The sequence below is a fragment of the Melanotaenia boesemani genome, chromosome 1 (genome assembly GCF_017639745.1).
Source record: "Melanotaenia boesemani isolate fMelBoe1 chromosome 1, fMelBoe1.pri, whole genome shotgun sequence".
Classification (NCBI taxonomy): domain Eukaryota; kingdom Metazoa; phylum Chordata; class Actinopteri; order Atheriniformes; family Melanotaeniidae; genus Melanotaenia; species Melanotaenia boesemani.
Window position 1 is genome coordinate 5,874,777 of NC_055682.1, and position 56,173 is coordinate 5,930,949.

Genomic DNA, 56,173 nt, shown 5'->3' on the forward strand with positions numbered 1-56,173 from the left:
GCTCCTGAGAAGAGTCCCTGAAAATTTGGAGAAAGAGTGGATTTTGTAAAAATCCTGAAATGTGAAAGTGGATTAAGAGTTCAAATAAGACGTTATGGTCAGGACGAGGAGAAAAAGTGCCGGGAAAACAAGCTCTGAAACAGTGGAGGAGAAAAACTGTGAAACTCTTGAAGCGGAGAAGGAAGCGGCTGCAATCATGACAGGTGCTGTGAGTCAACAACAGCTATCGGACTTGATTCGCACGATAATAAGAGAGGAGATCGAAGTGGTGTTAAACAAACTGCAACCACAGTTAGATGGTCTCAAAAAGGATATTTCCGACTGCAATCATAAAGTTGGAAACATAGAAGAGGTACTGTCTGAGGTGGAAAGCCGCGTGACAAAGCTGGAGATGGCAAACGAGCAGCTTCACAAAACAAACAGTGAGCTGAGAGAGAAGGCCGAGCGTCTGGAGAGTCACAGCAGGAAATACAATCTGCGTGTTCTGGGCCTGTCAAAGGATGCTGAGAGAGGTAATCCTACAAGGTATATGAACACTTTATTTAAGCAGCTGTTTGGAGGCAGACTACAAGTTGAACCTGAGGTAGAAATTGCGCACCGAGTTGGCCCGCAGCTGAAGGATGGAACAAGAGCAATGATCGTGAGGATGCAGCGCTACATGGTACGAGAGGAGATTCTGAAAGTGGCGCAGAAGGAACGCAAGTTGAAGCATGGAGAAATGTCACTTCAGATCTTCCCTGACCTGACTGCTGAAGTGGCAAAGAAAAGGGCTACGTTTCGGGATGTGAGAGAGAAGCTGAGGAGAGCTGATGTGAGACATGGAATTATGTACCCGGCTACGTTAATTATAACTGTTCGGGCCGGACAGTCGAAGAAGTTTGTGGATCATAGGGAGGCGGAGGAGTATTGGGATTCGGTGATAAAACCTGACCTGCAGATTCGCAATTCTGACTGAGTGGACTCTGATAAGGGAAGATCGCAGGTATAAAGTAAGGATTAAAGACGAAGAGTTGAAAATAGGACTAAATGACTAAAGTAATGACTACTGGTAAAGAGTCAAGTTGAAGGGAGGAGGGTTCATGGGTCAGAATGGCCATACTTAGTGATGATTAAGAAAATCAGTTCTTGTCTGCATTTAACTAGGAAGCTTACATGCCTGCCTTGTTAAATTAACGTGATTTAAGTTAAAAATAGAAAGAATAAGAACCAAATGTCGGGATTTGAAAGATAGTGAGACTTCTAGTTTAAACGTAGATAAGTATTTTAGGTTATGGAAACAGGCTCAGGGAGGTTATTTAAAAATAAATGCATTTCAGTTGAGGAAAATTAAATAAACCACTAATTAAATAATAGGAAAGGGCTTGGCTTCGCTTTTTGTAATTAGGAGAGTGGCAATTTTTGTGACAGTATTAAATGTTGGTAAATGTATGTGTTTGTGTTTATATGTGTTTTAATGTTAAGTGTTGTCTTGCTAGCTCCACACATGAATCTATCAAGGTTAGAATGAATGAAAAGTATTTAATTTTTGATGTCATATAAGTTACCAAAGAAAGGTTTAAAAATGGCCCACATAAAAATATGTAGTATCAGGAATAAACTAGATGAAATAAAAAACATAATTTTGATAAATAATTTTTATATCTTAGCAGTATCAGAAACACATCTTGATTCAAGTTTTGAGGATACATCATTGATGATAGATGGGTTTAGTATCTACAGGAAGGATAGAAATGCATTTGGGGGGGGAGTCTGCATTTATGTGCTGAGCCACCTACAGGTAAACATCAGGTGGGATTTAATGAAATTGGACATTGAAGTCCTCTGGTTGCAGGTGCATTTAAAACATCTTAAACCAATTATTGTTGGATGTGGTTATAGGCCACCAAGTGCAAATGCTGAATATTTGGATAGGATATGTGATATGTTTGATGCTGTATGTAGTACAAAGTATGAAGTATATTTTATGGCTGATATGAATATAGACTGGAAATCTTTGTCCTGTCTAATGAGAAGGAAATTGTGGGATGTTTGTGCAGCTTTTGGATTATCCCAAGCAATTGGTAGGCCAACAAGAATTAGTTTTAATACTAGTCATGAGAGAGTGGCAACATGTATTGACCATCTTTATCTAAATACACCTGAAGTTTGTTCTAAAGCCATCTCAATGCCTATAGGATGTAGTGACCATAATCTAATAGCAATTGTTAGGAAAACCAAAGTGCCGAAAAAAGGTTCAAAAATAATTAAAAGAAGATCTTTTAAAAATTTTGATAAGGAGAAATATATTACTGATGTGATGAATAGTAATTTATTAAATATTTTGCTACTGGATGATCCAGAAGCTGCCTTTCAGGTATTCAATGAAATCCTGATGAGAATTATAGATTGTCATGCACCTGTGGTAAAATCAATGGTAAGAGCTTTTAACTCTCCGTGGTTAGACAAGGACCTGAAGCAATACATGAAAGAAAGAGATCTGGCAAAACAAATGGCGTTGCTATCAGGATTAAAATCAGATTGGCAAATTTATTGTAAATTAAGAAACTTTGTTACAAAACTGAATAAGAGTAAGAAAAAACAGTATTACACTAACATTATTCATGGAATTAAAAATGATAGTAAGAGATTATGGAATACTTTAAATTATTTGATTAAAGGAAATAACGAATTTATACCATCGTATTTAGAAGTAGGAGGAGAGCTTCTAACAAGTCCTAAAGAAATCGCAAACCATTTGAATAACTATTTTATTGAAAAGATTGACAAACTGAAGAGTACAGTGCAGAATACAAATAATGATATCACAGTGAGATCAATAAAGCAGATTATGATGAACAAAAATTGTATTTTTAATTTTAAAAGTGTGACTACATCTAAAGTGGAGTTGATGTTAATGACTTGTAAAGATAAATCACCAGGGGTTGATTTTCTAGATGGAAGGCTGTTAAAACCAGTTGTTTCTATCATAGCTCCAGTGATTACACATATAATTAACCTATGTTTCACAAAGAACAAATGGCCACAAGCATGGAAAATTGCAAAAATTGTACCAATACCAAAAGATAAAAAGATGCAGTTCTCTGAGCTAAATAGTCGACCCATAAGTCTTTTACCAGTTTTGGGTAAGATTATGGAAAGAATTGTTTATGAACAAATTCAGTTTTATTTTTCCAATAATAATTTGTTTACTAACTTCCAGCATGCTTATAGGGAAAAACATTCAACAGAAACAGCATTAACACAAATGGTGGATGATTGGCACAATAATATTGAGCAAAGGAAAATAATCGGAGTTGTGTTTCTTGATTTTACGGCAGCATTTGATATTCTGAATCATGAGTTGTTATTGGAAAAATTAAAATGTTATGGTTTCTCATCATCTGCATTATTGACAATTCAAAATTATCTGTGTGACAGACAGCAATTGGTTTATTTGAATGGGAGTGAATCAGACATCAAATATGTTAAACATGGAGTACCTCAAGGAAGTTGCCTTGGGCCTCTTCTGTATTCAGTTTTTACAAATGATTTTCCCTTAGTATTACAGAAAGCTCAAATGGCAATGTATGCTGATAACACAACAATTTACTTATCAGAAGCCACCATCGAGGAACTGAATGCAAATTTAAATCACGAACTGAAGTCTGTAGTAGAGTGGATTAATTGCAATAGATTATTGTTGAATGTGTCAAAGACTACTAGCATGGTGATCGGATCTAAACACAGACTGCGTTCAAATCCCAAGCTTGAACTTACCATTAATAGTACACGAGTTCAACAAGAAAATGAAGTAAAATTGTTAGGTGTAATTATTGACCATAAACTATCCTGGACTAAGCATGTTCAGAGAATACTAATAAAGATTGGAAATATTTTATCTATGATTAGAAGATGTTATAAATTCTTCACACCACAAACTTCTAAACAGGTATGTCAAGCTGTGATTTTGTCACATATCAATTACTGTACAGTTGTTTGGTCCAATACATCATTAAATAACATCAGGAAACTTCAAATGGCACAAAATAAAGCAGCAAGAGTGGCCCTCTGCTGTGGAATACGGACAAACATAAGTAAAATGCATGACCATCTTCATTGGCTAGAGGTGAAATATAGATTATTATTTCTGTTGATGGTCTTCATTAGAAACATAATTACTTCAAAAAAGCCTACTATTTTGTATAGTAAATTGTCCTTCAGTTCAGAGATGCATAACTATACAACAAGACATGCTAGTGGAGGTTATTTTACTTTGCCAATAAGCAAGACAGTTGTTAAATCTACAGTGATATTTAGAGCAATGAAGGAATGGAACTCACTTCCTGATTATATAATAAAACAGAATAATATGGTAAATTTTAAAATGAAATTAAAAGATTATTATTTACCACGTAATTTTGATTTATAATATAGCTTATTTAGGTTGATTGTAACAGTCTGTACTGATTTGAGTTGACTGTTATTTCTTTGTGTTCAGGCCTGTTGATGGGTCATGGTATCCTAGAGTAAGACAATTATTTTGTTGTATATTTAACTATTTTTTTTCATATTTTTTTCTTTAATGATGTTTCAGTGTAGGAGCTTGTGATGTGTGTTGCAGTCTTAGTGTTATATTTGTGTTACGGAGAGTGGGTATGTTGTGTGAGTTTGTGTTCATGTACTATATGTACTGTCTTGTATTATGTGTGTATTGTGCTTTTATTGTCAATTGCAAAAATTTAAAGACCCCAGGAAGAATAGCTGATGCCTTGCAAAAGCTAATGGGGATCTTAATAAAGAAAGAAAGAAAGAATACAGGACAAAGAATGTTCAGGATGGGTCTGTCACAATCAAACATCTGCATACACTGCAATGAAAACACACCTGACAACTATCTCCATGCCTTGTGCCACACCTGTCCGCGGGTTCTGACTTCAGGTATGTGTGGACATGTCAACATGGTTTAAATGTAATATTCCTACAATCCCCGCACTATGTCTACTAGGTGACTTGGGTGACATTAATATGGCAATTAACTCTGCACACATGATACGCACAGCATTATGCATCGCAAAGAAAACTATCCTTGTGAACTGGAAAAACAAAAATAATCTGTGTATTCAGCAGTTTAGGAATCTCTTAGTTGACCACATCAGCAGTGAGACAAAGTCTGCCTCCTCAAAGAACTATTTAGCTGAATCTCATTTCCTCTGGTCCCCTGTGCTTAGTTCCATCACTTAGTGTAGGTGGAGGACTGTGACCTCGTTGCTATGGGGTTTGGGAAATAGCCGGGAGTGTCGGGTGGTTGCGGGTTCTTTGTGGTTGCCCGTGGTGCGGGACCGGGCTGCTCTGCGATGGCGGTGGCTCTGGGTCTGGCCCCATCGGGGGCTGTGGGGGCCAGCGGTTGGAGTCGCCTCGTGGCCACTGGTGGCGCCTGGGTTGGTGGGCGTCGGTCCTGGGCCGGGCGGCCGGGCTATTCCGGGGCGGGCTGGGCGGAGGTTCTGCGCTCTGGTGCCCGGGGGTGGTCCTCCTCCCTCCGGGGAGGTGGGGTCCGTATGTGCCGGGGGTCTGGGCCTGCCCGGATGTGCTGCCCTGGTGTGGGTTGGTGCATGCCCTGGTGTCTGGTTAACGCCCTGGGACCCAGGGTATGGCCCGGGGGCAGGGGGGGGTGTAGGGGTTTGAAGGAGGGCTGAGTGGGATTCGGGGGATTATAGGGGGTGGTGCTGGGGTGTGAGACAGGGATGCTTGTATGTTGTGTGTGTGTGTCTATACTTTGGATGATGTTTGTGTGGATGTGGGGGTATGTTTGTGTGCGTGAATATGCATGTGTTAGGATGAGTGGGGGTGTGTCTGGGGAGTGAGAGTGGGAGGGTTGGATGCTGTGTGAATGTTTATATTGTGTGGGTGCTGGGGGCTCGCTGTCCTCTGGACCGCCTGGGGTGTCCCCCACGGGGCATGGTGGGTGGGTTGTGTGTGGCGTGACTGTGTGGTGGTGAGTGCTTGTGGGTGTGGCGCAGGGGAGGGTGTGAGTGTGGGGTTATATGGGGTGCAGATTGGAGTAGTTGGGGAGTGGGGAGAGGGGGCCGATAGCACCCTGGTTCCCGGGTGTGCGGCTGGGACATCGGGGTGTGTGCTGGCCTATGCCGGGTGGCTGTCTGGGGGGGCCTGGTCCTCCTAGGCATGTTGCGGGCCCTCTGCCTTTGGGGGGTGGGGTGGCCGCCTCAGGGCTCCTGGGGCCCTGGGCCCTTCGCTTGGGCTGCCCTGGGTGGCCGGTCCCTGGCGGGGCCGGCGGCTGCTGATCTTTGCCCACTGGGACCTATGCCCCGGGACCGTGGGGGGGCTCTTGCTGGGGCTCTCCTCTGCCGCCCTTCGGGTGGGGCTGGAGTCATCTTCATGGTGGGGTGGCTTGGGTTGGTGCTCTGGGTCTGCTGCTGAGGGTCAGGGCCTCTGGCCCTGGTCTGCCTCTGGCCCCCGTGGAGGCGTGGTCACATTTGCATGATCTCACTCACCACTCTTCATCACTGATCACTCCTTGTTTCTCATGCTTGTTTCTCATGCTCTGCATGCAGACACAGTCACTGAGTTGTCCAGTGGGTTTTAATACTAAGTGATAATTATTTTTTTAAATTTTTTTATTTTTCCTGTGAGTTAGTATCTGGTCGCTGTTATGTCTTTTTGATTTGGTTATTATTTAAAAACTCTTGATGACTAGCAGCCCTGTTTTTTCTGTGAGTGTGTTTCTGCTTTCGTAAAAGTTGTAGGAAATTTTCTGGTGTGTTCATGTACAGGTGTAACAGTTTGTTGTCTGGTGATGGTGTGGACTGAAGGGTCGTTGCCTTCTGTCTGTGATCTTTTTGTCTCCTTTCTTCTTTCCCTTTTGCTCTTTTTGCTATTTTCCATCTTTTTCTGTCCCCTCCGGTCAGGTCCAGCAAGATTACATAGATTCCGTGATTCAAAGTAAATAAATAAATTAATTAATCACATTATCAAGAGGAGCCTTACCGATAGGCCTCCCCTTAGCAGAGCAAATTTGTTCAGCACGATACAGCAACCAGATTATCATTTTGCTTGCTGTGATGCTGGACAGGACAAGTTAAAAAATAAATAAATAAAATGAAGGGCGGCTTGAGCATGATGCTGCAATTTCCTTCCTCTAAAATGTTTACTGGTTCAGTTTACTGGTATCAGAAATAAAGTATCGGTATCTGCATGAGCTCTTTATAAAGAACATCCGCTGCATCCAGACGCAGAATCCTACTCTCTCTCAGACTCATTCATCTCTCTGCAGAGGACCACCATCATGACTCCAACTTTCCTCTTCCTCCTCATCCTCGCACTGACGGATGTTTCTATGGTAAGTTGAACTCTAAATGTATGGCTATTATTTAAGTGCTCAGCAGTCCTCACAGTTTCAGGTTCAGGTTTAAAAAGAAAAAACAAGGTTTTTGTCTTGTTAGATTAAATTTTTAGATAACTCCACTTCATTTTAACCTTAATAGTTCAGAAGATATGGGATTGTAGAGAATTAAGAAATGTGAACATGAAGTATTTTTAAACAATCTGTTGTTAATTCAATGGTAATAATCTGACTTGTTCTATCAATACATACTGTCAAGCCCGGCTCGTGAGAGCTTGACAAACAAGGAAGCGGGACAACGAGGGATGCCAATTAAAGTATAGTTTATTAAGAAAAGGTGACCAAAGTAAATAAACGAAGCGTAACAGTGTAGCCTATGTGTATAATCTGTGGCATCAGTAGTGTATGGGAGTGTTGGTTGTGGGGAGGTGTTGTGTGGGAAAACTAAAGTGAATAAACTAATGAGTGCACAAACAAAGGAAAAGGAGTGCTGCAGGGGAGCAGGCTGGCGCGAGCAGAGCGCCCCGCAGGTGGAGAAGGCCTGGTATTTAAGCCCAAACGGGCCACGCCCCTGCCAGGTACCGTGGGAGAACCGGAGCAGCATACTGGCCACCTGAGAAACGGAGGACAGAGGCGGAGAGAAGGAGGAGGAGGCAGAACAAGAGACAGAGCTGGAAGCAAAAAGTAAAGTCCCCAGAGACGGACAAAATACAGCCCGCTCTGGGGTTGTCACAATACAGTTTCTGAGAAGTGACACTTATCTTCTGGCCCCTGGTGGATATCACAAACCAGAAGACAATCCTCCAGCAATTTTGACACATCAAAAAGGTATAAGCAAGGCAAGGCAAGGCAGTTTATTTGTATAGCACATTTCATGTACAGGACAATTCAAAGTGCTTTACATAAAACAAAGACATTACAGATATTTAGAATAGTAAAAGGAATCAACACATAATCACAATAAAATAATAAATTACATTAAAATGATTAAAAGCAAGATAAGTTAAAAAAGTTACTGTGCAGATTTCATGCATAGGCGCATGAGAAAAGAAATGTGTTTAACCTGGATTTAAAAATGTCTACATTTGGGGAAAGTTTAATCTCCACTGGCAGTTTGTTCCACTTCTTTGCAGCATAACAGCTAAATGCTGCTTCTCCATGTTTAGTCTGGACTCTGGTCTGGACTAGTTGACAAGAGTCTTTGGATCTAAGAGCTCTGCTAGGTTTATATTCTCTGAACATATCACAGATGTATTCTGGGCCTAAACCATTCTGGGATTTGTAAACAAGCAGAAGGGTTTTAAAATCTATTCTGTGACTGACTGGAAGCCAGTGTAAAGATTTCAAAACTGGTGTGATGTGTTCAGATCTCTTAGTCCTGGTTAAAACTCTAGCAGCAGCGTTTTGGATGAGCTGCAGATGTTTAATACTCTTTTTAGGAAGTCCTGTTAAAAGACCATTACAGTAATCCAGCTACTGGAGATGAATGCATGGATGAGTTTCTCCTGGTCTTTCTGGGAGACTAAACTTTTAATTCTGTTGATGTTTCTGAGCTGGTAAAAAGCTGTCTTAGTGACAGCTTTGATGTGGCTGCTGAAAGTCAGGTCTGAGTCTATCAACACTCCCAGGTTACGAACTTGGTTGGTGATTTTAAGCGCCCGAGTCTCCAGGTGTTTGCCAATGCTGACCCTCTTCTCTTTGCTACCAAACAGAATAATCTCAGTTTTGTCTTCATTTAATTGTAGGAAATTCTCCCTCATCCAGGTGTTTATTTGCTCCAGACACTGACACAATAAGTCTATTGGACTGCAGTCATCTGGTGACAGAGACACATAAAGTTGTGTATCATCTGCATAACTTTGATAACTAATGCTATAGTTCTGTAATATTTGACCCAAAGGGAGCATATACAAGTTGAACAGAAGAGGTCCAAGGACTGACCCCTGGGGGACTCCACAAGTCATGGCCACTCACTCGTATTCATAGATGCCGATCGTAACAAAATAACTCCGGCCTTCTAAATAGGACCTGAACCAGTTAAGGACCGTTCCAGAAAGTCCAACCCAGTTTTCCAGCCTGTGCAACAGGATTCTGTGATCTACAGTGTCAAACGCAGCACTGAGATCCAACAGAACCAGGACTGATACTTAACCAGAATCAGTATTCAACCTAATGTCATTTAACACTTTGACCAGAGCTGTTTCAGTGCTGTGATGAGGTCAGAAGCCGGACTGAAATTTATCAAGAATTCCACTTTCATTTAAAAAGTCATTAAGCTGGTGAAATACAACTTTCTCAATAATCTTGGAAATAAAAGAGAGGTTAGAGACATGTCTATAGTTGTTCATTATAGAGGCGTCTAGAGTCCTTTTCTTTAGGAGTGGCTTAATAGCAGCTATCTTTAGTGATTTGGGAAAAATGCCTGATGACAGCGAGCTGTTAACTATCAGTAGGAGATCACTTTCTACTGAGGTAAAACTGTTTTTAAAAAGTCAGATGGTATCAAGCAGTAAATACACAAAAAATATTTTGTAAATCAGTCGTCACATGACAGTAGCTCCTCTTCTGCATCTGGGAATTTAAGTAATTAAACTGGGAATATTTGGAAAGTAGAAAGTGTTATAAATTATTCAAGTTTCAAGTGTTATTTGTCCCATGGCAGTGAAGATGGCAGTTGTACATGCATCTGAGGCTGTGCATACCGATTTACTACTAGTAAAGAAAACAACACACAAAACAATTTAAAACTACAAAGACTATAAATATAAAGATAATTTTGGTGCAATGATGCAGAGCAATGAGTGTGCAGTGATGTCCATGTTATACAGACTGACTATATATATATATATATATATATATATATATGTGTGTGTGTGTGTGTGTGTGTGTGTGTGTGATATAACATAATATGCCATCTTTTGTTGGTAGACGGCATTGTGGTCTGATTTTCTGAGAGGAGGCAAAGACACCGCTTTGTAGCTCTTTTTGAATTGTGTGTAACATTGTTCCGAGATGTTATTCTCTCTAGTGCCACACATGACGTGTTGGTAAAACGTCAGCATAACTTTTTAAGGTTAGCCTTGTTAAAATCCCCCGCCACAGTAAGGGCAGCGTCCAGGTGTTTGGTCATGTGGCGACACAGCACATCATGTAGGTCCGATAGTGCTGTGTTGGTGTCTGTGTGTGGTAAAATGTATGTGGCAGCTGTGATGATGGCTGTAAATTCCCAGGGGAGTTAGAATGGTCGGCACAGGATGGAGAGGTGCTCCAAATCTGCCGAGCATGAGCTGGAGAGAGTTATGGACTGGACATTAGCAAGTAGGATGCTGGTCAAAGGTGGGCGATGGGCCTGGGATCTCAGCCTGTTCCGAACACTCCCTCGACGATGGGATAACAAAAGTCAGGAAAACTAAATAAAAAAAGAAATAAAACACACAACTTGAGTGCAGCAGTCCGGACGGCGTCTGGACGATGCCGCACCATTTTGAATCTGTTTCATGATATGAGAAAACCATTTATATGCTTCTGTGAATTATGAGCTTAATATACATTGTTATGATTAAATCCTCCTATTTCAGTCTATCAATTACTGTAAAATTACTGTAAAATATGCTATCAACAATATCTGTTTTTTTTTTTTTTAACCCAATCAAACAAACTCTTGTTACTGTGTGTATGTGTCAGGTGTTGGTCCTATGTTGGCCGTCAAAATGCTGGACAGTTTATCTCTCTGGAAAAACCGGGCTGTTAGTACCACTCCACAGTGCAGCATGAGGTTCTTCATGCTCTGGGCTTCCAACATGAGCAGAACCGCTCTGACAGAGACGAATATATCAGGATTCTCTTCGAGAACATTGAACCAGGTCAGCTCACACACAAAAACTTTACCTTCACAGTTCTGTCTTTATTAGTCATCCAGATAGACAAGATGCATGACTTTCAGTTCTGCAAGTCCAAAATGTTTTGACATCATGTCCAAGACTTTAAATTTGTCAACATTTCCTGAAAGCAAATGTTAGAAATCTGTTACTGAAAATGATCTTTTTTATACCTGCACAGAATTTAAATTTGCCTTTGAAAAAGAGGAGACAAACAACTTGATGACTCCTTACGACTTCAACTCCGTCATGCAATACTACAAGTAAAGTTTTGTATGTGTGCTTGGGGTGTGTGTGTGTGTGCGTGTGCGTGTGTGTGTGTGTGTGTGTGTGTGTGTATATAAATTTGATCTCATCATTATTTTAATCATGTTTTTGTCTTGTTAAAGGTACGCCTTCTCCAAAAATGGGAAGTCAACCATTGTTGCCAAATGTGATCCGAATCTTGACTTTGGACACGCCAAGCAAATGAGCAAGAACGACATTATTCGTGTCAACTGGCTCTATAACTGCTGCTCAGAGAAAACACCCTGTACAATTTCCAACTGAATCACTTGTGCTGTTACTTGTGCTTCAGACTTCTCACTGGATTTCATTGCTTTCTCCCCTTCAAGCAGAGCATAAATGGGTCAGCTTCTAAATACCTCACCTACAGGAAAACTGGTGGATGATGATTGTATAGCATCTCATTCTGTCAAGTTCTAGCCCTGAGGGGTATTCCAAAAAGTGGGTTTACTAGTTTAGCTGGCTATATTAACCTGCACTAAACGGTAATCTTGGGTTTTCTGTTCCAAAATGGCTAATTTAAGTAAGTTAATATGGAAACATATGGTGTGAACAGCCTGGTAGGAAGTAGGTCTTGCTCAGGCCAAGCTTAAAATATCTCCAGCTTTTCAAGTATTCCATTTCCAGGTCCGCCTTTGCAATCTGGCACTGGAGGTGGACTTCATAGTTACCTTGCAGTGAGGGATTGTTGCAGTCGCCCTGAACCTGTCTTCCATACCTCAGACCACTTCTTATTAGCTGTGAAATAGGTACTTCTCATTGTGGTGAGCCTAGAGCAATATGGAAATTATTGGGAATTATTGACTTTGCTGGAAATCCTCGGCCAAGCGTCACAGTGGGTGGTGGCGAATGCAGCGTTTTTATTTTTTCTGATTATATTTATTTGCTTGCTTCTTATTTGCTTTAAATTTGGAATAAATATTACACTTAAAGCTGATTGTCTTGTGTCATCTAAAGTAAAAATAACCTGATGAAATAAAAATTGTAAATCAATAAGTGAAATATACTGTTGTCATGATGTACTGTGAACATTGTCTGGTATATTGTGTATTAGTAGCTTCCTCTGAAGTAAGGATACTAAATGGAAAGAAGCTTTTGATCAAAAGGAAAATTAACCTTTAGACAAATTGTTGTTATAAATTTACACAAAAATGTTTCTATGGTTTAACTTTGTCAGTTTTAAAAATCAAATTATAAATTCAAGAAAGAAGAAAATGAACATTTGAAATGTTTTATTATTTTCCTAGGCATCTTTTAAATGTGCAAGAAGATGACAAAGACAGTTATTTAATAAGAAAACAATCTTCATTTGACTGTAAATCTCTTTCACTAAAGATCTTGCTGCTTTTCTGTTAAAAAGAAAATTACTAAAAAAAAAAAGATTTTTAATGTTATGTTTGTGAAGGATTAAGGCTTAAGTTAGCTTTCTGCTTCTTACATTTAAAATTAACAGTATTACAGAACAAACTCTAATCCCTTATTTGTCAGTACTTACAAAATGCACTGAAATGAGTCCTCTGCTTTTAACCCATCACTAGTTAGACCAGGAGAAGAGGACTGTGATTTTTCCTGTGGCCAGGGAATAATATGTGGGTTAAGGGCCTTGCTGAGGGGCCCACAGTGGGTCACCTGTGCTGCCAGCCTGGGCAAGGTAAGTTTATCTACATAAAACATCAAAAGCATTACAGTGTGGTGCAGAATAACCATTAAAAATGACATAAAATAATTAAAAATTAAACAAAATCGTATGATGACATAATTAAATTATGTGCAAATATCATAATAAAATAAAACAATTAAAAGCAAGCAGCAGTCTAGATTAGTTAATTAATGCCATGCAGATTTCATGCATGAGAGCATGAGAAAGGAATGAAAACATGTTTTTTACCTGGATTTAAAAGTGTCTACATTTGGTGAAAGTTTAATCTTCACTGGCAGTTTGTTCCACTTGTTATATATATATATATATATATATATATATATATATATATATATATATATATATATATAGGCTATATATAAAATCAAAATTACTGTTAGAAGACTGAGTGGCGACACTTTCTTCCAGTTTTCAGACAAAGCCCACATACCACAACAGGCTGATATCCCAAACAACTATTGCTATCTAGCAGGTGGAAAACCAGTCTAAACTCTGCCATATCAGAGCTCTGGGAAGAAAGTGGTCAGTCTGACCTCACACACGCATACACAACAAAAACTGTAACTTCAGTATTCTGTAGAATGAGAACACACAATATGAAAATGTACTAATGTACTAAATGTACTAAGAAAAGATTTTTCAATTAATCAATCAATCAACCTTTATTTATATAGCACCTTCTCATACCCCAGGGTACCCAAAGTGCTGTACAGATAAAATTACAACAAATAAAACATCAAATCATAATAAAACAAGCAGTTTAAAATAACAGATAAAAATATAATTAAATTAAAAGACCTAGCCTAATGATCCTGCTCTCTAGGGTTAAAAGCCAAAGTAAAGAGATAAGTTTTCAAAAGACATTTAAAATTGTTCAGATCTTTGGCAGACCTCACAGATAGAGGAAGTCAATTCCAAAGTTTTGGAGCCACCACGGAAAAAGCTCTGTCTCCCAGAGTGACTAACCGAGTCCTTGGGACAACTAACCTCAGTGCCCTACCAGGACGGTGGTGGTGTAGCAGCTCAGACAGATAAGGAGGTGCTAGACCATGTAAACATTTAAAAGTCAAGAGTAAGAGTTTAAAAGAAATTCTAAAAGCAACAGGCAGCTAGTGAAGGGATCGCAGCACTGGCGTAATGTGCTCCCGCCGTCTAGTCCCCGTTAGTAAGCGGGCACCTAAGTTTTGAATCAGCTGAAGACGGCGTATTGATCAATCCCAGAATAAAGGGAGTTGCAGTAGTCCAGTCTAGAGAAAATGAAAGCGTGAATAACCCTTTCTAGGGCATCACGGGGAAGGTAAGGCTTAATTCTGCTGATAAGCCTCAGCTGATAAAAGCTAGACTGGACTACTGCACAAACCTGCTTGTCAAATTTGAGGTTAGGATCAAATAAAACACCAAGGTTTTTAATAAAAGAATGAATAAATAAGTCCAGGGTACCAATAAAGCTGCTGCATCTTGCCAGCAGGTCAGATTTACCAAACATAATGACCTCTGTTTTTTTGCTGTTTATACACAGGAAATTTCTCTCCATCCAAATTTTTATGTCCTGCAAACACTGTTGAAGATTTTTAAAGCAATGATCTTCTGCAGATTTAAAAGATAAATAGATCTGAATGTCATCGGCATAACAGTGAAAAGAGACTCTATATTTTTTGAAAATAGACCCCAGAGGAAGCAAGTACAACGAAAACAAAATAGGGCCTAGGACGGAGCCTTGAGGAACCCCATAACTAAGTTGAGCCTCAGAAGAAGAGAAATGCTCAAGATGGACTGAAAAGCTTCTCTTTTTTAAATAGGACTCAAACCATTTGAGTACAATACCATTAATTCCTATAGACTGTTGCAGGCGCATTAATAGAATGTCATGATCAACCGTATCAAAGGCTGCAGTAAGGTCAAGAAGGATTAAAACAGCAGAGGCTCCAGTATCAGTAGCTAAAAATAAATCATTGCACACCCTAAGAAGGGCTGTTTCAGTGCTATGACACGGCCTAAAACCAGACTGGAATTTTTCATAAAGATCATAAAGTTTTAGATGATCCTGCAACTGATTGTAAACAACCTTCTCTAAAATTTTGGAGAGAAAAGGAAGCTTGGAAATTGGCCTAAAATTTGAAAGAATGGTAGGATCCAGGTTATTCTTTTTAAGAAGAGGTTGCACAGCAGCATGTTTCAGAGCAGGTGTAACACAACCCAAAGTAAGCAAAGAATTAACAAAGTTAACAATCCAGGGACCTACAGCACACAATACCTCCTTCAGTAGTCGAGGTGGAATAGAATCACCAGGACAGTGTGAAGGCCTCAGATGTTGCACTATTTCAGATATGTGACAGATAGTCACAGTCTCAAAATGTTCAAACACAGCAGAAGACACAGTCAACACAGCAGGATCCGGTGAGCAAAATGAGGGTGAGCATCTAACAGCACTCACTTTCTCAGTAAAGAATTTTAAAAATCTTTCACACAATACAATAGATGGAGTCAGAGGAGATGAATCATATGGATTCAATAGAGAGTTCAAGGAGTTAAAAAGAATTTGAGGTTTACTGATGTTCACAGACACTAAGTTCGAAAGGTCTTAGAATTCTTTACAGCATCCTGATATTCAGATAAAGCATTTTTTAATATCTCCAAAGACACATGAAGTCTGTCCTTCTTCTTCTTCTTCTTCCATTTCCTCTCCGCCCTCCGAGTGATGCGTCTGAGCGCACGGGTGTGATCATTGAGCCACGGCTGTACAGCTGGTTTACAGCGTAAAATCCTGACAGGGGCAATGGAGTCTAAAATGTCAGAACACAGGAAGTTGAACTCCTCCAGAAGTCTATCCACATCTCCATGCTGCTGTAAGTCCACAGAGGGAAGGGTGGACTTAGTAAAAGCAGCAGAAAAAAGGACTGCCGTCTGTGCGGTGATCAGGCGTCTTGAGCGGACCGAGGCATAACATTTTTAATGTTATTTTTGTGAAGGATTAAGCTTAAGTTAGCTTTCTGCTTTTTACATTTAAAATTAACAGTACTACAGAACAAACTCTACAAGAGAATCCCTCATTTGTCAGTACTTACAAAATGCACTGAAATGAGTCCTCTGCTTTTAACCCATCACTAGTTAGACCAGGAGAAGAGGACTGTGATTTTTCCTGTGGCCAGGGAATAATATGTGGGTTAAGGGCCTTGCTGAGGGGCCCACAGTGGGTCACCTGTGCTGCCAGCCTGGGCAAGGTAAGTTTATCTACATAAAACATCAAGGGAGAAATCCCTTATTTGTCAGTACTTACAAAATGCACTGAAATGAGTCCTCTGCTTTTAACCCATCACCCATGCATCGTGGTGAATCAGTTCTACCCCATCCAAGAACAAGTCCTACTGTGGCTATACGCTCAAAACTCTTCTTCATTGTAGAGAGACAGTTAAACTGTAGGAGGATAATAAGCCCAAACACTCAATATAGTTTTGAGACTGCCATCAGTTTTACTCAACAACAGTCTATCAACTGTCATGGATCTGTTTCTATCCATCTAACAATGATCACCTGTCAGGAAAGTCATGGAAGATTACTAAGTTACTAAGTCACTGTTAGTTAATGACTTCATCATTTCTCACAGTTTAGATTTTCTTATTCTGACAGAAACATGGTTAACAGAAGACACAAGTGCTACAGTTCTTGATGAAACAGCACCCCCTCATTTTAGTTTTATGAACAAATGTCGAAACGGGAGGAAAGGGGGAGGAGAAGCTGCCTTATTTAAAGATTCATTCCAGTGTAAAGAGATTTCATTTGCTGATTTTACTTCTTTTGAATATCTTAGTTTTATTTTAAGGGGCATTCCTAAAATCCTTTTTCTAATCATCTACAGACGTCCAGGACACTGTGTAAATTTTATTGATGAATTTTCTGAATTATTGTCGGTTATCTCTACTGATTTTAATCATTTCATCTTAACTGGGGATTTTAACATTCACATAGATAACATGACGGATGGTAATGTCAAGGAATTTTCTTCCATACTGGATGTTTGGTTTGTGGCAACATGTAAAACAACCGACCCACATTCGAGGGCACATTCTGGACCTGGTTATTTCAAAGGGTGTTGATATTTCTTCTGTTCTTCTGACTTGGCCTTGTCTGACCATTTTTGTATTTTGTTTGATTTACTGATCACTCAGAATGTCCAACCAACCTGCTTCTCCGTTAGGAAGAGGTACATTAATGAAAGAACAAGTGCTAAGTTTGTGGAGGCCATAGTTATGTTACCAACAACCAGTGCAGAGTCAGTTGATGGACTCCTGGATCATTTCAATCTGAAAGTCTTGAATGTAATGGATGCTGTTGCACCGATAAGAATCAAGAGCACTTTGATCAAACAGAAAACACCATGGAGAAACACCACTGTGGTTACCAGCCTAAAAAGAGAATGCAGAAAAACTGAGCGAAAATGGTGGAAAAATAAACTTCAAATTCACTATGAGCTGTACAAACAAAGCATGCGTAACTATAACAATGAGCTGTGCAAGGCCAGAGAGCTGCATTTATCTGAAATGATTAACAGGAATGTCAACAATTCTCGCACTGTTTACTATGACTGAAAAACTTACAAATCCTCCTAAACAGATAAGCCCAGAGCTCCTTTCCACTGAGAAATGCAACCAATTTGCAAACTTTTTTAGCCAAAAAATTAAAACAATTAGGCAAAATATTAATTCCACACAGTCACACAAGAAAAGTAGTCTGTGTCCAAAACCTGGAAATAATTCTGATGTTATGTCGCAATTTAAAATGGTTGATTTAAAAATCCCACAAAAAACAGTTTGGCATTTGAAATCAACAACGTGCTCTCTGGACATGATACCATCTGACTTTTTAAAAACAGTTTTTACCTCAGTAGAAAGTGATCTCCTACTGATAGTTAACAGCTCGCTGTCATCAGGCATTTTTCTCAAGTCACTAAAGATAGCTGCTATTAAGCCACTCCTAAAGAAAAGGACTCTAGACGCCTCTATAATGAACAACTATAGACCTGTCTCTGACTCTTTTATTTCCAAGATTATTGAGAAAGTTGTTTTTCACCAGCTTAATGACTTTTTAAATAAAAGTGGAAATCTTGATAAATTTCAGTCCGGCTTCCGACCTCATCACAGCACTGAAACAGCTCTGCTCAAAGTATTAAATAACATTAGGTTGAATACTGATTCTGGTCAAGTATCAGTCCTGGTTCTGTTGGATCTCAGTGCTGCGTTTGATACTGTAGATCACAGAATCCTGTTGCACAGGCTGGAAAACTGGGTTGGACTTTCTGGAGCGGTCCTTAACTGGTTCAGGTCCTATTTAGAAGGCCGGAGTTATTTTGTTATGATCGGCAGCTATGAATCTGAGCGAGTGGCCATGACTTGTGGAGTCCCCCAGGGGTCAGTCCTTGGACCTCTTCTGTTCAACTTGTATATGCTCCCTTTGGGTCAAATATTACAGAACTATAGCATTCATTATCAAAGTTATGCAGATGATACCCAACTTTATGTGTCTCTGTCACCAGATGACTGCAGTCCAATAGACTTATTGTGTCAGTGTCTGGAGCAAATAAACACCTGGATGATGGAGAATTTCCTACAATTAAATGAAGACAAAACTGAGATTATTCTGTTTGGTAGCAAAGAGAAGAGGGTCAACATTGGTAAACACCTGGAGACTCGGGCTCTTAAAATCACCGACCAAGTTCGTAACCTTGGAGTGTTGATAGACTCAGATCTGACTTTCAGCAGCCACATCAAAGCTGTCACTATGAAGCTTTTTACCAGCTCAGAAACATCAACAGAATTAAAAGTTTAGTCTCCCAGAAAGACCAAGAGAAACTCATCCATGCATTCATCTCCAGTAGGCTGGATTACTGTAATGGTCTTTTAACAGGACTTCCTAAAAAGAGTATTAAACATCTGCAGCTCATCCAGAACGCTGCTGCTAGAGTTTTAACCAGGACTAAGAGATCTGAACACATCACACCAGTTTTAAAATCTTTACACTGGCTTCCAGTCAGTCACAGAATAGATTTTAAAACCCTTCTGATCATTTACAAATCCCCGAATGGTTTAGGCCCAGAATACATCTGTGATATGTTCAGAGAATATAAACCTAGCAGAGCTCTTAGATCCAAAGACTCTGGTCAACTAGTCCAGACCAGAGTCCAGACTAAACATGGAGAAGCAGCATTTAGCTGTTATGCTGCAAACAAGTGGAACAAACTGCCAGTGGAGATTAAACTTTCCCCAAATGTAGACATTTTTAAATCCAGGTTAAACACATTTCTTTTCTCATGCGCCTATGCATGAAATCTGCAGTTTTTTTTTTTTTTTAACTTATCTTGCTTTTAATCATTTTAATGTAATTTATTATTTTATTGTCTTTCCCCACACTGAAATTTTATTTCTTGCATTTTATCTGTTTTATTTCCTTTACTATTGCTTTCTGCACCCTGCTGAAATGTTTTATGTAAAGCACTTTGAATTGTCTTGTACATGAAATGTGCTATACAAATAAATTTGCCTTGCCTTGCCTAAGTTTGTTTTAATACACTTTTATTGCTTCCTGCACCTCGCTGTAATGCTTTGAATGTTTTATTTGAAGCATTTTGAATTGCCTTGTAGATGATGTGCTTTACAAATATACTTGCCTTGCCTAGTATGATATTTTCTTTTAGATTAATTTTCTCTTGCATGCCTGTAATTAAGTTTCTAGTATATAACTGATAAAAGAATTCTCATTTTAGACTTTTTTTTATAACTCTTGGTTGTAGCATCTATTTGCTACTCTCTCAAATAAGACTTAGATATTTAGATCAGATAAGAGTTTAAACTCATGGAAAAGTAAATAAATAGGAATATCAACACAAAGTTAAATTAACAGTTAAAAAGGACAAAAGAAATATAAATTTGTGTCATGTTTTATGTTTCTCTGTGGAATTTAAAAAAAAAATTTCTTAAACTTCTTGTATAGTTTATTGGCACATCAATTTGTTTATTGAGCCAGTTTTATATTTGTGTATTTATTTTTAATTTTGGCAGTTTCGGTCCTCCGTACTGATGGCAGATGTACTCCGAAACATCTGAAACGGTCCTGAATGTTGTGACTGAATGTCTGACAGAACAAAACTGGGACTCATGTTGACCAGAGAACAAACACAATCCAGTCATACAAACATGGGCGTGTGATCCAGATCAGCACTGTTTCATGTAAAATTCATGTACTTGTTGGGTATTGAGTGTACCCTTACTACATAAATTCTCAGGTGTAGCATCTCACCTGTTCTCTCATCATCCCGTTCATCTAGGTGGCACATTGTAAATGCAGCCATCTTTACTTCTGCTCACATGAAGCCCAAACTGTCCTTTATATGAACGCCACTGCCAGCCAGAGGCACCTAGAAAAGTTTCTGCAGGAGTCCACTGTTCTCTGGGATGTGTTTATCACCACTATGCCTACATGATGGAAACAGAATGAAACTCTGAAGTTTAATTTCCTTTTTGTCCGTTGATCACTAAGAGCTGCTGCTGCATTCGAGTATAGTTAAAAAGATGAACTACTCATAAATTCTGAACAAGACCAAGATGAAAAAGACTGCTGAAATGATGTTAATAGAACGTAGGTTCTTCTAAAATGGAGAATCAGTCTCACAGTTCTGTGCACGGCGATGTTGGTGCACATTCTCTATAAGCTGTAGTTTGGCCAGTCACACTCGGGGGTTGTTGAAGTCACATGAGTATCGTTGACCCACCCAGCTATGGTTAGGCTTGCTAGGATCGTTGCTACCTGTTAGTTGTTCACCTACCTGACCAACATGTGATGCATTTTAGTCAGAAGACTGTATCTGTGAATGGATTTGATACTGCCTGAGAAGGAGAGGCAGTTTCAAAAACCCTCAAAAAGAAATAAATTAGTTTAATTAAAACTCTTACTGGGGATCTACACCAACATTCTTTTTATGCATAGATGTTTAACACTGTTTTCCTAATTATATTTTTGTGGGTGTGTATGTGTGGTTGTTAGCTAAGGCCTTCGTTGTTATAATTATTCTACAGACATAGAAGATTTACATAACACGAATGAAGAAAAATAAAATTCTGGCACTTACTAGCTCTTAAAATGATGTAAATACCACATCTAGTTTTCTATTATTACTTCCTCCATCGACATTAAGAAGGTAAGAAGCAGCCACGTGCATATAATCAAATTAACTTGATAAAGTGATCCTCATCAGCGTATACTCATCTCTATAAAAGCAAATGTTGATGTCTTAAGCACAGTGCCAAGGAAGAAAGACATCAGCAATAATCTTAGAGAAGCAACTGTTGCAGTCATCAATCAGCAAATTATAAAGTCTTTTTAAAGTATTTGAAGTCAGCAGCAATATCAAAGTTGGTTTTTTTTCTGTTTCTTCATTTATTTCTTAATATATTTCTCTGTGTGTTTCTTCATGTGTTATTTAGAATGTTCTCCATTAAAAAGGAAGTTGGACTTCAGAATAAAAGAGAAGTCAACAATAAAAAAGAAAATAAAACATTCACTTTAACACCCTTTGGTTTCTCAATGCAAGTAAGACATGTTAAATTTACCTGTGTGCTTCTTGCATGTCAGTGTTAAATTTATTTATATAGCACATTTAAAAGCCTATGGCAAAGCAAAGTGCTTTACAGTAAGAACAGTCATCAACAGTAAGAAACAACAAAAGCAAAACAAAAGAAAAACAAAACAAAAAAAAAAAAACAAACAAAAGAAAAACAAAACAATACAAAACAAAAACAAGCCGATGGTTGAGATCTGAACAGCCAATGCCGACGCACAGGGAGTTACAGAAGTCCAAGCATGGTGAAATAAAAGCATGGATAACTTTTCTAGATCAGCCCTTCTTGCATATAGGGTTTGACTTTGGCTAGAAGCCAAATCTGAAAGAAGCTAGCCTTGACCACTGAGCTGATCTGCTTGTCTAATTTTAGTGACCCATCAATGATAATGACAAGATTCCTTGCCTGTGATTGTATATGAGGTGCTAGTGGGCCAAGAGAGCTGGCAAGGACCTGGACCAAGTCAGGGCGACCAAACAGGACAATCTCATCTTTGTTTTCATTTAATCTTAAGAAATTGAAGTCCATCCATTTCTTAATATCCCTCATGTAATTAAACACAGCAAGAACCTTATTAGAAGGGACCTTTAATAGCAAGTAAACCTGCACATCATCAGCAAAGCCGTGACAAGGAATGATCACGCTTCGTAAATATCGACCCCAGGGGTAGCATATAAAGGAAGAACAGTAGAAGGCCCAGAACTGACCCCTGGGGGACCCTGCAGGTCAGAGGGGCAACCCAGGAGGAAAACTGCCCCAACTGCACACAGAAGAATCTATCTGTGAGGACCAGTCCATAGTGGTGCCTTCAGTGCATAAACAGTACTTGAGTAGTGACAGGAAAATAGTGTTATCCACTGTGTCAAACGCCTCTGTTAGGTCTAGAAGTATCAAAAAAGGCACAAGGTTTCAATCAAGGTTTAAAAGAAGATCATTAAAAACTTTCAAAAGATCAATTTCAGTGCTGTGAAGAGGCTTAAAACCAGACTGAAACAATTCTCTAAAACCTTGGCAATAAAAGAGAGTTTAGAAACTGGCCTGAAATAAGACAGAACCCAGGGATCCAAATGTTTCTTCTTTAAAAGAGGCTGCACCGTATGCATGGAAAACAAAATGTCCAAAAGACCATAGATTGTATAAATAAAACTTACTAAGAAGGGTATGTTAACTATGTTACTAATACTGAGCAGAAAGTAATATTCTTCCAACACACCCGTCCTTGAGGGCCGGTATCCTGAAGGTGATACCAATGAATAGGTCATTAACAGACTTGTGCAGAACTTGACAATAAGCTGTTAGTGATCAATTTTATTGAATCAGGTGCGTTGCAGAAGGGAAACATCCAATACCTGCAGGACACTGGCCCTCAAGGACCAGAGTTGGTGATCAAGAAAACTAAACAGCAACATATCAAGTCATTAGGTTTAACTACAGAATTACCAGAATCAGACTAAGATTGCACTAAACTTCCTTTAAGTGATTTTAAGTTTAAATGTTATGGCTTTAAATGCTCTAATACCTATGACGACCATTTTACCCCTTTTCCCGTTTACTCATATTTCTGTCACCGTAGTTACAAAAATTTACTGATCTCCCTCTTGTGGCAGACATGATAATATTTCAGTCAAATCTGAGATTGGGTCACAGAGGCAACTGATCAGGAGCGAGCCGAGACCTATATGTATCATCCCTCCTGCATGCACTGGAATGGAAAAGGCCAACAGAACCACATCATCTGGTTAATGCAGAGATGCAACCCTGAGATGTGGGTGGGTAAGCACACCTGAAAAGTCCTACAGAGGAGGTTTCTCTTTCTCCCAGTTCTCTTCATGGAAGCCAAACATAAAAAAATGAAGGACGGCTTAAGGCTTGAGCACGATGCTGCAATTTCCTTCCTCTAAAATGTTTACTGGTTCAGTTTGATTCAACATATCAGAAACAAAGTATCGGCCCACAAGCTGCATGAGCGCTTTATAAAGAACATCAGCTGCATCCAGACTCAGAATCCTACTCTCTCTCAGACTCATTCATCTCTCTGCAGAGGACCACCATCATGACTCCAACTTTCCTCTTCCTCCTCATCCTCTCACTGACGGATGTTTCTATGGTAAGTTGAACTCTTAATGTATGGCTATTATTTAAGTGCTCAGCAGTCCTCACAATTTCAGGTTGGCATTAACTAGGTTTTAAAAGAAAGAGTGCACGGTCGTGTGCTGGTATGACTTCTGTGAAGAGCAACAACAACTGAAAACTGTTGCAGCGGAGCTTTTCTTCTGTAGGCTAACTAACAAATTAGCCGTTTCTGCCGTTTTATATAGCAAGTAACAGTAAATGACCCTGCTCTGTTTCTAACATAACGCCAAAATAAACTTCACTGTTAGATTGAATTAACTTATCTATCCAGCAGAAAGCCTGCAACCTCTGCATCAGCTTTAAAGTCCCACTCCTTCCATCTATTGCCTCCATCTGGTGAATGCTCCACCGATGTAAATCCTCCTTTGTTCCCCTGTTATTATTTCTTTTTTTTTTCTTGGCTATTTTTTCCTGGTCATCCTTTTCAATGAAAACTGGCAAGTTAAATGGTCATCTTGGCTTGTTTACACCAACCCCGCCCCCTCCCCTGTGAAACAGGACTCGCAGGTAAAACGCGTAAGGCTAACAAGTTTGTCCCCTTTCAGCTACTGTATTCAAAGATGGATATGCAACATGGCAGCGTCCAGTTGGGTACGCTTTCATTTGGATGTGACTGTGATTACACTTTGGTAAAATTTATGAAAGCGATACTTGATTTTTGCTAACAAAAAGCCAAATAAGCTACACACTGTACCTTTAAGTATTTTTAAACAATCTGTTGTTAATTCAATGGTAATAATCTGAATTATTATTTAGCATGAAGTTTTTTTAATAAAATTCTGAAATGTTGTTTTTGTGTTGCAGAGTGCACCGATTGACAGTGAAGATCAAACAGGTGAAATGAATTAAATATCTGCATGACTGACATCTGACACACTGATTTAAAAATCTCTGTTTAATGTTTTCTTCAGGCCAATCGATGGACATCATGCTAAGACCCCAAATTGACCCAAGTAAGAGACAAACTTTAGAACATTAATATTACAGATGAAACGTTTACTGGGTTACAGTTGGACAAAATAACAAGAAATAAACTTCCACCAGTTCAAATAATAACTAATTCATTAAAAAATTCTCTCAGTGAAAACTTTAAACCATAACCTGCTTTTCTTTTCTAGATGTTAAATATACTTCTTCATTTTTTACTTCTTTTATTTATACACTGTGGGCCCCTGAGCAAGGCTCTTATGTTTGTAGCATATCAATGAGACATATTTCCCTCTGACATTCTTAGTTTGTACATTTATTGGAGACCTTTTTTGTGCTACAGAGTCACCTGTGTTGGAGGATGATATTGCTTTGCCGGATACTTCCAGCAGGAACGCAGACCCATGCACTGCCACAGGCTGCAAGTGGCCTAAAACTGGACACAAAGTCTATGTGCCTTACTACATCTCTACTAACTACAGTAAGCAGCTCTGACATAAACACTGATAAAAAAGTTTAAAAATCACAATTAGTTTTTTTTAATATATTTTAGTAAGAAGACTTTTAATTAACTGATAAACTTTTCTGTAGCTCCTGTAGAGCGTTACACCATAATAAAAGGTCTGCAAAGCTTTATTCCGTTCACCTGCATTCGCTTTGTCGCGTGGAAACCAGATGATCATCATTACCTCTCCTTTGAAAGTAGAGATGGGTAAAAATAAACTGACACACACACTTGTGCGAACAACACAACACTGAACTGAATCCTCCTCATTGACCAGATCATAAATGTTCAAATTAGTGCTGGATAATCATTTAAAGTTTTAATTACATTGTGATGCACAAAATAATTTAATAAATTTGTTTTTTGCACACTTTTTTAAATGTTTGGTAACTTTTTGTTCACAAAGATTTTAAATAAATAAGCTCCTTTTTAACAGCAGTACTGATCTTACACAGAAACAGTAAAAACCATCGAGTGTGTTTCCCTGCTTAAGCTGGAACAGCAGGGCGGCTGCTAGACATGGAGCTTTCTGACTTTCCTGTTTCTCACATCACATTTTTTCTTTTTACTGGACATTTGACATTTTCTTCATTCCAAACTAAAAACAAAATAGGACAGGATCATTTGATTCAGCTAAAATGAAAACAATTGTGAATGTATACAGTACCAGTCAAAAGTCTGGATTCACTTTACCATTGAATCTAATGAGAAAATGTTTCCTGGAGTGAAGTGCTAACTGTAACAAATTTCCTGTATTAAAAAAGTGACATTTCAAAGGGTCTACTTCATTTTTGGCTGTAAATTTGTCAGTTTAGTATTTCTTTAATCGGTTAACATAGTTCATATAGTAACAGACTGATTTATTACATGTAACTGTCATGTTAAAAATGTTACTGAGTTCACCAAAATAGTTAGAAAAAAATGTATTTTGTCTCCCCTGGTCCTTGGTCTCCTACACACAGTGTGTGTAGTAAAAGAAAAAGCTGTGGCTGCATGCCTACTGCATGAAATATAAAGACAGCTTAAGCTTGTCACATACTTTGTAAGAACAGACGACTTTGTTCTCGTTCTCAAGATGGTAAATGTTACGTCCCCTTCGGGACGTGAGTTAAGTGATGATGATTGCCGACAGCTGGGACTTGTTCAGCCTGAAAAGGCTGAACCCTAACGTGTCTTTGGACTGGCAGCATCGGCTGTCCATCACTCTTCTTCCCTCTGATTGGTTGGCCTTCAAACCAATCGCCTTGCAGCTTCCTGGAAACCAGGAAATAAAGAGCTGCTGCAGTGTGTAGTCGGGAGGGGGAGGTAGGGCTGCACAGGCTGCTTCCCCTCACTTGGGATGAGAGAGGCTAATTAGCACAAGTGGCCTCTTCTCTTTGTGTTTGGCTGGATAATGGCGGCGATGTTTTACTGGGTGTTTGTTGTGCTGGTTGGTAGTCTGTTTGAGGTTGGACAGTTTGAGTATGTGCAGCAGGACCACTCCTGCCTGCTCGTGTGTTCCCCATGGGGGAACGGTAGAACAGTCCATTTAGTCTCACATTTAGTTTGGACCTACCTTTTGTTCTACACTCAGTATTGGTTTAAGCATCACTAGGCTTTCGTTTGTGTTCAGCCTTTTTGTTATCTTTGTGTTGCGTATTAGGTTTATGTTGTGTTGGGCTAGATTAGGCTTTTGGTTGTGACGGATGTCACTTAGTTTATTGGAACTGCTGCCTTTTGGTTCGTTTCGTTATCACCCCGAGTTATGGACACGTTTTGGTTTTACTCGGTGGTGTTTGTGTTTTTGGGTTAAATCGTTTTCTTTATTTCAGCAGTTTCACTAACCCCAACACTTTACCATCTTTTGTTACAGGTTTTATTTGTCGTTTTACATTTATGTCAATAAACTGTGTTGGTTGACTTTTACACCTGTCCTCAACGTGCTTTTATGTTGCGCCCAGTCATGCCCCTGATATGGGTCATAACAGTAAAAACAAGATCAAACTTAACAACCATGGCAACGTAAAAGATTCATGGAAGTTTGAGGATGGGGAGGTATGACAACGTTTGAAATGGACGTCCCTATTTACGTATGTAAGGGAGCATAAATGAGCCTTTAGCATAACACCTGAATGTCCTTGGGGGAGCTCCCCTTAGCTCCCCTGTATTTTCAACCATACCCTGTCCATACCTTTGTAGCACATACAACAAGCAGCATAGGAATCTCAACATTTCTGCAATGTGAGGGGAAGGAATAACAAGAAATGCTGTAAAAAAATTTTGGGGATTTACAATTTCTGTAGTAACTTAATGGATTCAGCTTAATGAGCATTCACATCCTTACAACAAAGTCCTTCTATCTCAATCTATTCATCAAATACATGCAGCTTTAACTTGATGATTTTTTTTTCTGTAAGACATAAATAAAGAAAAATTGTCTGTAATGGTAAAAAGAAAATATAAACTATTAAATTAAAGTTAAATCATAACTTCAAACATTTTGACATTAACAGCTGAAGAGGGTTTACGTGTGTTTTATGGTGTTTGCCTTAAGAAGACCTCCTTCTGTTTGGTCTGCTGAAATTTACCTGAGCAACAGATCAGGTCATGGATATTTGTAAAACATGCTACCAACAAGGTCTTCTTTTTTAAATCTCATTACTGTGTGTATGTGTCAGGTGCTGGTCCTATGTGGGTCGTCAAGAAAATGGACAAATTATCTCGCTGGAAAAACCGGGCTGTGTGTACCACTCCACAGTGCAGCATGAGGTTCTTCACGCTCTGGGATTCCACCATGAGCAGAAACGCTCTGACAGAGACGAATATATCAGGATTCTCTTCGAGAACATTAAGCCAGGTCAGCTCACACACAAAAACTTTACCTTCACAGTTCTGTCTTTATTAGTCATCCAGATAGACAAGATGCATGACTTTCAGTTCTGCAAGTCCAAAATGTTTTGACATCATGTCCAAGACTTTAAATTTGTCTACATTTCCTGAAAGCAAATGTTAGAAATCTGTTACTGAAAATGATCTGTTTTTATACCTGCACAGAATTTAAACATAACTTTGATAAAGTGGAGACAAACAACTTGATGACTCCTTACGACTTCAACTCCGTCATGCAATACAACAAGTAAAGTTTTGTGAGATAGTATGTGTGCATGGGGTGTGTGTGTGTGTGTGTGTGTGTGTGTATGTAAAAGGGGGGGGGGGGGGGGGGGTCAATCCATCTGCATAATACAAAACTACTATAAATTTGATCTCATCATTGTTTTAATCATGCTTTTGTCTTGTTAAAGGTACGTCTTCTCCAAAAATGAGATGCCAACCATGGTCGCCAAGTGTGATCCAAATCTTGACTTTGGACACGCCACGGAAATGAACAAGAACGACATTATTCGTGTCAACAGGCTCTATAACTGCTGCTCGAAGAAAACACCCTGTACAATTTCCAACTGAATCACTTATGCTGTTACTTGTGCTTCAGACTTCACTTACAGGGAAACTGGTGGATGATGATTGTATAGCATCTCATTCTGTCAAGTTCTAGCCCTGAGGGGTATTCCAAAAAGTGGGTTTACTAGTATAGCTGGCTATATTAACCTGCACTAAACGGTAATCTTGGGATTTCTGTTCCAAAATGGCTAATTTAAGTAAGTTAATATGGAAACATATGCTGTGAACAGCCTGGTAGGGAGTAGGTCTTGCTCAGGCCAAGCTTGAAATATCTCCAGCTTTTCAAGTATTCCATTTCCAGGTCCGCCTTTGCAATCTGGCACTGGAGGTGGACTTCATAGTTACCTTGCAGTGAGGGATTGTTGCGGTCGCCCTGAACCTGTCTTCCATACCTCAGACCACTTCTTATTAGCTGTGAAATAGGTACTTCTCATTGTGGTGAGCCTAGAGCAATATGGAAATTATTGGGAATTATTGACTTTGCTGGAAATCCTCGGCCAAGCGTCACAGTGGGTGGTGGCGGATGCAGCTGTTTTTATTTTTTCTGATTATATACATTTGCTTGCTTCTGTTTTGCTTTAAATTTGGAATAAATATTACACTTAAAGCTGATTGTCTTGTGTCATCTAAAGTAAAAAATAGCCTGATGAAATAAAAATTTTAAATCAATAAGTGAAATATACTGTTGTCATGATGTACTGTGAACATTGTCTGGTATATTGTGTATTAGTAGCTTCCTCTGAAGTAAGGATACTAAATGGAAAGAAGCTTTTGATCAAAAGGAAAATGAACCTTAAGACAAATTGTTGTTATAAATTTACACAAAAATGTTTCTATGGTTCAACATTGTCGGGTTTAAAGATCAAACTATAAATTCAAGAAAGAAGAAAATGAACATTTGAAATGTTTTATTATTTTCCTAAGCATCTTTTAAATGTGCAAGAAGATGACAAAGACAGTTATTTAATAAGAAAACAATCTTCATTTGACTGTAAATCTCTTTCACTAAAGATCTTGCTCCTTTTCTGTTGTTTAAATGTTGGATAATTTGGTAATGCAGGGTAGACCCATCTGGCCAAGTTTACAGACAGACAGATACACACTTTTATAATCACAGCAGCTATCAGAAGTTACATAAAGAAAAATAATTAATATGAAATATAAGAGAAATGTAAACACAAATATAATAAACTGTTAACACTTTACAGTAGAGACCACAAAACTTGCTTAGTTTCTTAGAAACTAATGAGGAATAAGTGAAGGCTTATGAATGAATACATGAGCTTTGTATTACTTTGAAATCTGATAAAATGGCTAATAACATTCATTTTCTCTACCGCTTAGTCTGATTAAGAGTTGCAGGGAAGCTGGAGTCTAATTAGCAGGCAAGAGGCACCGGGCCAGCGCTGGTCCATTGCAGGACCAACACAGAGAAACAAACAACTACTCACCTCACTCCTGGGGAGAATTCAGAGTGACCAGTTAACCTAACCTAACATCAGAGATGCCAGTAATCTGACTACATATTTTAACAAAATATAATCTAACGCGTTAGGATGTCCTACAATGTAATCAAATTACCGTTACTCTTCATATTCGTCATGCGTTACTTCGGCACTCCCCACTCCTTTCACATATGATTTGAAATCAAGCGCCGTGGACGAAAGTGTATTTATCTAACTCAACACACCTTCTCATTAACGGTGGTACAGAAATTTTATGTACTCGTAAGCATGCAGTTACCTTTCTTCGCTGAAACTTGACCTTTTTTAAATCGACAAACACAAATCATTCACTGCACATGACTTTAGAAAAAAATATGATATAGAAACTTATTACCCTGGTGCATGATGGGAGGTCCGCCTCTCCACTTCCGTCCGTCATTTTTTTGTTTGGGGGGTTTTAACTAATAAAGTAACTAGTAATCTAACTTAGTTACTTCTAAACCTTAGTAATCAGTAAAGTAACTAGATTACTTTTTAAAGAAGTAATCAGTAATCAGTGGTCAGATTACTTTTTCAAGTAATCTGTGGCATCACTGCCTAACATGCATGTGTTTGGACTGTGGGAGGAAGCCGGAGAACCCAGAAAGAACCTGTAGGAGCCATGTTAGTATTTGCATATTTATGAGGTGGCACAGGTGACATGCGGCATCGGCATCTGGGTGGTGGGTGTGGTGCTGTGGGCGTGTGTGTGTGTGTCACGAAGTTTGAAAGGTACCAACTCACAGGTGTTTTAGATGAATGGATGAGGAAGTGGGGTGAGCTCGGTGGTGGTCACATTTCTGTTGACCGTGTTATCACGTAATATATAGCATAAGCCTGTTTCAGTCAGAATAACGTTTACTCAGTGCCTGGATGTGTTTTGGAACAATGAATGGAAGGAATAAACGTATCGCTGCTGACACAGAAGTGGTTGAGAATATTTCAGAACTCGCGTCAGGCAGAAAACCCAGAGTTTAGCCCACAGCGGCCCTCAGACAAAGTTATCGTTTTGCCGCAACAGAACCCATACATACACAGGGAGAACGTGCAATCACACAAAAACCTCTCTAGGAGAGGCTCGAACCAGCAACCTTCTTGTTGTGAGGCCGCAATGCTAACCACTACACCATTGGCTAATAACAGGTTATAAGTAATTGTGGATCAATGATTCCTTACTGATGAGTTCATATTTGGGGAATCACTAACGTTGACTTCTTTCCTGGTGAGTTCCCCATATCTAACAACTCCTTTACTCTTGACCAACAGCAGTTCTGCAGTACTTCATTGTCAACTTACTATTCACTTACTTTACTTACACTTACTTTTAGTGGCCCCTGAAGTAAGTTCATTAATGAACAATTAGTCCCTGGTTACGTTTCATTTTAAGACTAACGGACCATTTAACAATTATTCAGTAATTATTGGCTAATTGATCTGATTTCACAGGAATACAAGGCTTAGGTAATCATTAATGAACAATTAGTCCGTTAGTTTCTCACTGAGAAATTTGGCTAAATTTGTGGTTCCTTTTCAAATGGTCAGGATATACACAAGAAAAATGCAAATAAATAAATACCCATTTATACAAAGAGAGACTTGAAAATATTGTAATGATGTTCCAGTTGTTTGTACCGGATATGATCCACCTGAATTTAGACAAAGCTACAAACATCAGGGAGTCCTAACTTTTTCTTTACAAAACATAGCCTTTCTGATTTCTCTTTTCTTTTCAGCTTTCTTCTGTTTTATTGTTACTTCAGCTTAATCTCAAAATATTGTTGCAATGAACATTTAAATTCCCACAAATCAAAAGTGGTTTTTCAAGTTATGTTGCTTGGAAGTGAGTCTTTGTTTTTTTTAGTATATTAGTTTACCATTTATTTAACCTTATAGTTAACAAGTCCTTGTCATATACAGATCCCAAAGAAATTAATAATTTAGTGGTTTTTGCAGTCAGTTTTTGTTTTTCTTACTTTTTCCATCTTTAAGAAAAACAAACAAACAAAATAAAAAAAAAAAAAAAAAAAAACATCTTTAATATTGTTATGATTTTTTGTTTCCTCTTTTCTTTGGAATTTCTTGTGAAGAGACATCTTAAGAAATACTTGACGAAACATCTTATTTCTTCATTGCTCATTTTCATAGACTTAATATATTTTTACACATTTGTGGTTTTGTTGTCATTTTTCTGTGGAAGTTGATTTTGGTATTTTTTTTTTTTTTATTGCTGTTGTCAGGAAATTCCATCTTTATTTGAATGTGAGCGATGAATAAATTAAAATAAAAATAATCCTAAAGTCTGTCTGATGACAAAATTTTTACCCAACCTTAGGAGTTTTAAATGCAGTGGAAATGGAGAACAAGCTTCCTCCAGGTGCTCCTGATGATTGTCTGCTGTGTTTTCTTAGAGGCCAGAGGATGTTTAGATGTCTGGGTGGTGCAGCAGGTGATTGTCTGTTTATTTATTTTATTTATTTTTATTTTGAATTTGATTGCACAGTTGTTGTGTTTTTTTTTTTCGTTTCTGTTTCTCCTTTTTCCTCTCTGCACACTTCCCTTGTCTCCTCTGTTCACCTTCTCCCTTTCTTTGGTTCTTCTGGGCCGGTCAGTTATTTGGCAATAAAAAAACAACAAATATAAATAAATAAATAAAAAAAATAATGATAAAGTTCTGAACATACATTTTCTGATGCACCTAAACACATCATCAGACGTAGTCTGGTGTCTTTGGGTGTTTCAGACCTCTCAACATCATACACCCTCTCCCAGGCGACCCCACCACAGTTGGTAAGACCACGGTATGTTCAGGAGACATTTGCTGGCCCCCATGGATCTCCTCTCTGGATCCACAGCCAATTCGAAGCCTTCTCGGTTGCTTTAAGGAATATTTATGCTCCCTTATGTATGTAAATAGTAACGTATGTTTCGTATGTAAGGGAGCATAAATGGGCCTTTAGTGGTTATTGTATGATGCATTAAATGGGTCTTCTTGTAGCCATCCTCTAAATGTAAAACTGTCAGAATCTTCATAAAAAGGGAGGATAAAGTGGTTTGTGGTAGTTCACCGCTGTGACAAGGAGAGTTGTGCTAGGTTCTGAAAAAAGTAACTACTTACAAATGCTAGTTACTTAATTCAAAAAGTAACTCGGTAACTTTGTTGATTACTTACATCAAAAAGTACATTAAAAGTATGGTTAAAAGTAACTTTACCATTTAGTTACTTTTGTAAAAGAACATTCTTAAAGATTTACCCATAAAGATTGTATAACTTAATTACAGTTTTGTATGAAATATAAAAAAACTCATCCATCCATTTTCTGCTGCTTATCTGGAGTCGGGTTGCAGGGGCAGCTGCCTAAGCAGGAAAACCCAGACTTCCCTCTCCCCGGCCACATTCACCAGCTCATCCGGAGGATCCCGAGGCGTTCCCAGGCCAGCCGAAAGATGTAGTCCGTCCAGCGAGTCCTGGGTTTTCCTCGGGGCCTCTTTCCGGTGGGACGTGCCCAGAACACCTCACCAGGGAGGCGTCCACTTCAATGCCCACGTGAGCATTGAAGTCTCCCAGCAGAATGAGGGAGTCCCCAGAAGGAGTGCTCTCCAACACCCCCTCCAAGGACTCCAAAAAGGGTGGGTACTCTGAACTGCTATTTGGTGCATAAGCACAAACAACAGTCAGGACTCGTCCCCCCGCCCGAAGGCGGAGGGAGGCTACCCTTTCATCCACCGGGGTAAACCCCAACGTACAGGCACCAAGTCGGGGGGCAATGAGCATGCCCAAACCTGCTCGGCATCTCTCACTGGGAGCAACTCCAGAATGGAAGAGGGTCCAGCCCCTCTCAAGGACTGTAGTTCCAGAGCCCAGGCCGTGCATCGAGGTGAGTCCAACTATATCTAGCTAGAACCGTTCAACCTTGCGCACCAGCTCAGGCTCCTTCCCCGCCAGAGAGGTGACATTCTACGTCTCTAGAGCTAGCTTTTGCAGCCGAGGATCAGAGCACCAGGGTCCCCGCCTCTGGCAGCCGCCCAACTCACACTGCAACCGACCCCTATGGCCCCTCCTGCAGGTGGTGAGCCCATGGGAGGGGAGGCCCATGTCACCCTTTCGGGCTGAGCCCGACCGGGCCCCATGGGCAAAGGCCCGGCCACCAATCTGCTGGCCTGACTTAAATAAGTCAGGCCAGCAGATTATTTGAAAAAAAGAAATGAAAGTAATATAACAGCAGCTCAAAAACAAAGTCTATGCTGCATGTTGAGCCCTCTAATGCAATTTCTCCTACTCTTTATTATTTATATTTTAATTTACATATTTGCTTAGTTTTTCACAGGCATTGTCTCTGTCTCTCTGTCAAGTGAAGTTGTGTGTGTGTGTGTGTGTGTGTGTGTGGGTAGGGGTGACCCCCCCAAATGGAGAACCACTGCTCTACACCCTTCTTCAGTGAATATGCACCTTCCCTTCCAGCACTCCGACAGCCATTGACGAGCTGCTCATCTTTGGTCCTTTTGCTCTCATGAGCCTCCGTCAAGCGTCCCCCCCACAGCACCGTTAGCTCCAAGAAGAATAATATTTAAGATTCAAGGGGAGCCGCATGTCAAACCAATTTGTTCAGCACAATACAGCAGCCAGACCATCATTCTGCTGTCATGATGTTGGACAGCACTCGTTAAAAAAAATAAATAAATAAAAAAAAGGAAAATTAAGATAATGCCACCCTCACATCAATAAACAGTTTATCCAATCATTTAAAACAAGGAAGTAAGAAAGTAAAAGTAAGTAAATAAAGTGCTTATGATTGGTAACTCCAAACATAAGTGCAATCATAAGAAAGTAAATTCTGGATTTATGACTAACAAATAGAGCACAGTTTGTAAACTAAAATGTTATGTATATAAAAAGATGGTCAGCAGAAGAGGAGCCTGCACTCTCACCATGTCTCTTAATGCTGTACACTAGATTTCTGGTCAATTAATTAATTTGTGACATAGTGTGCAAATAATCACTTCATCTTCAATATGAACAAAGACAAAACAAAGACTGTTGTTCTTAGAGGAGCAAATTGTCTGTAAAGTACTTTTTACATCGTGGGACAAGAGATAAATCTAGTGGAGGACCCCAAATACCTGGACAACAGAAAGTGGAAATGTTATATGTGTGGTTGCAGCATCGGAGCCAAAAACTGAACAGATTATTCAAGAAGGCTGAAGCAATTCATGTGTTTATGTGTTCCTCTTTAGATGTTTCTTCATTAAATGGAAGCTGCACTTCAGAAGAAACACTAAGACAGAAATACAAAAATACACACACACTAAAAATGAAGAAAAACACACATTTTATTTGCGACTTTGGATGAGGCCTTTGAATGTCCAGCTCAGCATAGTTTATCCTGTATTGATGACCATAATAAATGACTGTAAGCTTTAGAAGCTGCAAAAAATCTGTTCTGTGAAATTAAAATATGTGCAGCACTGACATGAGACACACAAAGCACTAAGGACAAAAAAAAGAGTCATGGCTTGGTCTATGAGGATTGTCATAACTCATTTAACTCATAATTTCTGTAGTTTGCAACCAGCTTCAACCTTTACAACCAACCCAGATATGGATACAATAATTTTTCAGTCAAATTCTTTTTATTCTCTGTTTTTCCCCTCATTCTGTCTTCCAAACATTCTGTGGTTTGACCTCTTTATGTAAGAAATTGATGATAGATTTGTTGATTTTTAACCACTTGTCTGAGATTAGGTCATAGAGACAACTGATCAGGAGGGAAACCATCACTTCATTTGCCCAGTGACACTTCCCGGTTCCTCGTTAGGTGTTCCAAGGCCAGACAGGATATATGAGTCATCCAGTATGCTCTAAGTCTCTCCCAGGATTTTGTCCCAGTTGGGTATGCTTTAAAGATCCCCAAAGGAAAGCAACAATGCTCTCATTATTTAGATTACCACACAAACTTTACAACTTTCAGTAAGGTTTGGAACAAAGTTCCAAAGTAAATTGAAAACATTACCTCTTAACCACTCCTTTTTCACAACAACAAACTAACACAACACCGTCTCACTGCTAACAAAGCACCAGTCCTTCTGTCCATCTCTCACTCTAGTTTGACATCACTTGCAAACAGGACCCCAAGATACCCAATCTCCTCTACATGAGGCAGGGACTCATCTCTGATCCAGAAAGAGCACTTTCCCCTCTTTCAGTTAAAAAGCATGCCTGCAGATTTAGAATAGAATAGAACAGAATAGAATAGCATAGGCTGATTTGTTATTTTACAGTTGCTCCACTCAGCTACTGTGCCAAAAAAAATGTATAAATATAAAATGATTAAAGAAGGTAAAGAACACATAATAAATAGAACAAAATTAGAGGTAAAAAAAAGAAAAAAAAAAAAGAAAAGATGACCATCTGAGCTGATTGGCCTGAAATGGTGACCAGGTAGTGGTGACCAAACAGGTGGTGGGTAGGATGTGAGGGGTCTCCTGTGATTTGGGATGACCTTGATTGTTTGTGAGACAGGAGGATCTGTCTTTCCGGGCAGAAGGCAGCTGATGGTTTTCTTGTGGTGGTGTTAAAAAGCCTCTGCTCAGTCTTCCTGTTCACAGAAGCAGAGTCGGCATACAACACATCAGAACCACGTCATCAGCATAATGCAGAGATGAAACCCTGAAACCCCCTAGACAGACACCCTTCCCTCCAACTGCAATTTGGAGTCTTGTCTGTGAAGACCAAAAACAATGATTGATGATTACAGCACATCCTTTATGATCTGGCCTCCCCTTGAAATACTTTCAGAAAGGCAGGAAAATTATTGTTTAAGGTCCTTTAAAAAAGTTTGAACTCATGGAAGCAAAATAAATCCCACAGTTACTGAATTGTAGATATTTTGCGTTTTGTACATGAATGACTTAAGCTGACATTTAAAGACTTATCAAACAAATGAATGCACTCCCTTAAAAAGCCTTCTCTTTTAAAAATATAATAAAAAGATTATAAAGTTTCTTTGAAGCCAAACACAAAGAAATGAAGGGCGGCTTAAGGCTTGAGCATGAAGCTGCAATTTCCTTCCTCTAAAATGTTTATTGGTTCAGTTCAATTCACTTATCAGAAACAAAGTATCGGCCCACAAGTTGCATGAGCGCGTTATAAAGAACATCAGCTGCATCCAGACTCAGAATCCTACTCTCTCTCAGACTCATTCATCTCTCTGCAGAGGACCACCATCATGACTCCAACTTTCCTCTTCCTCCTCATCCTCTCACTGACGGATGTTTCTCTGGTAAGTTGAACTCTAAACATATGGCTGTTATTTGAGTGCTCAGCAGTCCTCACAGTTTCAGGTTCAGGTTTAAAAAGAAAAAACAAGGTTTTTGTCTTGTTAGATTAAATTTTTAGATAACTCCACTTCATTTTAACCTTATGAAGGACCTGCGGAAGCGTCCCCTTTTACACTTTGGGTGTAGGAGTCTGTCACTTATGCAGCTGCCTAAGGCCCCCATAGTCTGATGCAGAGGGCGAGAGGTGTTGTCCATGATGGCAGACAGTTTTGCCAGTTAGTTTGTGTCTAAAACCCGGAAATAATTCTGATGTCATGTCGCAATTTAAAATGGTGAATTTAAAAGTCCTACAAGAAACAGTTTGGCATTTGAAATCAACAACATGCACTCTGGACATGATACCATCTGACTTTTTAAAAACAGTTTTTTACCTCAGTAGAAAGGGATCTCCTACTGATAGTTAACAGCTCGCTGTCATCAGGCATTTTTCCCAAATCACTAAAGATAGCTGCTATTAGGCCACTCCTAAAGAAAAGGACTCTAGACGCCTCTATAATGAACAACTATAGACCTGTCTCTAACCTCTCTTTTATGATACACAACTTTATGTGTCTCTGTCACCAGATGACTGCAGTCCAATAGACTTACTGTGTCAGTGTCTGGAGCAAATAAACACCTGGATGAAGGAGAATTTTCTACAATTAAATGAAGACAAAACTGAGATTATTCTGTTTGGTAGAAAACAGGTAAACACCTGGAGACTCGGGCTCCTCAAAATCACCAACCAAGTTCGTAACCTCCGTTCGTAAGTCCACATGGGCAGGAATTAATCCAGCAACCCCTTTATTTTTTTTAAATTGATCCTCTTTGTAGGCCCTCAGATCAGCCTCCGCCAGGAACAAACAGAATGAGACTCCTAAGCCCCACCTCCCCTGGTGGAAGAATTTTCTACAATTAAATGAAGACAAAACTGAGATTATTCTGTTAGTAAAGAGAAGAGGGTCAGCATTGGCAAATCCAGTTTGTAACCTTGGAGTGTTGATAGACTCAGACCTGACTTTCAGCAGCCACATCAAAGCTTCACTAAGAAGCTTTTTACCAGCTCAGAAACATCAACAGAATTAAAAGTTTAGTCTCCCAGAAAGACCAAGAGAAACTCATTCATGCATCCATCTCCAGTAGGCTGGATTACTGTAATGGTCTTTTAACAGGACTTCATAAAAAGAGCATTAAACATCTGCAGCTCATCCAGAACGCTGCTGCTAGAGTTTTAACCAGGACTAAGAGATCTGAACACATCACACCAGTTTTGAAATCTTTACACTGGCTTCCAATCAGTCACAGAATAGATTTTAAAACCCTTCTGCTTGTTTACAAATCCCAGAATGGTTTAGGCCCAGAATACATCTGTGATATGTTCAGAGAATATAAACCTAGCAGAGCTCTTAGATCCAAAGACTCTGGTCAGCTAGTCCAGACCAGAGTCCAGACTAAACATGGAGAAGCAGCATTTAGCTGTTATGCTGCAAACAAGTGGAACAAACTGCCAGTGGAGATTAAACTTTCCCCAAATGTAGACATTTTTAAATCCAGGTTAAAAACATTTCTTTTCTCATGCGCCTATGCATGAAATCTGCACAGTAACTTTTTTAACTTATCTTGCTTTTAATCATTTTAATGTAATTTATTATTTTATTGTGGTTATGTGTTGATGCCTTTTACTATTCTAAATATCTGTAATGTCTTTGTTTTATGTACAGCACTTTGAATTGTCCTGTACAGGAAATGTGCTATACAAATAAACTGCCTTGCCTTGCCTAATAGTTCAGAAGATATGGGATTGTAGAGAATTAAGAAATGTGAACATGAAGTATTTTTAAACAATCTGTTGTTAATTCAATGGTAATAATCTGAATTCTTATTTATCATGAAGTTTTTTAATGAACTTCTGAAATGTTGTTTTTGTGTTGCAGAGTGCACCGACTGAAAGTGAAGTATCAAACAGGTGAAATGAATCAAATATCTGCATGACTGACATCTGAGACACTGATTTAAAAATCTCTGTTTAATGTTTTCTTCAGGCCAATCGATGGACATCTCTGAAATCATCCTAAGACCCCAAATTGACCCAAGTAAGAGACAAACTTTAGGACATTAATATTACAGATGAAACGTTTACTGGGTTACTGTTGAACAAAATAACAGGAAATAAACTTCCACCAGTTCAAATGATAACTAATTCATTCAAAAATTCTCTCAGTGAAAACTTTAAACCATAACCTGCTTTTCTTTTCTAGATGTTAAATATACTTCTTCATTTTTTACTTCTTTTATTTATACACTGTGGGCCCCTGGGCAAGGCTCTTATGTTTGTAGCATATCAATGAGACATATTTCCCTCTGACATTCTTGCTTTGTACATTTATTGGAGACCTTTTTTATGCTACAGAGATACCTGTGGTGGAGGATGACATTGCTTTGCCGGATACTTCCAGCAGGAACGCAGACCCATGCACTGCCAAAGGCTGCAAGTGGTCTAAAACTGGAAGCTACGTCTACGTGCCTTACTTCATCTCTACTAAATACAGTAAGCAGCTCTGACTTAAACTTTATTTAAACAAAACCACAGAGTGACTGTTAGCTTCTTTTATATTAAAGCATGATGTACAAGAATTGTGATAAACAAAAACACTTTTCTGTAGATGTTCTAGAGCGCATCATCATCATGAGAGGCCTGGAGAGCTTCAGTCAGTCCACCTGCATTCGCTTTGTCCCGTGGAAAGCAAGTGATTTACATTACCTCTACTTTGAAGCTATGAAGGGGTAAAAAAAAACAAAACAAACAAAAAAAAAAAAAAACACAGACTTTTTCTATCAATACATACAGTTTCTGAGAAGTGATAATAATAATAATAATAAATTTTATTTGTAACGCACTTTACATTCCAAGGAATCTCAAAGTGCTACAAAGGATTTTAGTAACATAGAAAACAAATCAATATAATAAACAGTGTAAAGGATAAAAGAACAACTATTAAGTTTCACTGCAAAGTGCTGGTCAGCAAAAAGCTTTTTTAAAAAGATAGGTTTTCAAGTTTCGTTTAAAGTCATTTATAGACTGTGAGCCTCTCAGATGTTCTCGTAAGGTGTTCCAAAACCTGAGAAGGCTCGATCACCCATGCTGTGAAGCTTAGTCCTGGGGGCACGGAGGGTGTTTGTATAGGCAGGCCGGAGGGTACGTGAAGGAGTGTGAGGGAAAAGAAGTTCCTGTAGGTAGGTAGGGGCATGTCCATGGATGCACTGGTAAGTGAGGAGAGAGACCTTGTATTCGATTCTAAAAGAAACGGGAAGCCAGTGAAGAGATTTTAAGATGGGGGTGATGTGGTCTTGCTTTCGCACCCTCATCAGGATCCTGGCCGCACTATTCTGAATGTATTGTAGTTTCTGAATGCCCTTGTCAGGGATCCCGATGAGGAGCGCATTGCATAATCAAGCCTAGAGGAGACAAAAGCATGGACAAGCTTCTCTGCATCCACCAGGGAAAGTGTTGAGCGAAGTTTTGCAATGTTCTTAAGATGAAAGAAAGAAATCTTACAGAGGTATTTGATATGAGCGTCAAAAACAAGGTGTGGATCCATTTTAACACCCAAGTTAGAAACAGATGTGGAAAGGTGTATCTTTTGCCCAGAGAAGGTGATGTTGGAGATGTGTGGTGGAGGAATGGAGCTGGTGTGCAGTACCAAAAAGAATGGCTTCTGTTTTTGAGCTGTTTAACTGAAGAAAGTTCATCTTCATCCATGCCTCTATCTCCTCCAGACAGGCAGTCAGGTTGGATAATGGTGAGGGAGCAGAATGGGTAGGGGTCGTCTTGAGATAGAGCTGAGTATCGTCGGCATAGCAATGGAAAGATATACCATGTTTGCTGATGATATTACGGAGGGGTAGCATGTATATGGTAAAAAGAGTGGGACCAAGCACAGAGCCCTGAGGGACACCACAAGTGACATTGTGTGTCAGAGATTTTGAGTTCCCCTGAGCAACGTGTTCAGTTCTGTCTATGAGATATGATGTGAACCAATTGAGGACTTGTCCTGAAAGTCCAATGGTATGATGCAAACGGTGGAGGAGAATGCTGTGGTCCACCGTATCAAAAGCAGCTGTTGGATCCAAAAGAATAAGTAATGATGGGGAACCATTATCTGCTGCCATCAGGAGATTGTTTATAACCCTGACCAGTGCTGTTTCTGTGCTGTGGCCAGGGCGGAAACCAGACTGGAAGTTCTCATATAAGTTATTGTGTTTAAGGTGGGCATGAAGTCGAACCGCAACTATTTTTTCCAGGGTTTTTGACAGAAAAGGAAGATTAGAAATAGGCCTGTAGTTAGAGAGCGCTTCCGGATCAAGGGTGGGTGTTTTTGATACTTATCTTCTGCCCCCTGGTGGATACCACAAACCAGAAGACAATCCTCCCAAAAATTTTGACACATCAAAAAGGTATAAGCAGTAAATATACAAAAAATATTTTGTAAATCAGTCGTCACATGACAGTAGCTCTTCTTCTGCATCTGGGAATTTAAGTAATTAAACTGGGCATATTTGGAAAGTAGAAAGTGTTATAAATTATTCAAGTTTCAAGTGTTATTTGTCCCATGGCAGTGAAGATGGCAGTTGTACATGCATCCGAGGCTGCGCATACCCATTTACTACTAGTAAAGAAAACAACACAGAAAACAATTTAAAACTACAAAGACTATAAATTTAAAGATAATTTTGGTGCAATGATGCAGAGCAATGAGTGTGCAGTCATGTCCACGTTATACAGACTGACTATATATGTATATACATATATATATATACATATAAATGCTATAACATGACATGTCATCTTTTGTTGGTAGACGGCATTGTGGTCTGACTTTCTGAGAGGAGGCAAAGACACCGCTTTGTAGCTCTTTTTGAATTGTGTGTAACATTGTTCCGAGATGTTATTCTCTCTTGTGCCACTCATGACGTGTTGGTAAAACGTCAGCATAACTTTTTTAAGGTTAGCCTTGTTAAAATCCCCCGCCACAATAAGGGCAGCGTCCAGGTGTTTGGTCATGTGGCGACACAGCACATCATGTAGGTCCGATAGTGCTGTGTTGGTGTCTGCGTGTGGTAAAATGTATGTGGCAGCTGTGATGATGGCTGTAAATTCCCAAGGGGGGATAGAATGGTCGGCACAGGATGGAGAGGTGTTCCAAATCTGCCGAGCATGAGCTGGAGAGAGTTATAGACTGGACATTAGCAAGTAGGATGCTGGTCAAAGGTGGGCGATGGGCCTGGGATCTCGGCCTATTCTGAACACTCCCTCGATGATGGGATAACAAAAGTCAGGAAAACTAAATAGAAAACTAAATAAAACACACAACCTAAGCGCAGCGGTCCGGACGGTGTCTGGACGATGCCGCACCATTTTGAATCTGTTTCATGATATGAGAAAACCATTTATATGCTTCTGTGAATTATGAGCTTAATATACATTGTTAGGATTAAATCCTCCTATTTCAGTCTATCAATTACTGTGAGATTACTGTAAAATATCTGTTTTTTTTTATATTTTAACCCAATCAAACAAACTCTTGTTACTGTGTGTATGTGTCAGGTGTTGGTCCTTTGTTGGCCGTCGAACTGGCGGACAGTTTATCTCACTGGCAAAACCGGGCTGTTTGTACCACTCCACAGTGCAGCATGAGGTTCTTCACGCTCTGGGATTCCACCATGAGCAGAACCGCTCAGACAGAGACGAATATATCAGGATTCTCTTCGAGAACGTTGAACCAGGTCAGCTCACACACAAAAACTTTACCTTCACAGTTCTGTCTTTATTAGTCATCCAGATAGACAAGATGCATGATTTTCAGTTCTGCAAGTCCAAAATGTTTTGACATCATGTCCAAGACTTTAAATTTGTCTACATTTCCTGAAAGCAAATGTTAGAAATCTGTTACTGAAAATTATCTGTTTTTATACCTGCACAGAATTTAAACATAACTTTGATAAAGTGGAGACAAACAACTTGAAGACTCCTTACGACTTCAACTCTGTCATGCAATACTACAAGTAAAGTTTTGTGAGATAGTTTGTGTGCATTGGGTGTGTTTGTGTGTGTGTGTGAAAAGGGAGGGGGGGGGGGGGGGGGGGGGGGGGGGGGGGGGGGGGGGGGGGGGGGAATCAATCCATCTGCACAATACAAAACTACTATAAATTTGATCTCATCATTAGTTTAATAATGTCTTTGTCTTGTTAAAGGTTCGCCTTCTCCAAAAATGGGAAGCCAACCATGGTCGCCAAGTGTGATTCGAATCTTGACTTTGGACACGCCAAGCAAATGAGCAAGAACGACATTGCTCGCATCAACAGGCTCTATAACTGCTGCTCAAAGAAAACACCCTGTACAATTTCCAACTGAATCACTTGTGCTGTTACTTGTGCTGCAGACTTCTCACTGGATTTCATGGATTTTATTTCTCTACCAGAGCTATAATGATTCCGCCTTTACATACCACAAGGATTCCCTTCCTGTTGTGGTCTAACCCTGTACTGGTTACTATCAGTAAGGACTGCTAAGCTATTAAGCAGCTTTTATGTCATTGTATGTACTTGTTTGCTTCTTTTTACTTAAAATATCTGGAATAATTTGGAAAATTTTGAGCAATTTGTAATGACTTGGAAATTTAAATATTTGATCAACTTCATGCTTATCATCTTGTTTGGTCCAAAGAAATGACACTGAAAAATTCAGAAAAATTAAAAGTGAAATGTGTTCTGTTATCATGCTGCACTGTTAACATTATCTTTTAGACTCTGCAATAATAAAGCTAATGGCAATGAGAAATCTGGTCTTTTTTAAGAGAAAGAAGTTTTGAAAAACACATTGGACATTTATTATTTATTTGTATATTTGAATGTTCATAAAAAAACATGCATTCAAATTTTTGTTGCTTAAACGTGTAAAAGGACATAAAATTATCTTCAACAAGAAACAAAAAACTTTAAAATTTTTAAATTTGCTGTTCCAATAAATTTAAAGAAAATTTTTTTATCACCTATTATTCTGAGTCAACATATCTTTAGAGTACAAAGTACAGTAAATAAGAGAATCATCAAGAGCTGAAAATTTCAGTTATGTCCATGTACATCCCATCTGTGTGCAAAAAGATGATAAATTCAGGTCGACAGTTCTTTAAAAAAGTAAACCACATTTATTTGCTTGTATATAATTTCAGCTTGTCATTACTTTTATTAAATGAATTACATTCTGAAATGTAATTTATGACTCTTATCCTGTAACAAAGTTAAATTAATGAAACTGCTTAAAGGGGCTCTCATTTCAAGCTAATTTATCAAAATATGCAAGTCCACATGGGCAGGAATTAATCCAGCAACCTCCTCCCTAAGCCCCACCTCCCCTGGTGGAAGAATTTTCTACAATTAAATGAAGACAAAACTGAGATTATTCTGTTAGTAAAGAGAAGAGGGTCAGCATTGGCAAATCCAGTTTGTAACCTTGGAGTGTTGATAGACTCAGATCTGACTTTCAGCAGCCACATCAAAGCTTCACTAAGAAGCTTTTTACCAGCTTAGAAACATCAACAGAAGGAAGGAGTGCTCTCCAACACCCCTTCTAAGGACTCCAAAAAAGGGTGGGTACTCTGAACTGCTATTTGGTGCATAAGCACAAACAACAGTCAGGACTCGTCCCCCCACCCGAAGGCAGAGGGAGGCTACCCTTTCATCCATCGGGGTAAACCCCAACGTACAGGCGCCAAGTCGGGGGGCAATGAGCACGCCCACACCTGCTCGGCATCTCTCACTGGGAACAACTCCAGAATGGAAGACGGTTCAGCCCCTCTCCAGGACTGTAGTTTCAGAGCCCAGGCCGTGCGTCGAGGTGAGTCCAACTATATCTAGCTGGAACCGTTAACCTTGCACACCAGCTCAGGCTCCTTCCCCGCCAGAGAGGTGACATTCTACGTCTCTAGAGCTAGCTTTTGCAGCCGAGGATCAGACCGCCAGGGTCCCCGCCTCTGGCAGCCGCCCAGCTCACACTGCAACCGACCCCTATGGCCCCTCCTGCAGGTGGTGAGCCCAGTGGAGGGGAGGCCCATGTCACCCTTTCAGGCTGAGCCCAACCGGGCCCCATGGGCAAAGGCCCTGCCACCAATCTGCTGGCCTGACTTAAATAAGTCAGGCCAGTAGATTATTTGAAAAAAAGAAATGAAAGTAATATAACAGCAGCTCAAAAACAAAGTCTATGCTGCATGTTGAGCCCTCTAATGCAATTTCTCCTACTCTTTATTATTTATATTTTAATTTACATATTTGCTTAGTTTTTCACAGGCATTGTCTCTGTCTCTCTGTCAAGTGAAGTTGTGTGTGTGTGTGTGTGTGTGTGTGTGTGTGTGTGTGTGTGTGTGGGTAGGGGTGACCCCCCACATGGAGAAGCACTGCTCTACACCCTTCTTCAGTGGATATACACCTCCCCTTCCAGCACTTCGACAGCCATTGACGAGCTGCTCATCTTTGGTCTTTTCCTCTCATGAGCCTCCGTCAAGCGTCCCCCCCACAGCACCGTTGGCTCCAAGAAGAATAATATTTAAGATTCAAGGGGAGCCGCATGTCAAACCAATTTGTTCAGCACAATACAGCAGCCAGACCATCATTCTGCTGTCATGATGTTGGACAGCACTCGTTAAAAAAAATAAATAAATTAAAAAAAAAGGAAAATTACGATAATGCCACCCTCACATCAATAAACAGTTTATCCAATCATTTAAAACAAGGAAGTAAGAAAGTAAAAGTAAGTAAATAAAGTGCTTATGATTGGTAACTCCAAACATAAGTGCAATCATAATAAAGCAAATTCTAGATTTATGACTACCTGACAAACATAGCACAGTTTGTAAACTAAAATGTTATGTATATAAAAAGATGGTCAGCAGAAGAGGAGCCTGCACTCTCACCATGTCTCTTAATGCTGTACACTAGATTTCTGGTCAATTAATTAATTTGTGACATAGTGTGCAAATAATCACTTCATCTTCAATATGAACAAAGACAAAACAAAGACTGTTGTTCTTAGAGGAGCAAATTGTCTGTAAAGTACTTTTTAGTAAATAAGTAAGTAAATGTTTATTTATATAGCACCTTTCAAGATAAAATCACAAAGTGCTTAACAAGAAGATAAAACACCGAATAACAGTAATACAGAGATAATAAAAACAAATAAAACTAATTAAAAGCAAGTTTAAATAGATGTGTTTTTAGCTGCTTTTTAAAAGAGGTCATGGAGTCCAAAGATCTCAGGCCTAGAGGAAGGGAGTTCCAGAGGACAGGGGCCACTGCTGCAAAGGCTCTGTCACCCTTAGGTCTCAGCCGTGTTGGTTTAACAACCAGCAGATCTAGATGACTCGATCTCAGGGACCTGCTGGGTACGTAGAGCTGTAGGAGATCCCTGATGTATTCAGGTGCCTGGTCATGTAGGGCTTGATAGGTAAACACCAGAATTTTAAAATGCACCCTGTAATAGATGGGCAGCCAGTGCAGCTGGATTAGTAGAGGAGTGACATGGGTGAATTTGGGGGATTTAGTTATCAGCCTTGCAGCAGCGTTCTGAACCAACTGGAGACGGTCAAGCGATTTTTTGTTTAAACATGTGAAGAGGGAATTACAGTAATCCAGTCTGGATGAGATGAAGGCATGTACGATCATCTCCATCTCAGATGAAGAAACAACTGGGCGCAGCTTAGCAATGTTTTTGAAGTGATAGAAACAAGTGCGAGCAAGTAATTTTACATGAGCATCTAAGGACATTGCAGGGTCAAGGGTTACCCCAAGGTTCCTGACCGAGGGCTTAATGCATGAGGCAAGTGGGCCAAGACTCTCAGCTATCTCAGGTAAAAATCTGTCAGGGGCACAAACAAGGACCTCGGTTTTTTCATCATTAAGTTGTAGAAAGTTATCATTCATCCAACTCCTGACAGCATCCAAACACCCAAGCAATGTCTGAATCTTAAAAACATCCTGAGGTTTAAAAGAAATAAAAAGCTGAATATCATCAGCATAACAATGATAAGAAATATCTTTAAAGGAGCCGATAATGTGCTGCAGTGGCAGCAAATATAAAATAAACAATAAAGGACCTAGAACAGACCCCTGTGGAACACCAAAATCAAGAGCTGAAGAAGAGGATTTAAACTTAACAGCAGCCACGGAGACTAATCTCCCAGAGAGATAAGAGGAGAACCATTTAAAAGCAGATCCTGAAACCCCCACCCAGTGTTTCAGCCTGTCCAGCAGGATGCGATGATCTACAGTGTCAAAAGCTGAGGTCAAGTCTAGTAAAAATAACACAGAGCAATGACCTGCATCACTCTGTATCAGGATGTCATTGGAGACTCTGAGCAGGGCTGTTTCAGTGGCGTGAGCCCTGCGAAAGCCAGACTGGAAATGATCCAGGATATGGTGTGTCTCTAGAGCAGCTGTAAGCTGCTTAGCAACAATTTTTTCTAAAATTTTAGAGATAAATGGCAAATGTGAAATAGGTCTATAGCTGCTAAAGAGGGAGGGATCAAGCTTGGGTTTTTTTAAGAGTGGATGAATGACAGCATTCTTGAAATAGTCAGGAACTTGACCAAGCAGCGGAGAGGAGTTACTTATTGCGAGGACACAGGGACCAATAGCCAGGAAGACATCTTTAAAAAGGGATGTAGGTAGAACAGCAAGAGAGCAGAAAGATGCCTTCATTGAGCCAACTAATGTCACCAGCTCGGATAAAGAAACAGGTGAAAATTTATCTATAATCACAGGCCGAGATGGACTGGGAACTGGCAGAATCACAGCTGATGGAGACAAAGAGCTTCTCACCGTTTTGACTTTATCAGAAAAAAAGGCTTTTACATCGTGGGACAAGAGATTAAAATATGTGCAGCACTGACATGAGACACACAAAGCACTAAGGACAAAAAAAAGAGTCATGACTTGGTCTATGAGGATTGCAATAACTCATTTAACTCATAATTTCTGTAGTTTGCAACCAGCTTCAACCTTTACTACCAACCCAGATATGGATACAATAATTTTTCAGTCAAATTCTTTTTATTCTCTGTTTTTCCCCTCATTCTGTCTTCCAAACATTCTGTGGTTTGACCTCTTTATGTAAGAAATTGATGATAGATTTGTTGATTTTTAACCACTTGTCTGAGATTAGGTCATAGAGACAACTGATCAGGAGGGAAACCATCACTTCATTTGCCCAGTGACACTTCCCGGTTCCTCGTTAGGTGTTCCAAGGCCAGACAGGATGTATGAGTCATCCAGTATGCTCTAAGTCTCTCCCAGGATTTTGTCCCAGTTGGGTATGCTTTAAAGATCCCCAAAGGAAAGCAACAATGCTCTCATTATTTAGATTACCACACAAACTTTACAACTTTCAGTAAGGTTTGGAACAAAGTTCCAAAGTAAATTGAAAACATTACCTTTTAACCACTCCTTTTTCACAACAACAAACTAACACAACACCGTCTCACTGCTAACAAAGCACCAGTCCTTCTGTCCATCTCTCACTCTAGTTTGACATCACTGGCAAACAGGACCCCAAGATACCCAATCTCCTCTAAATGAGGCAGGGACTCATCCCTGATCCAGAAAGAGCACTTTCCCCTCTTGCAGTTAAAAAGCATGCCTGCAGATTTAGAATAGAATAAAAATAGAATAAGCTGATTTGTTATTTTACAGTTGCTCCACTCAGCTATTGTGCCAAAAAATGTATAAATATAAAATGATTAAAGAAGGTAAAGACGCATAATAAGTAGAACAAAATTAGAGTTAAAAAAAAAAAAAAAAAACAAGAAAAGATGACCTCTGAGCTGATTGGCCTGAAATGGTGACCAGGTAGTGGGTGACCAAACAGGTGGTGGGTAGGATGTGAGGGGTCTCCTGTGATTTGGGATGGCCTTGATTGTTTGTGAGACAGGAGGATCTGTCTTTCCGGGCAGAAGGCAGCTGATGGTTTTCTTGTGGTGGTGTTAATAAGCCTCTGCTCAGTCTTCCTGTTCCCAGAAGCAGAGTCGGCACACAACACATCAGAACCACGTCATCAGCATAATGCAGATGTGGCAGTATGAGGTGAGTGGTTGCAGTATCAACCAATCAGCAGAGGGGGGGCGATATATTTAAGCAGGCGTAGAGCCAGCTTTGGGAAGGTTCATCTGGTCGTGTGGTGCTGGAGGATCTACAGCCATTCCCACACCATTCAGATTGGCGTCCTAATTGCTGCTGCTTTGCTTTATGTTGTTTTATTTGTTTTAATTGTTTTAATTGTTTTACTGATTCTTTTAAATTGTTTTGGGACGTTCTTATGCTCTGCCGCTCCACTAGAGGCCCGGGACGCGGCCTGTATTGAGGACTGGGCTGGATGGCTGGCCTCTAGTGTGGATGTTTTATGTTACGGCAGTTTAATTTACTTTGTTTGTTGCCCTTTTTTTTATTGTGTTTAATTTCACTGTTTTTAACAACTGTATTTCTTTTTATTTTAGTGGCCTGAGAGCTTGGAGTGGTGGTGCCTCTGCGGTGTGGGTTCCCTTCCTAGTCTGATCTTCCCCTCATCTGCATGCTGGTCACGTTTGTCTGTGCTGTGGGACTGAAGTGAGCGTGAAGTGTGTTTTGTTTTGCACGTGTGATTGGGGTGGCCTTCGCTTGGATCCCCTCACCTCCTCTAGCCCACCTATCTCCCGGTAAGCCTCAGCCATCTTTTTTTTTTTTTAACCGAGGGTTTTGTTTTATTTACTTTAAATAAAGAGTGTTTAATCGCAATCGCACGGTGATTTGTAGGCGTTGTGAGAAACCCGGTCATTTCGCAAGAGAATGTGAGGGGGTACGTGTCTCTCGTTCCCAGCCTTTACCCCACCCAATTAGTCAGTCGCATTCTGCAGCGGAAAACTAGTGCCCACCAAATTGCAGAGCCACAGTTTGGATGGGGCCCTTACAGGCTCACCAGAAGTTTTAGAGAGTTCCGATGCTGCTGACAGGCTGATTTCTTCATGTCCACACATGGAGGTGCACATGGGTGGAGTACCGGTACCGTGTTTGGTGGATACGGGTCCATAGTATCCACCATCACATAGAGCTTTTTCCAAAAGCATTGGAAACAGTGGGGTGCAGAGCGCCTCCGGGCATGTGATTGGTTGCAGCTTAAAGCAGCTAACGGGTTGTCCATTCCCTACATTGGATATCTAGAACTGACTATTCAGCTGTGTGGTAAGTCCATGCCTCGCTGTGGTGTACTGGTAGTGAGAGACCCTCCTGGTTCAACGCTGTCTCGGGTCCCTGGTGTTTTGGGGATGAATGTGATCCAGAGGTGCTACCAGGAACTTTTTGGGCAGCATGGGATGGATTTGTTTAAATCACATTCAGTGAGTGAGGCTCCCTCATTTGTGGTGCAGGCATTGCATGAGTATCATCAGGCTGCTGTGCAGCCTTACCGGAGGCTCCGGGGATGGTGAAGGTTCGGGGTAAGAAAGCCTGCCGCATCCCAGGGGGAACACTGAAGATAGTGATGGCCTTTCTTGTTCCGAGCGGTTTTCAAGGGGGACCGCACTTTTTGAACCCCTTCAATCTGGTTTACCGGCAGGGCTGCTTGCTTCCCCCTCTTTGGTTCAGGTCAGTAGGGGCACCGCCTATATTCCGGTGGTAAATGTTGGTGCCACTGACGTGCTGCTCTATCCTCGTACCCCTGTTGGCACCTTGGACCTGGTGCATGTTGTTAGTCTACCCGCAGGGGTCACTGAAGTACCAGCTGAGGTGGCTACGGTAGGTTCCCAAACTGCTGCTCCCCCGGTCCAAGATCACATTGAGGCTATGGTTTTGTCGCAGTTGCCTGTCGAGGAACAGGCACAGGCAACGTCTCTGTTAAGGAGCTACGCCTCTGTGTTTGCATCACATGATGGTGATTTGGGCTGTACCAACTTGATTAGCCATGATATCCCACTCACAGATGACATCCCAGTTAAGCAGCGTCATAGACGCATTCCACCCTCGGAGTACGAGGTGGTGAAAGATCACATCCATCAGCTGCTGCAGGCACAAGTAATTCGGGAGAGTAGCAGTCCCTATGCCTCACCCATTGTGCTGGTAAGGAAAAAGGATGGCGGCATGCAGATGTGTGTTGATTACCGCCCTCTCAATAGCAAAACCTGTAAAGACGCATTTCCTCTGCCACGTATCGAGGAATCCTTAGATGCTCTGACTGGTGCCCGTTGGTTTTCCACAATCGACCTGGCTAGCGGGTACAATCAGGTACCTGTCACTGAGGCAGATAAGCCCAAAACGGCCTTTTGTACTCCCTTTGGCCTGTTTGAGTGGAACCGGATGCCCATGGGGCTTTGCAATGCCCCCAGCACCTTTCAGCGGTTGATGCAACGCATCTTTGGAGATCAGCAGTGCCAGTCGCTGCTACTTTACCTCGATGACATTGTGGTGTTTTCCTCCACCATGCAGCAACATCTGGAGAGGCTGGATGTGGTGCCGGGGCGGCTTAAACAGGAGGGCCTGAAGGTGAAACTCAGCAAGTGTTCGTTCTTCCAGAAAGAGGTGCGGTACTTGGGCCATGTCATCTCAGACCATGGGGTGTCTACAGATCCCGGTAAGGTGGAAGCAGTAGTGGGTTGGAAGCCCCCGGGCACTGTTTCTGAGTTACGTTCCTTCCTGGGGTTTGTCAGTTATTATCGCCGTTTTGTGGTGGGGTTTGCTAAGTTAGCTGCCCCTTTGCATAGACTGGTGGCCGAGTGCAGAGGCACAAGGTCTAGAAAAAGGGGGGAGCAGGGGGCCCTAGAGGGTTGGACAGAGGAGTGTCACCAGTCCCTTGAGGAGTTGAAAACGAGGCAGGTCACTGCCCCTATTCTAGCATATGCTGACTTCTCCCTGCCCTTTATCTTGGAGGTGGACGCCAGCTACAGTGGCTTGGGAGCAGTCCTGTCCCAAGAACAGGAAGGTAAGGTTCGGCCGATAGCTTACGCTAGCCGAGGGCTGAGGCCCACTGAACGCAACATGTCCAATTACAGTTCTATTAAAACTGGAATTTTAAGCGCTCAAGTGGGCCATGACCGAAAAATTCCGGGAATATTTGTTGGGTCATAAATGTACGGTTTATACTGACAATAACCCCCTCAGTCATTTGTTCTCTGCTAAGTTGGGTGCTACTGAGCAGCGTTGGGCAGCCCAGCTCGCCTCCTTCGACTTCGATATTAAGTATCGGTCGGGGAGGAGTAATAAAAATGCTGATGCTCTTTCTCGCCAGCACTCGCCGTGTGTACAAGATGTCCAGGACGTGGTGCCCGGTATCCTGGTTCCAAAACATCTGGAGCGTGCCGTGTACCGCGAGCCCGGAGAAGCAGCCCAGAGCTCGGTCACCGCGTTGTCCCAACGTACGCCCGTTGACCTGCGTGCCCTCCAACAGGCGGATTTGGTCATAGGGGAGGTGCTGCCATTCTGGAAGCAGGGACGGTGTCCCAATTCTGAGCAACGCCGGACACTTTCCCCTCTGGCCTTGACCCTGCTGCAGCAATGGAGCCGCCTGATAGAGAAGGATGGCTTGTTACATCGTAGGGTGTACCGGCCGGAGGGTGCAGAGCCAGTCTTGCAGTTGCTGCTGCCCGACGTTGTGAAAGAAGAGGTACTGAATCAGGTGCATCAGGAACATGGGCATCAAGGGGTGGAGAGAACTCTGGCCCTGCTGAGAGCACGCTGTTATTGGCCAGGGATGTCTGCTGATGTGGCTCGCTGGTGTCAGGCCTGCGAAAGGTGCCAAATAGCCAAGGAGACGCGTCCAGCTGCACGAAGTCATATGGGACATTTGCTGGCTGCACGACCAAATGAAATCTTGGCTATTGATTTTACAGTACTTGAACCAGCTCATAATGGAGTGGAGAATGTTTTGGTGTTAACCGATGTTTTCAGTTAGTACACCCTAGCAGTTCCCACTCGGGATCAACGGGCCTCAACGGTGGCGCAGGTGTTGGTGCAGGAATGGTTTTATAAGTTTGGAGTTCCTGCCCGCATTCACTCTGATCAGTGATGCAGCTTCGATAGCTCCCTTAACCAGCAGCTCTGCGGTTTATATGGGGTTGAGAGGTCATGCACTACCCCATACCACCCAGCTGGCAATGGCCAAGCGGAGTGCTTTAACAGGACTTTGCACAACTTGCTACGCACTCTTCCGGGGTCACAAAAGAGGGACTGGAGCTCCTGCTTGCCGCAGGTGCTCTATTGTTATAACACCACTCAGCATCAGTCGACTGGTGAGTCCCCTTTCTTCCTAATGTTTGGCCAAGAGCCTAGACTGCCAATTGACTTCCTGTTAGGCAGGGTGCGGGACTCAGTTGCTGGAAGTGTTAGCGAATGGATCCTGGAGCATCAGGCCCGGTTGCAGCTGGCAGCTGAGGGAGCCAAAGATCGGCTGAGGGCTGCTGCAGACCGGAGGAAGCGCATTCATGACCAGCATGTCCAGGATTCCCCCCTTGGTGAAGGTCAGTTGGTGGTTGTACGGGACTTTGGAGTAAGAGGACGCCATAAGATTCAGGATCTGTGGAACCCAGTAGTGCAACGAGTTTTGAGAGCACCAAAAGAAGGTGGATCTGTCTACACTATTGCTCCTGTAGGTGACTTGACAAAAACTAGGAACGTTCATCGTTCCTCATTAAAGGCATGGGTGGCTGCATCCCCACCAATTGACACCTCTTTGGCTAACCCGTCACCCACTGAAGAGCAGACTACCGATGATGGCACCTCGGGTGACTATGATTTGGTTGTAAGGCAGGCCCCTCAGGGACCAATGGCGGCCCAGGGACGCCGGCTAGTCTTTTCGGCTGAGGACATATGAATGCCCTCAGGCTCGTATACGGGCCCTACAATGGCGCCTGCTTCGGTCCTCCTGCAGGACCCCAGGAGTGAACCGCCGATTCCTGCCGTTGCTGAACCAATTCAGCCTGCTAGCACGGGTGACGAGGTGGTTAGGAGGTCATCGAGGTCAACGGCGGGTCACCATTCGAACGTCCACCGCCTTCCCAGATCAACAACAACAACACGGGAGGCTGACCCCTGTAGTTCGGCTTCAGTCTGTGCTCTCTTCAGGCCCTGGAGATGAGAATTGGGGAGGTTACTTTATCGTCGGGGCGCCGAAAAAAAATAGGGGCAGATTGTGGCAGTATGAGGTGAATGGTTGCAGTATCAACCAATCAGCAGAGGGGGGGCGATATATTTAAGCAGGCGTAAAGGTTCGTCTGGTCAACAGGTCACCTGACTTCCGGCTGTCGCGGAGATTATCACCGCTGTGCGTGAAACTAGCTCTCACACCAAGACTGCTGTGGTATGTTAACTTTGCTTTCCCCTGTATCGGGTTCTCTGGTTAAATAGACGTTAACAGGCTGTGCTCCTGTAGGGAAACTCCCGTGTTGTGCTGCCTCTCGCGCCGAGCCGACTTCCGTGTGTGGCTTCCGTGTGTGGCAAACCCCCGTCATCCGGGGGGAATTATCGGACGGCCTTTTAACAACTTAGACGCCTTCCAGGCGGCTGATAGTGGCTGTGGTGGCGTGTGGTGCTGGAGGATCTACAGCCATTCCCACACCATTCAGATTGGCGTCCTAATTGCTGCTGCTTTGCTTTACGTTGTTTTATTTGTTTTAATTGTTTTAATTGTTTTACTGATTCTTTTAAATTGTTTTGGGACGTTCTTATGCTCTGCCGCTCCACTAGAGGCCCGGGACGCGGCCTGTATTGAGGACTGGGCTGGATGGCTGGCCTCTAGTGTGGATGTTTTATGTTACGGCAGTTTAATTTACTTTGTTTGTTGCCCTTTTTTTTTATTGTGTTTAATTTCACTGTTTTTAACAACTGCATTTCTTTTTATTTTAGTGGCCTGAGAGCTTGGAGTGGTGGTGCCTCTGCGGTGTGGGTTCCCTTCCTAGTCTGATCTTCCCCTCATCTGCATGCTGGTCACGTTTGTCTGTGCTGTGGGACTGAAGTGAGCGTGAAGTGTGTTTTGTTTTGCACGTGTGATTGGGGTGGCCTTCGTTTGGATCCCCTCACCTCTTCTAGCCCACCTATCTCCCGGTAAGCCTCAGCCATCTTTTATTTTTTTTTAACCGAGGCTTTTGTTTTATTTACTTTAAATAAAGAGTATTTAATTGGACGCTTGTCTCGTGCCTCCTTGGTATAACGGACCTGGTTGCCTTGTTGGAGTTTTTTTTGTTATTCCCTGGGTGAAAGTCCCAGGATGGCGTTGTCTGCAACTTTAACATATTATTATCTTTTTTTTACTCCCCCGAGCTTGCCACACAGAGATGAAACCCTGAAACCCCCAAGACAGACACCCTTCCCTCCAACTACAATTTGGAATCTTGTCTGTGAAGACCACAAACAATGATTGATGATTACAGCACATCCTTTATGATCTGGCCTCCCCTTGAAATACTTTCAGAAAGGCAGGAAAATTATTGTTTAAGGCCCTTTAAAAAAGTTTGAACTCATGGAAGCAAAATAAATCTCACAGTTACTGAATTGTAGATATTTTGCGTTTTGTACATGAATGACTTAAGCTGACATTAAA

The 56,173-nt window shown here is 40.7% G+C and overlaps 1 protein-coding gene and 1 long non-coding RNA gene across 4 annotated transcripts; both read left to right on the forward strand.

The window, feature by feature from the left end:
* The first annotated feature begins 23,725 nt into the window (after positions 1 to 23,725).
* On the forward strand, positions 23,726 to 44,403 carry LOC121642593 (low choriolytic enzyme-like). Of its 3 annotated transcripts, none has more exons than XM_041989355.1 (8): positions 23,726 to 23,875; positions 24,706 to 24,736; positions 39,612 to 39,662; positions 39,980 to 40,117; positions 40,233 to 40,353; positions 43,175 to 43,353; positions 43,551 to 43,632; positions 43,822 to 44,403. In XM_041989355.1, exons 1-8 carry the CDS (start codon positions 23,822 to 23,824, stop codon positions 43,979 to 43,981), a joined length of 816 nt encoding a protein of 271 aa, XP_041845289.1. In that variant the 5' UTR covers positions 23,726 to 23,821; the 3' UTR covers positions 43,982 to 44,403. The 3 variants fall into 3 exon arrangements, with proteins under 3 accessions (XP_041845289.1, XP_041845298.1, XP_041845304.1); XM_041989364.1 differs by lacking the exons at positions 39,612 to 39,662; positions 39,980 to 40,117; positions 40,233 to 40,353; ... (1 more) ...; positions 43,551 to 43,632; positions 43,822 to 44,403 and adding exons at positions 24,813 to 24,854; positions 25,172 to 25,309; positions 25,420 to 25,540; ... (1 more) ...; positions 28,367 to 28,448; positions 28,615 to 29,407; XM_041989370.1 differs by lacking the exons at positions 23,726 to 23,875; positions 24,706 to 24,736 and adding exons at positions 37,389 to 37,532; positions 39,504 to 39,535.
* A 5,340-nt stretch (positions 44,404 to 49,743) lies between these two features.
* LOC121642696 lies at positions 49,744 to 55,088 on the forward strand. Its single transcript, XR_006010946.1, has 3 exons — positions 49,744 to 49,775; positions 54,843 to 54,934; positions 55,007 to 55,088. It is a non-coding gene; the product is annotated as an uncharacterized LOC121642696 (long non-coding RNA).
* The last annotated feature ends 1,085 nt before the right edge of the window (positions 55,089 to 56,173 follow it).

Excerpts from the sequence above, each read along its gene's own strand:
- LOC121642593 (XM_041989355.1), top strand. The coding sequence starts at position 23,822 with ATGACTCCAACTTTCCTCTTCCTCCTCATCCTCTCACTGACGGATGTT. Across the intron at positions 40,118-40,232 it reads CTTCATCTCTACTAAATACA|ATGTTCTAGAGCGCATCATC; the intron begins GTAAGCAGCTCT and ends ACTTTTCTGTAG. Across the intron at positions 40,354-43,174 it reads TACTTTGAAGCTATGAAGGG|GTGTTGGTCCTTTGTTGGCC; the intron begins GTAAAAAAAAAC and ends TGTATGTGTCAG.